Raw genomic sequence first — 72,089 nt, forward strand, 5'->3', positions numbered from 1 at the left:
AAATAGGCATAATTAGGAGATAAAAGCATGGATAAATGTAAAGGTGGGTCCCCCGATCCAGAAAAAAAAGTAAGGTGGGTCCCATTATGCCACATCATCAAAATAATCAATTTCGAGAATCAGGTGGTCATCACGTGGGTCGTGGCCACACTCATGGTCTGGATTCGTCCGCGTGGGATAGATTTGGAGAACCGCCACTTCATTCCAATCTTCAATCCTCTAGTTTTTAAAAATATATTTCATCGACCAAAGTCTTCCACGTGGCACCCAATCAACTTCTACCCAGCTCGGTCTCCTCCTCTGTACACATCACCCCAATCTCTCAAATTCCTTATTTTTTGCATAATTTTTTTTAGGTTAAAATCTGATATAGGTATATGTATTCTTTATAAATTTAGAATTTAGTCTTTTATTTTAATTTTTAAGAATTTAACCCTTCTTTTTTATTTTAAATTTAGGTAAATTATTAACACTGTTATTTTTATTAAATTTATTAATGTGATATTTTAAAATAAAAAATATTTATTTGGCAACAATATTACTAAAATGATATTATAATAAACTTAAATTTAATAAAATAATTTTAATAATGTTAATATTTTGACTTGAATTTTAAAATCTTAAAAGTAGAAAGATTAAATTTTAAAAATACAAGTATAAAGACTAAATTTTAAATTTACAAAATGAACAAAAATTACAGACATATTTTAACTTTTTGTTTAAAACTAAAATCAAATTAAATTGAGTTGATAAATGAAAACAAACACCTCTTGAATTATGCTAATTTTCTTTAATTTGATGCATAAACTTTTTTTCTTGTTATAACAGTACCTAAATTATGGTTCGTTACATATTTTATTCCAAAAGTTAACAACCATTTAGAAAAATTCCTCCACTTGCCACGTACCTCATTTGAATTATTTCCTCAAAATATTTTTTAATTTCGAGAACTAGTTGAAAATATGTGAAGAAAATAAAAAACAATTAAATTTAATAAAATTAATAGGGTAAATTAATTTGTTTTTACTCCAAAGAAAATTACCCCATTCTTTTCAACGAAACCCGCTGAAAAATGTTCCTTCATCTAAATCATCTTATTCTCTTGAACGATTTCAGGAAACTCCCAGTTCTGAATTAGCCTTTTTTGTGAGTTCTTCTGATTTCACCAAAACCCATTGTTGATTCAAACCCTAAACCCTAAGTAATCTTATATTGGTTTCTTTATTACTGCATGCCAGACGAATATATGCAGGCCCTGCTTCATCAATACGAGTGCAGTGAACTAATGAGCCACCAACAAAATATACAGGTACAAAAATCGCAAACCCTAAACTATAAATTCTTAATCATAGGGAGACGGAAGGCTAAAACCTATATTGGCTTTTTACTTTGATGGTTATAAAACACCTTTTTTTCAATTTTACAGATACAATATTGTTATTTACTAATTTTTAAAAATATTTTACCAATCTTTTAAAATATTTTACAGAGTACGTGATAAGATATGATTGGTTGATTTTTTTATTAATGACAGTAAATATATTAAATATCAGTTATGATAAAAATAAAAGTTTTAAGTATCAACTTTAAAAATTAGTATGACTTTAATATTTAATGGTTTAAGTATTTTACAAATCCAAAATAAAAGTTGTTATCAATTTTATTTAACATAAATTTTTTATACAATACTTAAAATATTTATAATAAAAATATAAATGTGAATTGAGTTAAAAGACAATTATTAAATTACTTATTAGCATTGAAGATTAGTTTAGGTATATTGGATATTAGGTATTTAGGTTACGCCTACAAAACTGAAATTACAAAACTATCCTTTACGCGTTTTAAATAGTAAAAAAGTTAAAAGATGATTCGATGGTTTTGGATTTCGTACTTTGGTTTCAGTTTATATTAACTTTTTCAAGGAGAGGAGCTTATCTTCTAAAAGAAGAAGAAGAGAAAAAATGAAGAAATGTGAACTATGCAGAGGGATAGCTCGAATGCACTGCGAATCGGATCAGGCAAACCTATGTTGGGACTGCGACGTCAAGGTTCATGAAGCTAACTTTCTTGTAGCTAAGCACACCCGAACCCTCCTCTGCCATGTTTGTCAAAACCCAACTCCATGGCTCGCCTCTGGTCAACACCTCAGCCCTGCTGTCTCCGTTTGCGAGTCATGTGTAGCCAACAAAAATACTACTTGCCAAATGACGACGGAGCAGGAGGAGTCATCGGAGGGAGAGTATGAGGATGAAGAAGAAGATTATGACGACGATGATGATGAAGGAGAAGGAGGGGAAGAGGAAGATGATGCTGAAAATCAAGTGGTTCCATGGTCAGAGGTTTCTTCTTCTTTCACGATGTCAAAGCCGGCGGCTAGCTCAGATTCTTTAAGTAGCAGTGAAGGCGGCTCGAAGAGGATGAGAGAAAGTCCTAGTTTTTGTTCTGAGGTAAGTTTTTTCAATTATATTTTGCTTTCTTTTTTCTTACCATTTGATAATCCGAATAAAATTTTCTATCATTTGTGAAATTTAGAATCTGGGTATTTCAGTGTTTGAGTTAAAATTTAAATTTTCTTTTCTTTCTGTGATGCATTTTCTAAGAAACCAAACAAGGTCTTTTTTCCTTTTTTTGACCATAGGGAAATTGTCTTATGTAGGATGAGATTGGGTGCTCCTCATCTCATGTAGGATCATCCAATGGAGAAGCATCATCATCAATGAGCTCAACAAGATTATTCAAGCTACCAAGATTAGCTGAAGGTAATCATTCGGCTAGAAATCAAGATCATGATGACTCAGAGTCGGGATCAACGGCTATCATCAGCTCTTTAAAAAGACTGCAAAAACACATGATCACCAATGATGATGATGCATCAACTATAATCAGTGGGATCTGCAGGTTGAGCCGAGATCAGAGCCGTTAGATTTCACTTACCTCTAATTCTCTCATTATATATCCTAACTTGCACAATACAAAAAAAAATTTCCCTTTTTCTTTTGGAAAATGTTTCAATTTTATGACAGAAAATAATTTATTTTCCTTCTTTGGTTTGTGGTGCCTATTTCTTCATTGTTGAAATTTATCGAATTTTAATATAATAATTATTTTATAAACATTAGTTAATTTAATTTTTAATCAATAGTTTGTTTATCTATAAATCTATAGTTGCATGATGTTCAAATGCAAGGCACAACGTCCATTGATGTCAACAAAATACCCAACCAAAAAAAAAAAAAAAAAAAATGGGTAAAGTATATATGGATCCAAAATGGCATTTTATGACTTTTTCTTTAAAAATAAAATGGCAAAATGTCTCCCGTAGTTGCAATCTTTTTGTATTTTGAATAATTAATTACAAATTAGGGAATCATAAATTTTACATTTCAATCATAGATTTAGGGTTGGGTTTGATTTCTAATTTTATATATTTTTAAATGTATTATGTTGTAATTTCTTTTATCAAAAAGAAAAAGAAAAAGAGTAAACAATTGGTATTTTAAATTGTGTATGAATTTTTGAAATGCCAGAAACATCTAATTATATAGTATGAAATATATTTTATAATGAAAGAAAACATTTGAGTTGAAATTTTGATTGTGGAACTTGTGGCTAATTGTAACATTGAGCATGGTGGATATAATTTAAGGATTAAAAAAAAAAAAAAAAAAAGAGGTACTCAAGTTGCACAACTAGTCAATGTGGATTAACTTCAATCATTACATGTCCTTTTCTTTTATCCATTTAATGATATAGCAAAGAATCCATTTTCTTAATCGAATTAAACGGTCATTTTTATCGATAATTAAACCAGTTTTTTTCTTAATTTTTTACATAATTTATTTAATTAAACCCAACGTGAATTCACTAATAATGTTTAAAGATGAGTATATATTGACCTTTCCTTTATCTCAAAGACCACTTGAGCAAATACTTGTATTAGTTATTAAAAGCTAATCAATAGATTACTTATAATAATATAAATACTAAAATATAATAATTTATAGTTTCATATCATACCAAAAACAATTACAAAAACCCAAACCATTGAATTTAAGCGGAAGGTCATGGAATATAATTCATATTTTCTCTGCTCTATGGCACTCAAAGCAAACACATACAGCTCATAAAAACTAAAACCAAATGTTGACCGTATCTATTTATCTCATAGTATATCAAATTACAGTAAAAACACAACATCCTTAAAGAGTTGAGTCACATAAAAATGTAATCAAGAAACCTCATTAACCATACAACATCATCATCGTTAAGAGTTTATATAAAGAGCAGATGAAAGGAGGGAAAAAAAAAAAAAAAACCCTTGGTTCAATTCCAGTTTAACCATGAACTGCTAGACATTTTCACGACTTCTTTTCATTCCGGCTAGTTCCTAGCATTGCTACAATAAGTTAGAAACGATAAACGGGTAAAAGAATGACAAATATAACTTAAGCATGAAGATACAAACCTGGTACTCTGATAAGATTAAGCTGAAATTACCCTAAGCATCTGCCATGAAAGAATGCATCAAACACTAATGTCAATTTCAAAGAATTGGGGTAAGTTAATAATTCAGCAGCTCACACAAATTTCATATGTGAAGCAAAATGTCCACGAAAGAAACTCGGCAAAGCTGTGCTACTTAAACATGCTATTGGATGCTACAACAGGCAATCTCATGTTTCCACCAGGAAACCATACAGAGCGCAGAGATGTTTTTCTTTGCATGTCTTCTTATTCCATAAGTTGCAGAGTTTCACAAGCAATAGCCTAACCAAACAAATGAAGACAGAGAGAAGAAATGTGTATCGATTGATATGTATACGAATATAATAGCTAGGGATATCCTTTTAGCATCAAAAGTTTAACTTTTCCGCCATAATTTACTTCCCAAATCATATTAATCCAAACATTTCAACTACATCCCAACTGAAATAGATGTAACATCCAAAAAAATATGTTGTAAAGCAACATGTATTAAAACAAAAGTATGTTCTGGCAAACACTTAAAGTCCCTGAATATCAAGGGGGAAGCATGCTTTAACAAAAAAGTCCACATTACAAAGTACACCAACTCGATTTATCTCCCTATATTTTTCCAAATAAATATGTTTCCTAATTGCCATAAAAAAAGCTTCCTTTTAAGCTCCAATCAAATCATACAAGCCTCAAGCACTAGAAGTGCATGCATCAACTTGCTTCATCTTATGAGGGCAAACAACTGCTCAGAAATATCTTTCTAATATAATTTGACCATTTCCCATGATAAAAATGTCATTCATTCAAACCTCTAAGAGCAGGATAACTTGCCAGTTCATGTATTAATGAGGTTAAGAGATAGTAGAATATGCTCTCCACGTGTCTTGATCACATTTAGACAATGGTCTCTAGTCTACTATCAATCTAGCAGCAACCTCTATTATAGGTTCCAACATCAAGCACACAACACTACCCTGTGTTGTCCTCCTTATCAAAACATCATTTGCACTGCCTATCACCGGTCCCCATTTCAACTAGCTTCCAAAATTTAACAACATGCCATCCGGGACAGAGCTCAAAGCAAGGGAAGAGAAACTATTCCTATCAAGTGTTTACACATATTTAATTACCCTGGAACAATTGCTATCACATATCTTTACTATATATGAATTATGCCCAGCTACTCTTTATATTAACATATATTATCAGATTATTGCCACGCACACCTCGTGCCACTTGATGTTCTTATTAAATCATTAGTTCTGTTGTCCATTAACCACATCCTTATCTATGAACTCGCAATCTGAAACAATATTCGAAGGGATATAATATCCTATCCGCTCAACAATATATAAGCTACATGGACAGCTTCAAACTAATACATCTCTAACAAGCTGGATTAGCTATATGGATCGAGAAGAAAAGCTAAAATCATATGAATTAAACATCTAGACACAGCCAGGAAGCCAAATTTCAGTTATTCAAAACCAAAACGAACCAGCTATGTAGGACTGGCAGTATGGATCATTTGATGAGACTTTGCTACTATATTCTATTAATCAGTTCAGAGTATCATACTATAAAAACACATGAGCAATAGATTGTAACCCATCCAAATTAAGCATTGAAACAAGTAGAAAGATTCCAAACTTCCAACCAAAAAAGAGAAACCCAAAAAAGGATTAACCTTTGCCACCTTCCTCCTCCACCTCAGCCTCCTTAACAGTCACGACGGGATGGGCATTGCCGACATCTTTATCGTCAGGATACCTAACAACAACAACAGGACAAACACAGTGATGCACACAATAATCACTGACACTTCCCAACTTGCCATCACTCCCTCTTTTCTCAGCTCCAAATCCTCTACTCCCCATTATAACAGCACTCAACCCTAGCCTCTCCACCTCAAGACACAATCTTTCCCTCATATCATGATCTTTCACTATATGGATCTTAAAAGGAATCCCAGCTTCCTTCAAGGGTTTGGCCAAATCCGCCGCCTTAGACGCCGTGAAGGCATCGAAATCGTCTTCCAGTTTCTGCTGGGAATGTGGCGTTCCTGGGCTTTGTGGGATGTGGGGGAGAGGGCCCCAATCGGCTCCAAATAGTACGGAGGTTGGAGACACGTGGAGGAGGACGACAGCATCATCGGCTCGGATGTAGTTTTGGACGGCCCAACGGACGGCAAAAGCAGATTCATCAGAGAGATCAACGGCTACACCGATTTTACGGCGGGCACCGGCGGTGGGAGTAGCGGTGGAGGTGGGATGGTGAGGGGATGATGGGTGGTGGATCTTGATCGTTGGAAGCTGAGGGTGGTCACTGTTATCTGAGGGATTCATTTTCTTGGGGTTCCCTTGTTCTGGGTTTACCTTATAACAAAAAGGGAAATGAATTGAATGGGGTTTGAGTTGACAAGGGTTCCAGAGGTTGCTTAAGAAATGGGATTTGATGATGATGGTGATGATTTACAATGTAAAGTTTGGACTTTTACGTTTACTTCGACTTATCCCTTCAATTTCTAAACTTTTCTTCTCTCATTTTTAAATAGAATTAATTAATTGGAAATATAAATGCTTTTATAAAGCTAAATAATATTCTTTCCTACTTATGATTATGATAGTGTCACGAGTTAAGCTGTAAATTTCGTGAGTATTGCATAAAATGCGTTTCATACATATTTATTGATTAGATGGAATAATTTGATCCATAAAAGTTAGTCAGATTTGAAAAATAAGTGATGAAGTTTGTTTATTTGAAATTTTGATGGTCTAGTGAGATAATTGTGTAAAGTCAAGCAATACTTATCGCACATTGTTATTTTAATTATTTTATTTTTTTAAGTATTTTTTTGGCTTCAGTTGTTTCTACTAAATAAATTAGTGTTTTAGAGTAATTCTATGAAAATAAACATTTTGTGAGAGTTAAATTGACTTAAACATATTTAAAGCGAAGAAATCACCTAAAATCGTGCGAATTATAAGACTAAAATCTAGCCACATGACACTAAATTATATCACAAACTATGGGTCCTAAAATTTTCATAACCTTTTGAATTTATTCACCATTTAACTTTCAAATTATATTTATTTTTTACATTGCTATTTAATTTCTTTTTATCTCATATTCATATTTAAAGATTATTTTCATTATACATTTTATCTAAACTCAAATGATATTAAATAAAAGAATTGAGATCCAATAGAATTTCAACACCATACAATATCCTTCATGTCATAATAATTTGAGAGAATATAAATTTAAATATGAATTAAGTAAAAAAATACCAGCTAAATATAAATCGACCAACAAAATATAAATTAACCCATTTTATAATTTGATAATTATATTTTATTTTATTTTATTAAGAATCAAAATTTATTAATTTATTGGAAAGTGAAAAAAAAGAAAAGAAAAGTTAATGATCGAGAAGCAGGAACATTTATCACATTGAAATTTGGGATGTAGGTATTAGAATGTTGGGATTTGATTTTAGTTAAAAGTTTCAACGATTACCATGTATCATTATATATTATTTTTAATTAAATATTTCATAACATTTACTAATAATTATTCATATAATCCTTCCCGCCTTAAAATGAAAAAGTAAAAGGAAATAAATAATGTGAGTGCAACGCGAGTTGAAACCAAGATCAATGTAACGTAGTTAAGGATAAGTAAAATCTGATTTAATTTAAAAAATTCGATAAAGAATTTAAATTTTAAATTAAATGTTCGAGTTATTTCAGTTAATCAAGTTATTCGGATTAAATCGAATAAAAAATTAAATTTTTTGGTTTAACTCAAACGCGAATTACACAATTCGAGTTATCCGAAAGTTCAAATAATCAAAGGCAAAACTACGTCGTTTTGATAAATGTTTACCTTTTCTAAAGTTAAAAGTCAAAACTATTAAGTTAAAAGACAAAAATACATTGTTTTGATAAATATTTACTCATTAAGTTAAAATGTAAAATAATTATATTGTTTATGTAGTTAAATAATCTTATATATACTTCGTCTACTAGTTAAATAATCGGTCCATGTAAACGAAACATTGAGTATAAATAATATGATTCAAGTTAACTCAAAATTTTTTCACTCAATTCGATTCGATTCGAAAAAAATTCAAATTGAGTTCGGTTGCTAAAATATGATTCGTCAACTCGACTAACTCGAATTTTTTTTACTCAATTCAACTCGACTCGATCGAATACTCACCCCTAGATGCAAGTTGATTTTATTAAATTTAAAAGTAAACTATCAAAGTAGTTAATTTTGTTTTTTGTTAAGTTACATTTTAGTCACTTATGTTTGAAATGTTACGTCTTAGTCATTTATGTTAACATGTTGTAACATTTTAGTCACTGAGCCGTTAATTGCTGTTAACGATGTAACAGTAAACTGACGTAGCAGGTTAAATCATCATTTCAAACAAAAATTTTAGGTTAAATTATACAATTGGTACCCATATTTTTTCGTTTTAAGTCATTTAATTTTTTTTCTTTTATGTTCTTTTAACTTTTCTTTCTTTATTTTTCATTCTTTTTTGCTTCTTCCTCTGTTTTCCTCCATTCTCCATCTCTTTTAATATAGTTTTTCTATGTTTTCCATTTGTTAAAACTAAAGGGGAAAAAGAAAAAGAAAATAAAGAAAAAAATTAAATTGTTCAAAAAAATAAAAGTACAGAGGCTAGTTTTAGCAAATGGAAAACATAGAAAATTTACGTTAAAAGAGAAGGAAAAGGAAGGCAAACAAAGGGAGAAACATAAGATAATAGAAAAAAAAAAGAAAGTTAAAAGAATATAAAAGAAAGAAATTAAATTGCTCAAAACGAAAAAAAATATGGGTACCAATTGTATAATTTAACCTAAAGTTTTTGTTTGAAATGATGATTTAACATGCCATGTCAGCTTACTATTACACCTTAACGACAATTAACGGTTCAATGACAAATGTTACAACACGTTAACATAAATGACTAAAATGTAACATTTCAAACATAAATGACTAAAATATAATATGAGGTAAACAAAAGAGGCTATTTTGATAGTTTACCCTAAATTTACATTAATAAATAATATCTATATTTTGGGAATCAAAGAAATCTCTTAGTTATCATGTAACAACCTGATAGTCACGGGTAATCGGAAAGTGTATTTTTGGGTCACCGTTTTCGTAAAACGGATAATAAATATTTACGAAGTTAGTTGTGTGGTGAATTAGGTTTTGGCTAGGTGAATTAGCTTGAATTAAGGGTAATTAGGTGTAAGGATTAAATTGAATAAAGGATAAAATTTAATTATTGATTAAAGAAAAGTGAAGGACTAAATAAGCAATTAATCCTTATATAGCAAGTGTGTGGCAAAAATAATTCCATTTGCGTAAATAATATACATATATTTAATAATAAATTAAACTTACTTATTATTTAAGTAAATAGATTAATATTATTATGTTATATTATTATAATTAAACAAAACAAAGAAAAAGAGAATAGAAAAAGAAATAAGAAGAACGAAAAGAGAAGAAAAGGAAGAAAGAAAAATAAGGTGAAAATTAGGGTTTTAAGGTTTAAAGCTCAACCGATAAGTTAATTTAGTCAATTTTCTTGTAATTTTATGTTTTAAAATCCTAATATTAAATCTTGCTTAACTTATGTTGAAATTTTAGAAATTATTGAATTTTTAGATGTTCTTCATGTTGAATAATTTAAGTATTTGGGATTGAATTAATAGAATTTTAAGTTAGAAATGAAAAAAGGATTGAATTGTAAAATAAATTATAAGTTTTGAGTAATAGGGACTAAATTGAGAAAGTTTCAAAATTTTGGGATTTAAGTAAAATTAGAGAGTTGAATTTAGTCTAAAGTGCAAATTGAATGAAATATGGAATTAGTTTGGAAGAAATAAAGTTAGTCTCGGTTTAGGGACTAAATTGAAATTTAGGCAAAAGTTGAATACAAATTGAAATATTCAATGTGAGATTGTATTGTATTGATGAATCCCAATTGTTTCAATTCTGTAGCTAACGTTGTACTGGAAACCTCGGCTAAGAAAGGAAAAGATAAAGTCGACGAGGAGTAGCCTGAAAATTCTGGTTTGTATTTCTATAATCTGAATCTAGTAATTATTAATTATTGTATTTTGATTTAAATGTTTATGGTAAGTAAATAAGCTAAGTGTTAGCATTTTTTATATTGAATTGAATGAATGTGAAATTGTGATTTATGTGATAATTGAGTATTGGATAATTGTGGCATTTGAAAAGTGAATTGAAACCCTATTAACTGTATCAGGTTAGTCGGATATAAATGGAAGGCCATAGGATTGGAAGAGTTTAGGGATACTTCGACTTTGAGCCGATGAGACACTAGGTGTCAAATTATTACTTCAGATAAATTCGATGAGGTACTGGGTACCAATTTACTCTGATTAAGCCAATGAGACACTAGGTGTCAACTTATTACTTCGGATAAATTCGATGAGGTACTGGGTACCAATTTACTCCGGTTAAGCTAATGAGACACTAGGTGTCAACTTATTACTTCGAATTATTCGATGAGGCACTGGGTGCCAAATTAGTGTGTTTTGGTTGGATCCGTGTATTCGTCCAAGTTCGAGTCATGTTAATAGGGGTAATTAAATGAAATGATATTATGATCGGAAAATGGAAAGTATTGAATGTGAAATGCAAATAAGATATGAATTTGTGGATCGTATTATTGTAAGAGGCCTATTTTGCCCGGCCTATTAGAAACCAAAAAAAACATAACACTAAAAAAATAAAAGTCCAATATTAACAGTTCAAATATTACAACCCCAACAGCCCAAACAACAAAAAATAACCCTAACAAGCCCACAGCCCGAAATTACTACCCAAATTCTAAACCCAAAATTCCTACTGGCCCAATAGGCCCAAAACTAAACCAACTCAGAAACCCTAGGGTTTCTGAGCCTCCCTCGCTCCGCAACTACCACCCACGTGCCTCAGCGCGCACTCCACTCGAGGGTCAACTCCCTTGGCACGCTAGCACCAAAATGGCCACCTGCCTCCATTGACGTCCTCCCAAATCTGCAAACACGCAATAAAGACAACAGAGCAGAGAAGTAGGACAAAGAAATAGCAAATATATTGTAATATATTAGGCTACAAAAGCCTCGAAAAATCAGTGTATGGGGGGATTTTTGGAATATGAAAAAACCATTGTGTTAAACACGATTAAAAATAGAAATAAAAAAGAAGCGATTTTGCTAAAGGTGATTTTCATATCGTTTTTTTTCTCTTCGACTTTTCTAGGGTTTATTTTATTGATTTTTTCTTATATATACATATATATATATATATATATATATATATATATATATCAAAATATAGATTAAAAAAAAGGGAGGAAGGATATACCTTTCTCGAGTTGCCTGAAAAGAGGGATAATTTTGGGATCCACGGTGGCTGGTAACGGCGGAGCCCACAGCAGCGGCTAGCAGAACCTTGGTCGGTTCCTGAAGAGTGAGAGAGATTTGAGAGATTTTTTTTTTTTTGAAATAATGTTAAGAAATGAAAAAAATCTGCTTTTTTTAGCCTAAATAGTGGTACCAAAACGGTATTATTTTGGCCCTAAGTCCCCAGATGCAAAACGGCGTCGTTTTGGGGTGAAGCGGGCCGACCCGACCCGCCTAGCCAGGGTCCGCGTGTTTTGTAGCAGAAGGGCTAATTGCACTTTCAGCCCTTCCGCTTTTTTATCAGTTTGCAATCAAGCTTCCTTTTATTTTTAATTCGTGCCTTATATTTTATTTAAGTTTTCAATTTAATCTCGCGTAGAGTGCAGCGTTTTGGAGGGTGGAGATATTTTCCCTTTGGTCCTTCCATTTCATTCGCACATTGCAATAAAGTCTCCTATTTTATGTTATTTCAATTTTTGCCCCAAATTTTTGTTTTAAATTCAATTCAGTCCCTTGTTTAGTTATTTAGCTACTTTATTATTAAATTAGTTAATTTTATTATTTTCTTTTACTATTATTTATTATATTTTTACTATTATTGTTATTTTTATTTTTATTACTACTTTATTATTATTGTATTATTGTTATTATTTTCCTTATCATTACCATTAAAATTACATTTCCTTTTCTATACTTATTTATTTGTTATTATTATATTTTGTATTATTATCATTATTACTATTATTATATTTATTATTATTATTGTTTTTACTTCTATTATTACTATTATCTTTATTAACCCATTTTATTTTTATTATTCCTTATTATTAATATATATTATTATAATTCTTATTAATACATTATTATGTACTATTTTTGATTTATGGTATTATCATTATGTTTCTATTTTATCTACTTAAACTTTGAAATATATTTTATTATATATACTCGCATTATTAATTTACCTATATCATTTTATGATTTTGAACTTTTAATTATTTGCTATTTTATTAATGTTATCGTTGTTATTCACTTATTTACTTCTTTTATTTATTTATTTATCTTTATTTTATTATCGATCTTATTATCTAATCGATTTACGTACCATTCATTCACGTACCTATTTACCGCAATTTTAGCTTTTTTAATTTTATTTGTAATCCGTCTATTTATGCCATTTGTTCTTGTCCTTTTCGTTATCGTCATTGCATTTATATTATTTTGCACATATCAACACCGTGATTCATCTTCCATTTTACTACAAAATCGCGTTACTCTACTATTCGTATTTCAAGATTCGAAAAGCCGTACCCTAACTTAAGGGTTTTTGATTTTCTTGATAAATTCGAATAACAAACGTTTTTCTAAACATTTTATAATATTCTCGGGTATTAAGAAAAGATCGTATTCTAACTCAAGGAATATGATTTCTTCCTAAAATCGAGATAATCAAATGTCTTTCAAGAATAAATAATTTTCGGTGTTTATCCTCATTTCGGGGATTTAAGATATTGTGTCCTAACTTATGGGACATAATTCTTTTCCTTAATTAACGTGAAATACGCCATTTTCTAAAAAAAATTTAATTAAATAATATTTTAACAAAGGATCGTACTTTTAAAATCTTCAAAGTTCTCAAATTTTTGACACCAAGACATTAATTAATCAACTAGGAACCAATTTTGGGCGTATCGAGGGTGCTAACCCTTTCTCGTGCGTAACCGACTCTCGAACCCGTTTTCTGGATTTTGTTGACCAAAAACAATCATCGTTTTAATAAATTTAAATTTTTGTTAAAGCGACTGAATTACCAGGTGATCCGACCACACCTAAATAAAAAAGATTGGTGGCGACTCCTATTTTTTCGTTTTCATTTTCAAAATAAAGTCGACCTCATTTGTCAAAAAAAATAGTTTCGACAATTGTGAAAAGCTATCTATGAAAGCAAATGATAAAAAATTGAATGTGTTATAAATGCATATCTATGAATTGATTAATTGCATAAATTATGGTTATTATATGACTTAATGTGGATGTTATATTAATTTACCTTTAAGCATTTAGATTATAGAAATATCACTGAGTTCATACTCAGTGTACGGTTTGTTTTCCGTGTAGAGGTTAGGTATTTAAAAGTTGATCGTCGATTTAGCATCTGCAATGATCCCGAACTCAAAACATGATAATGTATATTTCTTTTTGTGTCGGCATGTACCTAGGATGTTTAAGTGTTTATTATTTTGTGAATGATTGTAAATGATTTTATAAGTTGATATTGGTTGAGTATGTATAAGAACATATATGTTATGATGAAGTTATGATATAATTTGTTAAGTTAGGGTATAAGTGAATATAGTATAAGCAAATTAGATATAAAATTTGGTATAATTTTGAAATGACTTGAATGGTGCCTTATTGGAATGTTTTGATAATATGAATGTAGAATCTATGAGGGAATACTGGATAAGTATCTCAGTTGATAGTGTTGACATGTTTTAGATGAATTTGATTGTGTTTGGATTGGTTGAATAAATGGTTTTTGAGTTGCTTGTTGTTCAAGTCTGTAGGGTATGATAAACTTGATGTTTGAGGTTCATTTTGAGTCCACACGGCCAGACACATGAGAGTGTGACTAGACCGTGTAAGAAACATGGCTAACACACGGGCGTGTGATTTGGCCGTGTGTCCCTTGCAACTTAAAATTTTCAAAACAGAGTGCTTAATTAGGTATTTTTACATGGGCATGTGTCTCAGTCGTGTGTGATACACAGCCTAACACACGAGCGTGTGGCTAGCTGTGTGATCCAAGTCAGAGAGTTACACGGGGTCAGACACGGCTTGAGGCACGGGTGTGTCCCATGGCCACACGGGCGTGTCCCTTGGCCACACGGGCATGTGTCCCCTGTACTTAGGAATTTTTTTTGAAATTTTATGAAAAATTCCCGGAGTATACGATTTAGTACCGATTTATTTTTAATACGTATTTTGAGTCTCGATGACTCAAAAGAGAGACAATATAATTAAATTATGATGTGTATGCTAAATGGTTACGTAATGTTTGTTATGCTAAATGTTTGCATATGATTCTGAAAAGTTCGGTAATGCTCTGTAACACTGTTTCGGCAACGAATAAGGGCTAAAGGTGTTACATATCATATGAAATATCATTCATTAAAAAAATTGGATATATCTCAAAATTAAATATGATTTTGGTTTAATATGTAATGTTATACATGAATTTTGATTTTGTATAATTTTATACAATGACATTTTTGTTTGATTCAATTTTCATAAACTACTAGCATCATCATTGATACAATATCATTTTGTGTTTACATATTACATGCTCAAATATTTATACTTATATAAAATGAAAATAAATTAATGTGCTCATTTCTATAAATGTGTACAATTGAATCAAAATCTAAGTTTTATATGTACAATTGAACCAAAATCAAAGTTTAATGTGTATAACTACACAAAATCAATGCTTGTATATCAAATTACACATTGGATCAAAGTTGATGTATAATTTTCATATTTATCCCTTAAAAAAAGTGACATTCGTTTCCTAAGGAAAACATAGGTTGAAATTTGCTTTTAGTCCTTTTATTTTGTGAAAGTTGTGGATTTAGTCCATGTACTTTAATTTGGTCATTTTTAGTCCCTATACATTTTTAATTTTAAAATTCCAATTCTCACCAATCGATAACTGTTAAATTCATTTAATTAAATTATGCTATTTTCAAAATTTGATGCGACAAAACATATCATATGTTTAAGGCCATATTAGCTTGTTATTTCGACATATAACTCACTAAAATTTTAGTTAATGGATTGACGACTATCATTTGTGTCAATATTAAAATTTCAAAATTTGAAAAGTATATGGACTTAAAATGATCTAGTCGGAGACTATAGGTTAAATCTACAAATGTATGCATGGAACATGGTTAACAATTGAATTTAATCAAACAGATTTAATTGCTACTATTTGGGTTATGATTGAAATTTTATAATTTGAAAAGTACAATGAGTAAATCTGACCAATTTGAAAAGTAGAGGACTAAAATTGATCTAATTAAAGTAAGGACTAATAGCAGAATTTAACCAAAAATATAACACTATAAAAATGATTTTAAGAGATACATTCTACTCAAAGCACATCAAACTTGTAGACGTGTTGGAGTGGTTATCGGGCATGACTAGAAATCATGTGGGTTTTGCTCGCGCAGGTTCGAATCCTGCCGTCCACTTTTTAACTTTCTTACTTTTTGGTGGCAATTTTCTTTTCCTTCAAAATTTTCCTACAAAACAAACACAAATTTTCTCAACCATAAAGAATTAATGATATTGTTGTTTTCTTAAACCAAAACAAAAGCGAAAACCCATCAAAAAGTAAGTTATTATTAGTTCCCCCAACACCAAAAAAAAAAGCTTCCAATACTCAGCTTTGCTACTATCAGAGACTACCAGTCCCACGTCCTGCATCTTCATATTAAAAAATGAAATATAATTTACCATCTTCCTTTTTTAACTTAAAAAAACATTATTTTTGTTCAAGTTCATATTGTAACTGAAAAAGTTACAGGCTTACAGCAGTAGGTAGCAGCCAGTTTCTGATGATCCTCCAGTTAATGTTTTTGCTTTAATTTTGCTGGAAACAGTGACAGTTTATATATATATATATTATACTCTTTGCTTACACCTTTTTCAAAGCAACCCCTAAAAAAGGTGTACTTAATTAGCTCACTCCCATAAACAGAAAGCTAGAGATGCCCTCCTTGTGTTTCACCACATTAAATTTTTAAAAAAATGAAGTAAAATTCTAAAAGAGAGATAGAGACAGTTGCTAGGGTTTTGAGCCAATTCTTTCCACCCTATATTTATATATCCCAGACCTTGGTGTATATATATATAATCTGAAGACAAGTAAAACTCAGTTTTTTTTTCGAAGTTAAAAGTACAATATATCTAGGATTGTGAAATGACAGCCAGGGTTAATGGTTTTTATCACTGATGAACCATATTTGGGTGCTTCCATATGCAATACACAATACCAGTCTCTACAATCTACATATCTTCTTCTATATGTATTTGGCAATGGCAATGTGAATTTAGAATAGACAGAAACTTTGAACTTGGTTAATTAAGTCACTATTTTGCTGTGATATCTGTCAAGATTGTACACCTTTTTTAATCATAAGAAATATGTGGGATATCTACAACATTTCAAATAAAAAGTGGTGACCATATAGATTTTTAATTAAGTGTGACAACAAAAGAGGAACTTTAAAAGCTGTATTTTGGAATTTGGTTTAAAAAAAAAAAAGCATTAATTACACCTCCAAAATCAATGTAACAGTAAGACCAAGATTTTCCTGTATGCTTCTAATATGAAAGCTTGAGTGACAGATCAACACAATTAGGAGCATTATTAGCATAAGAAGCTTCACCACCTACTGTAATTGCTGATGAAGAAGCTTCTTCAGGAAATTCCCATTCCTTGGAAGCTGTGTTTCTGCCATTTTTCCCTGGGAAAAATTCATACTCCATCACATAACTCCCAGTGCCAAATGAATTTCCTTTCCTGTGAATCGCCACAACATCCACTGTCTACAACAACACAAAGAACCCCATAAGAAGAACGGTATTTTATTAAAAAAAGAAAAAAACCAATTTGATTGGTCATCATCATCACCTCATTGATGTTCATTTGGCCTGCTGCTGCATATGCATAAGCACTCCTTGCAGCTCTAGCACGGAATCCCTTCATCATCTCTTCATTTGTGTTTTGATTGTTTTCCAGGTTCCATCCGTGAAAGTCAGTTCCTTTGTTTGGAAAAGTTTGTCCAAATTGGTTGAATAAACCTCCATTAAACTTCCCATTCTCCATATTGCAACGCTTCTTCTGCAAAATGTATTCAAGTGATCAATAAGATGGCAAAGAAGTCATATATAAAAGAAAGAACTTGAGACAGATACTGACTAGCTTTTGGGTTCATTTTGAGTGATTTTTAGATACAATCCCAAGAAACATAAGACTAATGATCTCCTAACTGTAGCTCTCTCTTTTTTTTCTGTGTTGCTATATTTTTCTAGCAAGCCAAACAGGAGGAATCAAGAAATCCTTTCCAACTTATAACTCCTTTTCCCCCCATTTTTTTCTCAGGAATCAAACATAACCATTTAGAAATAAATATCAGAATCAACAATATTACGACCTGTTCAACTATGTCATCTTTTTCCTTCACATTTCCTACATTTTATTAGAAACAAAAACAAAACATCACCAAAAACCAAAAGCACAATACTTCAAACAAGCAAACAAAACCCAAAGCACAAAACTTTGCAAATTAAGAAGCTTTGAAAAAAAAAAAGGGGTAAAAGCTAGACCTTAAAGCAAAGATCACAATGCTCAGGCTTGCAATGCTGGAACTTTGGCATTGAAGAGAGCTCTTTAGAAGCCTCCACAACACTAGCAGCAGCACAACTAACCTGAACATTACCAGGATTTCCAACCAAAACCTGACTATTAAACCCACCGAACCCTCCATTACCAACAACTCTTTGCATCATCAAACCATCTGTGTCAGCCCCCCAACCCCATAACCCTCCACTTCCACCATTGATCATCATGGAGGGAACACCGTAGTTTGCTACACCATGCAGCACAGGCACATTACTAGCTCCCATAGCTTCACAACCGAACTGGTTTATTGTCGTTGGGGTCCTTGTTTCACTCATTTTCCTCAAACGTTCAAGTTGGGCCACTCCCATGCCTCTTTGAGGCTGTTTCTTTTGGTATGGACCTTTCCCACTTGGTTTCCTTCCTTTGTTGCTCTTCACAAACTCCATGGCAGGTTTAGCTTCATCTTCCATGGGTTTTGTTGTTGGGTTATCAGTGTTTGGAGTCAAGAGTGTAAGTGAAGTAGCCATTAAAAAAGAAGGGCTTTGATATGTTTTTAGCTTAAATCAAAAAGAGAGAGAGAGGAGAGTTTTTTTTTTTTTTTTTTTTCTTTTCTTTCCCTGTCTTTGGCTTTTGCTGGATGATCAAAAGAACGGGGATTTTATAGACAGACGGTTCTGAAAGATTTGGATTTTCCTTAGACATCAATTTATTGTAATTAAAAATAAAGTTTTCATTACAAAAACAGATAACAAGGTACATGTTATTGTATTTTTTTTCCCCCAGATTTTTATTTTGTTTTTATCAATTCTAAAATCTTCACCACATAATATATTAAAAATAATTTAGAATATAATAAATACATAAAATTTGAAAAGAAAATCATTGATTTTTCATAAATTTCTTTGTTGATCCAATAACCTTTTTATTAAAAAAAGGACAAAAAGAATTCATCCCTGGAATCAGTAAAACCAGCCTGAGGAATAGCAAATTCCAGCCAAAGAACACCAATCCCTATGCAAAACCCAAATCCAAAAGCCAATCCATCTAAACGAGCGTGTACTACAAAAGCGTGTTCCATAATGGAATATTGCAACACGCGCAGAAGAGAGAGTGAGCATGGAGTTCAATAATATAGTACCTAGAGACACGTGTCATGCACTGAGGGCAACTGATTATACCGGGGACATGATCTGAAACACAAAGGACATTACAACTCCGTTTAAGTAGTTGGGGAGTGTCAGTTTAGACAAAAGTAGCAAACAAACATTAGGGCTTTTCATTTTCATGCAAAAAATATATTTAATTTCTTTCCCCTTTTCCCTCCAATTTTCTTCTAAATAATTTATGATTTTTTTAAATATAATATAATCTGAAATTTAAATGCTATAAAAACAAAATCATTTAAAAATTTTCTTGATCTAAAATGATATGACAATGATTTACTGGTCAGGATATTGGAAAAAAAAAGAGGAAAATTTTGAAGTGTCAAAAGCCATTAGGGTTCTCAAACAACATTGTGGGGGTACAATGGTTTTACATTACAAATTGATCTATGAATGGGCATGATATTGTGATAGCAGGGAAAGATTTGGGTAGACTCAAACAAGGATTTGTGAAATTATTTTGTATTTATATATTATTTATGTCATCATTATTTTAAAGTATTTAATATTTATTAGATTATGACATATTCATAAAAAATTATGTAAAGTTTAAATAAAATATTAGTTAAAATGGTAAATTTAAATGTTTTGCATTCAAATCTCATTATGTGTTCTAACAACATTTATTCTTTTTGACACAAAGTTTAAAATTATCCATAGTCCCCTTCTAATTCATAAATAGAAGGATAATACATTTTAACACATTCGAACCTACATCCTCTTGCATTGATAAAAATAATCATACCAATCAAGTTAAAACTCAATTGACATTTGTATATTATTTTCTTGATTCAAATACATAGAAAAGCATATGCTATTGATCAAACTTTTGTGGATACTCAAAAATAATAATTCTAAATGTCTCGAGATACAAAACAATCTCAGGAACAAATTGAATGGGATCATGTAATATTAATCAAGGATGGTAAGTAAAAGGTGTAAGGGCAATCGTAGAGTAAGATTTGGTCATGACAATGTGAATCTGCCTAGCTATGTTGTAGGGTTGCAATGATAGCCTAATTCTAATTCTATCATATTTGGAAAGTTTATTCCATGTGGTAGTTTATGGTTGCCCAATTTGTTGTTTGAACATAATAATAAAAATATTTGTACTAGGATATGCCATTAATGTTTCAATTATTTCTCTCCTTAGTTTTTATTAATTTTATTGCTCTACATCATGTATGGTTTATTAATTATTAATTGGATCCAATTTCCAAATATCTAATTAAATTGAGAATCTTTTCCTTGTTGGATACTAAAATATCTTTATATTAACCTATGATTCTTCTATGTGTTCATTTCATAGATTCAATTAAAATAAACAGTCCACCTATAATTAATTTTATTACAATTTTAGTTATCTCATCACAATAAAAAGCAACAATGTAAATATCAACAATTTGTTAGTAGGGTTTCTTATAATATTTTGATGGATTTCAATTAGATTCTCGTATTTTATGAAAATTAAAAATTGATCTAATTAGATAACATTGTTAAACCTTACTATTACATCTTTGACATGAAAATTAATAGCAAAATAAGCAATTCAACAATTTGTATGCAACTAGTTAGCAAAAACTAATAGTTCAAGTTCACATGTTCATTAATGAACTTATCAGTTTTCATAAAATAAAGGATATATTTCTCAATTAGTTTCATTCAATTCTTGGATCATAAAGAAACTAGTGAAGAATAAGATCCCATGGTTAAATACTAACTACAAATACATGATATATATATTAGACTCATAAATTCTATATTTAGTGATGAACTAAAGGATGAACCCCCTTTCTTATCCCCAGAGCAATTCCTTCTTTTTCCATGCAAAAATAACTAACTTCCACCTACCATTTCACGTATTCTCTTTGGTTTCCCATGTGTTGCATTCATCTCTTCAAAACTACTCTATCCAAAAGCTCCAACATAATCCAATCATATATATTATTCCATGTATGTGTTAGACTTTCTCTTTCACTCACACTTCAAATTGTGTCAATAAATTTATCTATTGAGTTGTTACAAACCAATAATAATCAAAACTAATGAGACATCTTCATACCATAACTAAGTTGATACTAGAATGTTTCATATTATAATTAAGTTGATACTGTAACCACCTCTAATAGTAGTAGTGATTAACCCCTTCACCATAGGTGTATCTAAAGAGGTAAGCAACTAATCATGAGATGTGATTCAATCCCATGAACAAAAATTAAATCCCTGATCACATTATTAGAAAACAAAATAAGCTGCCACCATGCGACACTTGTGGTTTATTACAGTAAAAACTCTATCTATGCATTAACCATTTTTTAAAAATTTCTTTTGATAAAATCCCTAAACCCTTTTATAATAATGTTTTTTTTCATGTGCACCAAAATATTGTGTTAGAGCTCTTAAAACGAGTGAAGAGAAGGGATAAAAAAGAATAAAGCAATCAAAACCGCGTGACTAACCAAAGATGTAATTTTCAGATATGATTCTGGTTGAAGATCTTTGATAATTATCATCCCATCCCATCCCATCCCATGCATCCCCATCCCATCCCTTTCACAAATTGCATGCAATGCAATGCGATTCAATGCAACCCAAGAAACCGCAAAAGCTGAACATTTTGTAAGGACGGTCCTCAAGGGAATTGACCAATAAGGAGCTGCCATGTAAGTAAAAATGGTCTTAATCTATATTTTCCTTTTTGTAAGCCTTGATCTAGTACTCTAGATCTTAGGCATGCATATGTATGGTGTGATGAAGTTTATATTATTTATAAATATATAGGTAAGTAAAGAAGAATCTTCTAAAAGGGCATTGGTGGGTGGTCCCATCAACGGCCACCTTGGGTGCTGGGATATAGGCGGCTACAATTGTGAGATTTGGCACGTATCAGACCTGGTGGGTTACAACTTGCATGTGTAAATTCAAACCAAGGTAATCAATTCCTCTACTGGTGCAAAATGTTTTAAAATTCGGTTAAACCCATCTGTTTTTTTTTTTTTCAAATTTTTACCGATTTCGAATAATTTTTTTGAAAGTTTAGTTAAATTAATTTATTTAAATTAACATATCAATTAATCTTTTATGCAACCAATAGTTTCGTTTCCAACAACATTGTTAGCTAATAAATTGGCTTGTTTTCTCCAATTTTGATTATATTGAATGGAACAATATTTATCAACCGGTGTATGAATAAAGTCGACAAAAATTGTAGAGTTACATAAATAGGAAAATCTTCTTGTTTAATGTATGGGATAGTTTCTTTTCCTTGTTTAGTTTGGATTTGTTGAATGATAGGTTTTTTTTTATATTTTATGAATGAATATTTTATATTTAAAATTTATTTAATTATAAATATTTTTATATGTATATATTTAATATACAATTTTAAAAATATTGATAAAAACAAAATAATAAATCAAAATAAATCGATACAAATATATACCAATTCGGATAAAAATATAGCGTTTACTGGTGTAATATTGACTGTTTTTTTTATTGTATATATATTTTAAAATTATGGATAAGTTTTGAGGTTTAGACATAGAGGAAAGGGATTGCTGGGTTTGGGCAGACATGGAAGGATTCTTGGGGTTTGGGAAGCAGATTGTGCCCTGCTTGGACTCTACATTTGGGGGATTTTAGGGATTTATATGTAAAGGTGTCCTACTAATTGGCAGCTTTACTTACAGATTTACATATACAAGGCTATGACCCTAACCATGTAACCCCCTCTTTTGCATGACTATGGGGGACCATATTCATATATACCCCCATACTTAAATTTCTACCATAAATAACAACTGAAAAAACAAAGAAAACGACATCAAACTAACTCAAATTTTTCATCAAGTAATTAGTCTTATAATAAAGTTTAGAGTAAGAGATGTTTGAAAGTTTTAACTTTAAAATAAATTACGAAGAATTAAATATAAAATTTTTATCGTTCCACCTATAATTCAATCAATAATAATATTATTCGATTTCAATACCTTATCTAAAAGCACTGATTAAAAAGGTTGGGATTGTGAAGAAGAAGGGTCAAACAAGATGTTTGAATATCACAAATATCATTTCTCATCCATTTATAATGATGGTGTTTGGTAAAAAAGTAAGAACTCATCTTTGGGTTCTTTTCTATCTTTTGCCTGCCTTAATTTCTTGGCACCTTCTTTTCAACATCACATCTACATGATCCCATTGCCAAAACACTTGGACAAAATATGATTTTGATATTTTTACCATTTAAGGGTGCATTCAAATTCTTGATCCCAGATATATAGCATTCAAAGGTTTCCATCACCAATCATGAGGTTAAATTCTCCACTCAGTCCCTCTATTCTTTACACTTTTAAAATTTAATCTTTCTATTTTTATCTCTAGAATATAGTTTTATTTACTTTAAGTTCAATTAATAGAGCCCTCAAAGAATTCCATTAAACTGAATTATTCGGTGTTTCTTTTTTAAAAAATTGGCCTAGTGATCAATATTACATTTGTAAAAGATCAAATAAACAAATAAAAATGTTAAATATAGGATTGTAAGATTTTTATTCTGAATATAGAGTTATAAAATTCTTGGACATTGTTTAAATGAAATAGAGTGAAAGTTGATATATATATATATATATTTTTGCTTACATGGTTTCCTTGTATTATTAAATTGGTCACACTAGCACATTCTTTATTTTGAAAGCGTTATGTAATCCAATTTATCGAAAGCTTTGACAATCTTATCAATTGAACTTCAATTATTAAATGAAAAGAATACATATATTAAAATCTTAGAATTAATAGTAGAGAGATTAGATTTCAACTATGCAAAGAGTATAGAGACTAAAAGTATAATTAAACCCAATTATAATCGAGTATTTTCATGCATTGTGCTAATTGATATATTGGCGATGAAGTTTTTTAGCTCTACAAACAAAGTTAAAAAATCACGATGTGTCTTTAATGGATATTAAAAAATAAATAAAAATTAAATAAACGAGATACGTGACAGATTATTAATCTCACTTGTGGAGTAAAAAAGACTAAGTAATTCCATTAATGGAATTAAAATATAGTATATATTTTTAATTAAAAGATAACACTATTAATATAACTCTTAATTAATATGACGGAATGTATTTACTTATGAAAGAGTTGGGGGAAGCATTTGGTTTCAACCCCCAAAGGGTTTCTTAAAGGTTGCTATAAGGAACCAAAGCTTAGAGTAAGTGTGGGTTGTAGCTTTATGCAACTTGTGAAAGGCCCTTACTCTTTAAGGTAAAAAAAGGAACCCTTACCAAAGCTCTAAAGATCCCCTCCTCCTCACCCATTTCAATCCCCTTTCCATAAACCAAAAAATGCCTCCTACATTATTTATGGACCACAGCCATATATACATATACATATAAAAAAAACAATAATAATTACTCGGATCTCATCTATCTGAACTGAGATTTTGTTGCTCTTTGTTGTTATCTTTCTCTCTACATTACTCCTTTCCAAGTTTTTATTACCAGTTTGCCCAACATAGTTAAAGAAAAAAAACATTTTGTCTTTGGTTCTTTAAGATTTTATGGAGGGGCAGGATCTCTCAGCAGGGTTGTTTCAGATGGTTGGGTTGCTTTAATCTGAGCCATCCAAAGAGGAACCCCCCAAAAAAAAAAAAAAAAAAAAAAAAAGAGACCTTGGGGATGAAACATTTGGGTGCCTACCATTTACATACAGAGGGCATGTCTCAGCTGCTGTTGGTATTTTTATAGTGCTGCATATATGAAAAAAACAAATAAACAGGACTAAAGCACTGTAATTTATTAGATGTGTCTGTAAGATGTTTGTATCACTGAACACAGTTTTCCTTTGGGGGGTTTTTTAGCCTCTTTAACATTATATATTTACCTGAGTGAAAATAACTATAATTGCCACACGAAAGAACCAAGGCATTTATAAATACAAAACTTGATCTGAAATTCACAGTTTTACAAATTGATCTATTTATACATTTAAAGTACATTCTGCAAAGGCTACACTCTTAGGAAGGATAAATGATGCACACAACATATATTTTCCGGGTGCAACGAGGCGTACCCTACGCATATCCACATTAACTGCAACCTCTTGCAGGGCAATTCGTATCCGCTGCATTAGTAAGGAACATGAAGATCAAAATGAAATGTAACAGAATAAAATGGCAACTGAACTAGTAGCGGCTAAATGGAGAAATATTATACGATTTTGACACTAGACCTCATCAAAGTCAAACTCGGGATCTCGAGCTTTAGAAAATCCATAAACATGAATCATTGGGAAGTTGAATTCTTTATCTCTAGGTTGATTTCTGTATACTCCCCTGAATGCATCTGTTCGTAAAGGCCAAAACAAATAGAAAGCGATTAAATTTTTGCATGATTGTGAAACCAATAGCCACCATGAACACTCTTATCTAATACCATTCTAGACTTGGCTTCTAGTTAAGTCCGTGATATTTCTGAAGTATATGGTAATTTCTATGACATAACGGATGCGATCTTATCTGTAATTCCTTGAACAACAACGATCATCAACTAGTTGATCTTTAACATGCAACCCAAAGAATGTTAACAACAGCTTATGGCAAACAATGAGAAATAACTAAATATTGTAAGCAGTTCAAAGACTATGAAGCACGCTAAAGACAGTCTAAACACTCAAGAAAGTAGATACAAGTGAAAGAAAACTTCCAGCCATTGGAAGGTGATAACTTACCTAGAAATTCTGCTGCATCATTTGGCAAATTCATAACTACATGTGTGATGGAATGAGCTTTCTCGCTAGAAAACATAGCATTGATGAACCTTCTTCCATCCATGTTAAAGACCTAGAGAGCAACATAAAATATCCTTAGTGTGAGGAATATAATTCCATTAAATCGCAAAATGGTATGTATATTACCAAGATCAAGGCTGCAACAAAGCAAAGTTTAAAGAATTGCATGCAGGGCATTGATATTCCTTCAGTTGACTAAATCAACTAGCGTAATGTTACCTTAATTTTCTTTTCAAGTTTGTTGAGGACACTGTTCCTTTCAAGATATTCAACCGCAAAAGGGTTCAAATCATTAGCATAAACACGTTTTACTATCTTAGCAGCAGATACAGCAATCGGACCAACCCCAGAGAATACATCACCTGTAAATTATAATAAGAGTTCAGACTTGTAAGCATCTTGATATGAATATTTATAAAATTATTTGTAAATACATAATCCCAAACAGTGTGAAGATGGAAACGTACAGATGACATCATTGCGATTGAAGCCACATAGAAGCCTCAGTCTCTCAGTTGCAAGCCTTGAATTCCAATACCTGCGTAGAAGAGGAAAAGAGGAACATGAATACCCTTTTCATTTAAGTGTGCTCTGCAATATGGCTCCTACATCTTTCATATGATTTGATATTACTCCTCGTTTGGAGAACAAACATTAAAAAGTTCAAGTTAAATAAATTATTGCTTGAATGAAAGCAGCGGCACATACACTTTTGCTAAATCAACACGAAATCGCAGTCCATTCTCAACTACTGTAGTCACCAAGGAGTGATTCCCAGCTAAAACCTCAAGTTGCATTGTTCGATAGTCATTTTGAATGACGTCAATCTTATTCACAACTGTTTGTATTTTTGGCTTGTTTTTGTCCAGAACCACCTGATAAAGTGGAAAATAACCTTATCCTGTCAGAAGAAAAATAAAGAGTTCACTTTCGAAGTTGTAGATTTGTATCTTCAATATGTCAAATATACTAATTTTTCTATAATAAGCACCTTTGCTATAACATTCTTGTATGTTAGATGTTCATCTTTCAGGTTTAAGTGTGCAATGTGGCCAACTGTCTCAAAGGCTGAAGGGATAATCATGCCCTCTGGGAGCATGGTCTCCAAGATCTGCAATCAATGCATAAGATTTAGAGTCCCCATTGATGTTGCAGACATTTATATCTTACTTGGATTAGTTGTTATAATTAGAGGCAGGATCAAAAGAACAGGCCGCAACTTAGTCTCCATGTTCCCCAACTTAGTCTCCATGTTCCCCTAAATTCTCTGTCCTCTAGCCAGTTTGTTCTCATTGGCAAGTGAAGGAAGCTACACTTTTGAGGCCCTAGTTTAATAGAATACTATATACGGAATTTTCATGTCACAATTTCTAACTGAGTATAAACATATCGCATTCGTGATTGATTCCAAAATCTTGTTTTTTCCATTCATTTGCCAATTAAAAGTTCTTCCATATCATTGCCTATTGTGCTGCCAACCCCAGCTTCTAACTTTTTCTAGACAATGACATTAGACGCTAAGTGAACAGGATTCCTATAAATTTGTGTTGACCAGTCTGCCAGAGAGGTTAGTCGAAAACTATGTCTCTCATAAGTTCAAATATGTGGAGATACAACCGAAAAAATATCAGAGGATGGAGTGAAGAAAAATGGAACATGTTTTCCATGCAAGACAGCCTAACTTCAAGAATCACTAAAAAGGAATCTTAGACGCCTAGGACATCTCTATTAAAGAAATAATAGAAGCTTGAAAGGCATCTTTGTTGTCATAAACAATACTATTAAGTATAGAATCAACAATTATAATGATTTTGTGTAATATACCTCATTCATCTGCCAATAATCATAGAACAAAGTCAGCTTACATCTCACAAGCTCTATAGTCGACGATCTATTCTCTATGGTTTCTTCAACAAACACAGCCTGAAAAAGAGATGGCATTTTAGATGTGCACAAACAGGAACATCTGTCATAAATTCATAATAGAAATCCTACCATAGATACAGTATCAAAATTTCAAAATTATATACATTAGGAAAGAGGGAAACAACTAGAGCACCAAGCCACTAACTCTATCAACAAAACTTAAGGGGGAAAAAGTGTATTGACCATCCACATACACATCAATGAATTCAAAATTATCCAATTTAAATCACTAGAGCATCAAAGCATTTTAGAACTAATGCTGAAACTAAAACAAAATCTTTCTAATCTTTTAGAACACATGAAAAAAACACTAGTTTATGCAAATCATCATAACAAAAAAAGAGAAGAAAACAAAAATGAAAATCCAAAGTACTACCTTAATTGCTTGAGGCAACTCTTCAAATCGTTTATCCCCATACCTTTCATCCAAAAGCAACAATCTTGTAGAACCCTTCCATTTCCTCCCTCCTTTAAACTCCTCTCCTAACAACCCTTTCATTTCATCCTCTTCTTCCTCCTCCAAAACTTCCACAAGAAAACACTCTTTCCTCTCATTTCCTTTCATTTCTCCATCTCCTTTCTTTTCCTTCTTTTTCCTCTTCCCAGGCCTCGAAATCTTAGCCAAATTCTTAAACTTTACAAACCCCCTATAATTGAACTCCTTCGCCAATTTCTCCCTATATAAAACCAGTGACTCAAACTCCTCATTCTCCTCTTCATTGTTCTCTTCACCATCTTTCCTTTTATCAAAAAGGGTCATCATTTCTTCTTCGATTTCATCCCCGGGAACTCTGGAAATGTTCTTAACCCTCGGCCAATTCAAGAGGTGACCCCTGAGACGGTTCTCAAGGGCAAAACAATCATTTGCAGGGACACGGAGAGCAGCAAGATGAAAAACTCTAGTGAATTTCTGTTCATCGAAGAGGGAATTATTATCTTCGCCTACTTCTGGTTGATGGGTTATCGGATTTTGGGTTTGAAAAGGGGTTTCGGGTGCTATTTTGCCTTTGTGAAGTGAAGGGCCATAAGAGAAAGTTTGGGTGTTGGTTTGGGTTTGGGTGGAACAGAAGAGAGAAAGAATAGAGGGTTTTGGAAGAAAGGAAGAGGAGCGTTTGATAGAGAAGATAGTGAAAGGAAGAAGAGAGTTTGGTTTGAGATGGAGAAGCTTTATTGCCACCATTTTTAAGTGGAGTAAAGCTTTCCAGCTTTTGTTATTCACCAGTCACCCGATAAGAGGATTAGTATGGGTTTAAGCGTTAAGGCCCTCTAGTTTCTTTTTCCCCATTTATTTCGTCATAGATCCCACCTAAAATTAAAAATAGTCATTAATATTGAATAAAAATATATAAAATATTATTTAAGAATATATTTATACTATTTTTTTGAAAGAAAATGGCAACCATTTCATTTAACAGATAAGCCAAAGAGAGTCTCGGTAATAACATGCAAACAGCTGGACAAAACAATAGTTAGGTGATTTACCATAATTTGATATATCAAATTAGACTTTTTTAAACACTTGATGAGTTTATTTATAAGTAATTTATGAGTATTTTCAATGCTTTTTGTTGATTTTTATTTTCTAGTGTTAATGATAAATTTTCTTACATTTAATCTTTTTGGGACTCAAATTGGCAAAATTATGTCATTAGGAATCTAATGGTTTATTTCCTTTTGGGACTCAAATTGGCAAAATTATGTCATTAGGAATCTAATGGTTTATTTGAGTGTGTGTAGGGAAATGACTATGGCCAAACATTGAGGAAAACATCAATTGTTTTGGGTGTCGCGACACTGATACATGTATGTCGTGACACAGACCCTCCATCACTTTAAGAGAGTAAAACTTCAACGAAAAACCAACCTAGAGCAGTCTGCCAAGGATGTCGCGACATTAGATGTGCTGTGTTGTGACATTGAGCCCTAATGTCTTGACTACAAGCCATCGAGGTTGCGACTCCAAGCTGATGGTTGAAGTGAAAGAGCCCAAGGTCACTGTCAAGGATGTCACGACACCAGCTAGGCTATGTCGGGACATCCAGAACCCCCCAAGACAAGATTGTGCCTACTGTCGGGGATATTGTGATGCCAAAGCTTAGGTGTTGAGACACTAAAGTCTAACAGGGGCAAAAAACACTAGAAGGGCAATTTTGTGCCCAACACCAACTCAAGTCAACTCATGCACTCTAAGGGCATTTTTATCAAATGTTAGCGTTGTAATTTTGGTTTTATTAAAGGCATACTTGATGTCAAACATAAAAGAGCCTCATTTAGCACCTTTTTAATTCTCTCTTTTATTTTCCTTTCATTAGTTTTAGGTTTTTCGTTTTTCCTTTCTTAGCTTAGTTAATTAGTAGCTGGTAATTTCTTCATTTTTACTGTAGTTTTAACTTTCTTTCAATTAGGTACAAAACTTTCTTTTGTTATTTTGGTTTCTCTTTAAAGTATCCAATAAATTTTCTCTTTGTGAAATTTCAAAAGTGTAAAAGTCTCAACTTTGGTTGTGCTTTCATCACCATTAGTGTCGTTATCATCTTTAACAAAGATTCCCTAGAACACTCCTTTACTCGACTTGATAATCGGGTCTGAGTTACAAGGTGTCACATTCATTGTCAGAGCAACTACGATCAAACATAACGAATTCATATCGTCAAATGTTCAGTTTTCAACTCAATTAAGCATACAATACAATACACGACAACTTTCAAGTCTTATACAAGCTTACGGAAGCTTTAAAGTTAACCCGAGACCGAAAAGGATCAATTTGTAACAATTTCAAAACATCGAGCTAGCGTCGTGACATTAGAGGATTCCTCGTCGTGGCACAACATACTGTCTAGCCTTATCGCAACGACCAAATTTTGGTGTCACACTATGCCATGGTATTCAGATCTCTTCGCAACGACGTTCGGACGACATTGCAATGTCACATACTACTTCTAATAGTTTTAATACACATCAACTTACAATATTCTTCCAATCAGTCTCTAAACACAATGAATTCATATTTATCTAACATATGTAACCCTCTAGCTTGAACTCATGTACTTTAATGCCTTACTTAACAAAATGCAAATGTTATACCACCTATAAGCTTAATACCTATTGAAATACATTCAATTTATATACATTCATTCCCATTTCACCAAGGCCATTAATATTTCATCATATCATACCATTTCAAACTAAACTTAAATCTTTTTACAAGCCATAATCAACTAACCAAATTCATACATAAACTTTTTGAACCAAAGTGCACGTAACATAGTTATACCAAAAATGACTCAACCTAGATACATGCCAAACTTAGAACAAAATAGAATTTGTATGAACTTTGTTGAGTCAAGGATCGATTGTTGGATGCTGGATCAACTGCTCAAACTATTGAAATCTACTTTACTTGCGCATGGAGAAAAATAAATAGTATGCTGAGTAAGCCCAGTGGTAAATCTATGATTCAAGACAATATAATAAATGTAAACCCCCCAAACCCGGCCTAGACATTAGGCCCAAATTCAAGAGATTACATCGGCCACCAAAATGGCCTAGTAGCTATCGAGATTTATAAAATAGTCAATTTAAAACATTTGATTATCCTAGGAGAAAACTTAGTTAATTTCCTTTTGTTTGTTATTCAAAAGTTTTTTTATAATCTACAACAGAAAAGTGATATTTATTTAGTTTTGATAAAATCTATATCTCATGAATAATTAATTAAAGTTTGTATTTCAACATTTTAAAATTGGATTTAAAATAAGCAACCTAAATGTCATGCATTCTATGTCATGTATGCTACATAAAACTGAAACCTAAAGTCCCTTGCCACAGTTTAAAAATAAAACCATATAGTCTCTGAATAATAAATTATCAAATAATAAATCTAAAATGATTTTATAAAAAAAAACCGATTCGAGCCGAGCCCTTCGTATGCCAAGTCCGCATCCTAACCTGGTAGGTTTTTGTAAAGTTGAAAATAAAAAGGGAAGTGAGCTTATGAAGCTCAATGTGAGTTCAATCACAAAAAAATCAATGCAACCAGTAGACAAATCATACATAATATCAACTCTTAAAATAAATCACAATTGAATAGTAATATTAAATATCAGTAAATCAGATCAATTCATCAACATAATATCTCAATGTTCATAACCATGTTAAAGCTTATGAATGCAATGCTATTTCAATTTATTAGCAAATGTCCTATCCCATTACTACACATCGTTGTGGGAGTTCCCCAAAACTCCTCTACCTTTACACCGTGTTATGGATGATCCACTGATCATTGCAGATGAACTGCTAATGATAAAATATATTAGTGGATGAATCATCCGTCTGTACAGATAAAAGCTGCCAATACATTATGGATGAACCAATGGTTGAGCATATGAACTGCCGACAAAAATATTGGTGGACGAACCATCGATTTGTGCAGATAAAAGCTACTAATACGTTGTGGATGAACCACTAGTCGAGCAGATGACTGCTGGCTAAAATATGTTGTGGATAAACCACTGATTGAGCAGATGACTACTGACTGAAATATGTTGTGGATAAACCACTGGTCGAGCAGATAAACTGCAGACTACTTCCTCCATTCAAGTCGTCCCACCCCATGTAATGCATCATGACATGCTTATAATAGATTAATATGGTAGCAATAACATACTTATAACTAGTCGAAACAGTAGCAATTATCATGCTTAATAGATCATTACAGTAGGAATAAACTTTGCTTAAGACGTGTTCGATTTAACAATAATAGTGGCATATATCTTATGCAATTAGCATTATCGTGGCTTGATTAACAATATTAGTTCATCAAAAATATAGTGACGGTAAACATGTAACAATTACATATCATGCATATACAATAACAATTCAGTTAATCATATCATGGATTCCAAAATTATTCATACTACTAGGGACTTAATTGAATGAAATAAGTCACTAAAAACAATTCTGGGACTAAATTGAACAATTCACAAAATTTTGGGCAGAACTATAAAATTTGTAAAGAAGGGGACACACAGTTGTGTGAAAGGGTTACATGGTCGTGTAACAGACTGTGGTCATGTGGAAATTGTAAAATTAAACTATAGGGCAGACACGACCGTATGGTAGGCCGCGTGGAAGGATCTAGGCCATGTGGTTCATGAACTACACTAAGATTTCCAGGGCACATGGCCTTGTGTAGACCGTGTGGCTATAACACCCCTCACCCGTATTCAATGTCGAAATAGGGTTACAGAGTATTACCGGACTTACAACATAAACAACCATCCAATTTGAATAAAAAATCATCAATCAAATGTAATTCCAATCAAATACAATCACGTTGTCCCTATTACGAGCCTACGAGGCCTTAAACATACTTTGGGAGTGGTTCAGGACTAAATCAATAACTTAAGAATTTTTTTTACAAAACTTAGAAAATTTTCTTGAAAACAAAGGACACACGCCCGTGTGGCCCAGTCGTGTGTCTTATAAGGCCAAAGACAGGTCTGTGCAATAAGCCGCGTGGACATTCGAAATGGGATCACATGGTCGTGTCCTAGTCCTTGTTCGACCCCGTGTAACTCTTTGATTTGGGTCATACAGCCAACACACACGCCCGTGTGGCTAGGCCGTGTGCATTAAAAATGGTAATACACGCCCGTGTGTCAGGCCGTGTGTTAGGTTGTGCCAAACTTGTAGGGTATACTGACTTATGCCAGACGGTCATGTCACACGCTCGTGTGTGAGGTCGTGTGGAGTATATTGGCTTGATTTTTAATTCAACACCAAGGGCACACAGCCGTGTAACCTGACCGTGTATTGCACACGACTAAGACACAAGCCCGTGTTTCTGCCCCTTTTGGACAAAAATAGCTATTTACCAAGCCAATTTTCCACCCAAATTTGCATGTACCTACACAACCCAAATGGTACAAATTCATAGCATAAATAAACATCTAACTTAACCACAATCAAGGCTAAATCATATCATTTTCAATACTAGCAACCAACATGCTTATAAACTCATGTTTTACTCATTCAAAACATACCAAATACACATATACGAATCAATTAACTAAACCTTTCCCAAACATACATCATTTTGCACCAATTCACAAGTACAATTCATATCTAATATCAACCATTTAACAACCATATTACCTATCACAAGCAATTATGAACTCATCAATACAGAGCATTAACATATATATATATATACATCACCATCTTAGACAAAATAAGCCAACACAAATGGCCAAAATACATATACCAAAAAGACCAAATCCCTATACATGCCATATACTTAAAATACCAAAGTTCGTAGGTACCAAGTGATAGGTGGATAGTGTGAAGCGATCTCTGACGATCCCCGAATTCGAGCTAGCTTGATAACACTATAAAATACGAATAAATAAACAAAGTAAGCTATAAAGCTTAGTAAGTTCGTATAAAATAAACTCAATTCAATCTCAAGATTATAATTCAACAATTTGAATATATCAACATTTAGCATATATTAGTTAACAAACTTTTCATATACACAATTATGATATTTATCACATTCTTCACAAGTTTCTTTGAACCAAAACGTATACGTGTCACGTACATACTTGTACCATCTCATATCATTCTCATACTCAATCACATCTTTTGTTTACCGGTTGAACCATTCAGAATAGAAATTGAATACTCAAGAGTCTCGCACACTAAGTACTTATACCATGGCTCGAAGCCAAATCAAGGTAGCTTATGTTCAAAATACTGATATCATGGCTCGAAGCCAAATCAGCCGATATTCATGGCTCGAAGCCAAATCAGTATAACTAGCACCCAAAGTGCTAATATCATGAACCGAAGCCAACTCAATGTATCCCTTAATGACATGTCACTAGTATCCTAAACTATTCCTAAGGTTCAATATTGATCATATCCATAGTCTCGTATTCATAATTTATGCAATATCAAAGCATATGAAATACATTTGTATTAAAACTTATAATATATGAACTTACCTCAGATGTAAAAACGATGACACAATTCAATTAGTCGATAACTTTGTTTTTCCCCCGATCTAACTCCGATTTTCGCTTTTCTTGATCTATATAATATCAAATTTAGCTTATTTAATAATCTCTCTATTCAATTTAGTCCAAAACACACTTTAAAGAACTTTTACACATTTTTCCCTATTATTTCACCACTTTTACAATTTACTCCTTATTTCATAAAAACACAAATAATGCAATTTAGAACTAACCCATGCTAGCCAAATTACTATTATACCCTAGCAGCCCATATTTTTTTATTTATTTTAATTTTAACCACAAATTTTCCACATTTCACAATTTAATCCCCAATTTGCATTTTCACTAAAAATTATTTTATAAAACTTGTATAATTCACAAAAAACATTCAAAATCTTTAACAATTTTTCAAAATAGTCCCTGGGCTAGCTAGACTTAGTTGCAACGATCTCAAAAACATAGAAATCATTAAAAACCGGGTAAAAATCACTCACCAATTTAAGCTTGAAGTTGCCCAACCCTAATGGCTTCCATAAACATTTTCTTTTCCCAAATTTTAGTTGAAAGAACAATAAAAGATGATCACTTTTGTCGAAATCATTTTTTGAAAAACGGGAATCGACTTTATTTGAAAGTGAAAAATAGAACGGGAGTCGCCACCGATCTTTATTAGGTGTGATCGGATCACCCTTATTTTAATAAAACGTTTTAGTTCATTAAAATGATATTTTTTTTTGGTCTACGAAACTTGAGAGAATGGGTTCGGGAGTCGGTTACGTGTGAGGAAGGATTAGTACCCTCGACACGCCCAAAAACTGGTACCAAATTGATTAGTTAGTGTCTTAATGTCAAAAGTTGAAAATCAGGAATGGATTTAAAATACGATCCCTCTTTACTAACATCGATTTAAAAAAAACACTTGAATTAGCTCAAAATGATTTAAAGGTTTCCTTATCTCAAGATATTGGAGTATCACATCCCGTAAGTTAGGATACAATACCATGAATCCCCGAGCGCAAGGTTGTCTTTAACTTTAATTGGAATCCTGTGTATTTTAAAATTCAAGAGGATATTTAGCTATTTAGAATCAATCGAGAGAACCAAAAACCCGTAAGTTAGGGCACAATTCTTCGATGTTCCAAAACACGAAACATTACCTTATTTTGAAATATTATTTTTTTTTGAATAATAATAAGTATAGCATTTGATTATGCGCGTTCATTTTGTTTTGAATAAAACACATAGGTCTATATTGTACAAATACATTGGATTTTGGTACACAACATGATTCGGGCTAAGGAAAACCAAAAGTGCAAAATGGAGCATGGAATAATGAAACATGAACTGGATACAATATTAATGAACGTTGTAATATGGAGATGTTAATGAATAATTTCTAGTACGTAATGGCAATACTCACAATGTATATTACTTTTTAACACCAATTGATAATCAAAGACAAACAACATAAAATAACATGCGAAAAACGATTCAAAGTAAATAGGGTAAGAGTTTAAAATTGATAACAAATGAAATAATTAAGATTTAAAATCATAATACTAAAGAATGATTCAAAATAAACGAGGTATGAAAAAGATCTAACATGAATAAAATGTAAAACAATTTGAAATGAAATAATATATAAAACAAATTTCAAATATACAATATGCTAAACAAATCACGATGAATAATACACAAAATAAAAGGACCTTTTAAAATAACTTATAAAAGAGTATTTTAATATGTAAAAGAGAAATTTAAAATAAATATTGTACAAGAATAATTTAAATAAAATATATGTATAAAAATCCAAAATAATATATATAAAAGCTTGAAATAGGTAACATATAAAGTTTTAAAATTAATAATAATAAAAGGTTCACGACAAATAATAAAAAGAATTTAAAATAGTTTTCATATAAAATAGTATAATTGAATAACATATAAAAATAGATAATATATAAGATGGTTTAACTCAAATGACGATAAAATATTTAGAATGAATAATGTGAAAAGAGAAATTTGAGGTAAGATAATGCATAGAAAAATATTTAAAATAAATAAATATATATATATATGCGTATACATGTAATAATCTAAAAATACGAAGATACATATAAAAATCTCAAAATAAAGATGATTTAAAAAAATGATATATATAGAAAATATTTAAAATTGGTAATAATATAAAGTACGTGATATGTTCAAAAATACATACAATAATAATAGTAATAATAATGCAAATGAATATAATATATATATATATATATATATATATAATATGATGAAATCAATATAAACTAATTAAATAATATGATAATACTATTAGCAATAATATAATAATAGTAATAAAGCGAAAAGATAATAATGATGGTGATAATAATATGGACTTTGAAACATGCGGGATATATGTATATAAAATAAATAAACAAGCACTATATACATAAAGTAATTTAAGGTAAATAGCATGAACAATTTTATGTAGTAAGACAGTTTGCAATAAATTATATAAACATAACTTAAAACACATGAAATAAATTAAAATGAATAGGCACTTTATAAATGAACAATATACAAAAGATGAAACTAAAAGATTAAGGATAGAAATGCAAATCGGAATAGAATTTGGGTATGGATTGAAAGGGAAAAACTAACAAAACATCAATCTAGGTTTAAATGAACACGTGAAAAAATAATGGGGACTGATTCGGAAATTAACCCTTAAATTCTTGGCGCACTGTTTCACGCAGGACTAAAATGAATCAGACACAAAACCTTGGGGCAAAATCTAAAAAAAAAAATCAAAAGGAAGAAAAGGATTAGGTCGACAATCTCATAGAAACGGAAGGATCAAAGTGGCAAATAGCCCAATGATCTGAAACACCGTTTTTTACTTCATCATTTAAACCAGTTTTAAGTTTTTTTTCAATTATTCTTCTTCCTTTTCTAAAAAAAAAAGTCAGAAACACTCCCTCTTTTCCCCATTTGTGCGAGCCCTAAGTAGACCAAACCCTAGCCGCCATGTAGCCACCGCAAACGGTGGTCGACGGAGGGTGGTTTTCTCGTTCTTTAACCCCATTTAGATCCATATTCAAGGATCTGACACTTCCCATCATGAAGAATCAAAAAGAAAGTTCCCACCTTTGTTGGATTCGGTTTTAACGGAGAAGAACTCCGACGATACACCAACGATTCAAGGCTCGGGTAAGTATTTTCTTTCATCATTTCTCCCTTATTTGTTTTAAAACTGATTTAAATAATAAAAAAAATCAAAGATATAAAGAAACAGAAATGAGAGAATGGAGTTCAACCTTTTTCCCCTTTTTTGATTGCTTCGCTTTTTTGATTGTTTAATATTCTCTGTTTTCTCTTTTTTCTCTTCTACAATCTGCTTTTGGTTTTTTTTTTATTAATCCCCCTCCCTCTTACATCCGTTTGAAAATGGCTTCTTATAGCTAAGAATGTTACAAAATCACCATCTATTTTGCTAGTCCTTTTGCTTTTCGTGTTCCTACCTTCTGTCTTGGTTTCTTTTTTTTGCTTTCGTTTTGCAGGTGTGGTAGAGGAGTTGGCGAGCCTTGAGCGGTGTGCACACTGGAGCTGGAGTACGGCGCACATGGAGGAGCGGCGCACATGGAGGAGCGGCTCATAAGGACCTAGGGTTTTCTAGTTTACTGAAAACTTAGTTTAGGTTTTAGGCCAACGGGCCTATTTTGTATTTGGGTTAGGGTTTATTGATAAATTTGGTAATTTGGGTTTTGTTTATTTTGGTTTATTAACATATTTACCTAATTAACCTTAGTATAAAACTATTAATATTATCTATTTAATGTCCAAAATTGTCCACTAAGTAAGTTAATGGATTATTCATCACATAAGGACCTTTACTTTATAATCCATAGCTAATAGATACCTTTAACTATTAGAACAACACTTTTGCACTTTACGCGATTTAGTCCTTTTTATCGAATTGAGCATTCAAACAATAAAATTTCTAAACGAAACTTTCATACAATCATATATTCATGCTGTAGACCTTAAAATAATAATAAAATAAATATTTTAACCTCAGATTTGTGGTCCCGTAACTACTGTTCCAATTTGACTAAAAACGGGCTGTTATAGTGGCCGTAATCCTAGGCACAGTTTGCCCCGATTCACTTGAAAAAGAATACATACCTTTTGTTGAGGGTTCAATCGATGTTCCTCATGCTTGGTTCCGGTCCGATTCACCTAAGTTAAGTCCTTTAAATGACATATACACAAGAATTAATGGTTGATTTCAAGATTCGACAAGATTAACAAGAGGTTTGACAAGAATCGTAAAAGATTGTTTTATCGAACTAAAGATTTTTGTGGAATTAAAATATTATGGAAATACATGATCTAATCGAGGGAAACGAAATGTACATACCGTTTCTTTGCAAAGCTAGGGGTATTATTGATGTTAATGATAAGCCGAAAGAAAAAGGTTAAAACGTTAATTCACTTAATCATAAATTCATTTCATAATTCCATGAACAATATGATTTATAAACAAAACTGATACTCATTCGAGCTTACAAAGTCTCTTAAGTTAACTTGAGCATGAAAAAGGACCATATTAAAAACTTTCCAAAAATTTGACAATATGTATCAATACCCACCTTAGGTATCGATACCATTTTCAGCTTCGATATTTCAAAAATCAGAGTGAAATTCACAAGTATTGATTCTTGGAATAAAATATCGATACCCCTATTAAAAAGTATCGATACCAAATTTAGTATCAACACCTTTTTGGCATTCTGCCATTTTTTAAAATTTGAATACGAGTCAATTTGTATCGATACCTTTAGAAAGTATTGATCCTTGAGGATAAGTTGCGATACTTGATAATGGTATCAATACCAAATTGGCATTTTGTTGTTTTTAAATCATAATAATTTGGTAAAGTACCGGTACTTTTTCATAAGGTATCAATACTTTTTGCTAGAAGGTAAAAACTGTCACATTTTTTGCACCTTTTCATGCTTAAATCAAAGGCATCTCAATTAGAGCCTTAGGTGCACATCCCACCTACATATTTTCAACTTAAAACATATCAAAATACCTCAACTAAATCATATTCAAACAACTATATTAACATGCCTCAAATAGCACTCAAACGTACAATTCTCATCTATACAATTCATACCAATTAAATTATACATCATTTGAATTCATACTCATTCATCTATCAACCAATCTTGCATCTAACCACTATGTACCTTACCTAGCCATGTCATCCTATGCAACTTCAATTACTCATACATCAACATTAACTTTTACATTCAAGTGCTTCATCTATAACCTAACACATTACAAACATTTACATTTAAGTACATAACATTTACCATTCAAAATACAAGCCACATTCAAGATCCAAAATACCAACGTTCAAGGTACACACATATACATAACATTACCTATATGCATGACACATAACCAAATTTAGAACGTTTTGGAGTCTATCGAGTCAGAAGCTGGAGTGTGAACTTCGAGTTAATCCGATTGATGCGTTCCACAAAATGACCACTACAGAAACGGAAAATAAACAGAGTAAGCATTTCAAATGCTTAGTAAGTTCATAAATACAAAAAATTAACTTACCTCATATTACACTTATATACAACAATTTAATCAACTTGACAATTAGACCTAATCATAGCAATACAATTTCACAAGGTGAGTTCTCATTTAGCATACCATATGATAAGTTCACTTATAACATATATATATCCATCATTATACAACATTTGAACATCATTCACTTAGTCAATCCAAAACTTAACCATATACTTATCAAGCTTATACCATGTCAATATCACTACTCCATTTGTTTAACCATTTAGCCTGATGAACCTTAGTAAAGAAATTTAGATACACAGGTACTGCACCGCACCAGAAAGCACCATAGTGTTGTACAGAGACATCAAAGTGCAAACCCATAAAAGCGCTCAACTAACCCTACTGGCATGCCAACTATATCATATTCTTTACTATGTGCTCAACTAACCCTACTGGCATGCCAACTGTATCATATTCTTTACTATGTTCACATGGGCATTACTTTAAGCATTACTTTAAGCAGATATCAACATATCTTTTTAGTTCAGTCCAAATCTCACATTTTGTACCGTTTTGTAAACAATTCAAAATATATTAATCATACACCTATTCACATTACAAGTATGTAACAATTAAATATACACATATATCATATGAACTTACCAAAAAAAATCAACAATTAACAAGATGTCAAGGACTAATCTACTAATTTGCCTTTTCCGTGATTATTTACTATTTGGTCCAAATCTCGATCTATACAATTATTTAGTTCAATTCAATTTATTAATTCCAATAATCTTATAACAGTTTATTGACTGCATGTAACAGATCAAATTCAATTTTCAAATGCTCCCTAAATTTTTACATTTTATTTAATTTAATCCCTAAAAATTGCTATAACTTTAAAATTTGAGCTTAGATTTTGAAATCGATCTCAATTCCATTATTCTATAGCCTTATCTTAACAATAATTACATCACTTTCATATTAATTTAGAAATATTCACATTTTAGTCCTTCTGTTCAAAACTAACAAATTTCATTTTACAAATTAGTCAATTTTCATATCTAAGCTTAAAATCTAACAATTAGTATTAAAAGCTTCAAGATTCAACAATGAAAACTTTTGAAAACATTAACAGTTTCACAAATTAATCCCTAGGCTAGCTAAATTAAGCTCTGGAGATCTAAAAAAAAATTACAAGAAATAGGCTTGAAATCACTTACCAATTGAGGGACTAAAGCTTGAAAATCCCTAAACCCTATTTTTCTCTTGTAAAAACGATGGAGGAAGACAAGAAAGGAAAAATGGCAAAATTTTTTCTTTATTTTATCTTTTATACTACGATTAAATTAATAAATCTTAATTAGTTTAGCTTAAACCTTAATTAACTTAACTTAATTATCATTAAGCAAAAATAAGTGGAAGATGGCATCATCATCCACTATTCAATAATAAAAATGGGCCCAATGTCTCCATTTGTCCCTAAATTGAATAAAAATTCACAGTGATTAAAATTTTACCACTTTTACGATTTAATCCTCATACTTTAATTAACTATTGATTCAATAGAATTATTAGGCCGAAATTCAATATAACACAAACATACACTAATAAATATTAGTTTATAATATTTATAGACTCAATTATTGAAAAACGAGATTCTGAAACCATCGTTTTTAATACCACTGAAAACTAGTTATTACACTAACATTATGAGATGCCAACTATATCCGACTCAGCCCGAATAGCTAATAGGGTAACCAAATTACCGATTCATTATATAAAGTTAAAATAATATCCAAATAAATCATGAATTCATTAAATCATCATATAAACAACATATTTCAACTCAATTTCATACAAATTATCGCATATTAATCAATTCATATAACTTTCTATTCTATTCAATTTAGTTCCTTTCTCGATATTCAATCTAAATCATAGCAATTAAATTCAATAATCTAATAAAAACTCATCTCAACACCATATAATGTAAAATGACATGCACATGCAAAAAATAAGTGGTTTCTGAATCATAGGAATATAAATCGAATTTTCTAAACTATTCGTTGTCGACTTTTGATTTTCATTCCCCTCTCGACGGTTTTCTGTCAATGTTAGCCAAATAAAAACATAAAAAATTTAGTATTATCGAATTCCATTCAAATTAGAACCAATCACAATTACAAGCATATTTTACAATTTATTTAATTTAGTCCCTAAATTCGGGACAAACATAACTTTCGATTTAGGCCTTAAGATTAAAATTTGATTTCACATATATTCATTAGGGACATTCTACATTCTATTCATACCGAAATTTCATAATATTTTTTAATTTTATTCAGTTTGGTCATTAATGTACAAAACTTGCAATTAAGCTTTACAATTTAGTCTTTTTCTAAAACTAAGCTTAATTTCTATCAATTTAACACCTAAATCATTCAATTCTCAACAATGCAATCTCATCAAAACTTCACCAATTGAGCAAAATGATCCTTGGGTTAGCTTAATCAAGTTTCCAAGATAAAAAAATCTATAAATATTAATGAAAATGGCTAGGGACTTACTTGAATTAAGGACCTAAAGTTTTAAAACCCTAACAATGGCTTTAAGTAGTTCTTCTTTTCTTATAATCGATTGGAAAATATGAGTTTATCTCTCCTTCCACCGAAATTCCACTTATATATTAATATTAATTTGCTAATTAACTTAATTAATCGTATTTTAATTAAACAAACCTTAATTTTCTTAAATTTATGGCTATATAATCATACCGTCCACTAACACTAACTTTAACATGGTCTAATTGTTGTTTTGAACCTTTGGTTAATTGCAATTTAAGTCTCCAAACTATTTCCTAATTAAAAATCTACAATAATTAGACTTTACAGTTTAGTCTGTATGCCCTAATTAATCACAATTTCTACTAAATTGACTATCCAAGTTTTAATTCATCTATATAATAATTTTATAAATATCTTTATTTAATATTTATGGACTTGAGTTACGGAAAAAAGGTCTTAAAACTGTAATTTCTGATACCACTAGAAACCAGATTGTTACAAAATAGGACATTGATGTAACACAACACAAGATTAGATCAATCCAATGTGAATTCAAACCAAACCTCCTAATCATGTCATCAAGAAAATGCCACTCAACCCTTTCATAAGCCTTGCTCATATCCAAATTTAGAGTAAATAATCAATTATTATTTGTATTACGTCTTTTAAAATTGTGCAGGACCTTATATGCGACAAGAATGTTATTTGAAATAAGTCAACCTGACACAAAAGCACTCTGGACTTCATCGATAAAAATGTCTAACACTAACCAAAAGCAATTAACAATAACTTTGGAAAAAATGTTATATAGATGGATAGGTCAAAAGTCAATCCTACTGGTAAGATCACATTTTTTGGGAATAAGCACAATATTTATTTTATTTATATCATCCAAAACTATATCTCCATTCAAAGAGGCCAAACAGTAGTTACCAACATTCGTACCATTAATGTGGAAAAATTCTAATAAAATATAGTAGGAAAATCATCATTACTTGAAGCTTTGGTGGGGCTTATACTTTTATCAGTGGCAAGAATCTTTTTTTTTTTTTGTAAAAAGTGCATAAAGCAATTAATTCATCTCATTAGTAATCAAATGTCGTACTCCTAATAATAAATGAGTTGGGTCTTGTCGACTTTGGCTAGTGAATAAATCCAGGAAATAATTCTTTGCAATACATAGCATAATATCACCATTCTCTTGATGAGCACTAAATTTATATTCTAGCCTACGAATTTGATTGATGCGCTTATTTTGGGACGCAAAATTATGAAAAAATATTGTGTTCCTATCGCCTTTAGTCAATAAATTTATCTGCACCCTTTGTTCCCAATAACTTTCCTCTTTCAATTTCTAAACTCATGGCAATCCTTAAGTCAGTGAGTTCATTCAAGACATCAATATTCGGATCCATATCATTCAAATTTAAAAGTCGTTACTACATATGTGTCAAATGACGCTATCTACTTCCCACCATATTTCTACTCCATCTATTTAGTTTTGCTTCTAAAATTGAAAGTTTGATCGACACATCCCCTTTATTGTTGTCCTACACACGTCTAATCTCTTCCTCTATAAATGCTTCCAAAGTCCAAATCGCCTCAAATCTAAACCTGTCTTGCACCAACTTTGAGCCTCTTTTCCCAGAGTTAAAACCAATATCAATTAATAGCTAGTAATGCTATGAGAAAGAGTGACATAAGTGCCGAACACAAGTGTCTAGGGAAATATCTCTCCAATTAAGGGTAATCACACATCGATCTAAGCATTCTCTAATATTCGAATTCGGTATTCGGCCCATTTCCTAAGTAAACCACTGTCCCATAAAACCAATATTAGACAACCCAAAATCTTTCAATGCATTCCTGAACACCTCCATTTGCTTTTCTTCACATGGTCGTCCCCCTTTCTTTTCAAAAAAAAGAAAAAACAATTTTATTAAAAATCAAATGCATAAAAAATACTTATATATTTATATTAAATAATAATACATTATTAATATTATGTTTTCTTAAATTTATAGTATTGTTTAAAGTATAGTTGTTTACTTTCGTTAACTTATATTAATTATATAACTATAATAAATATGATTTTGTTAATTTATCTTATCAAAAAATTATATATGCATTTTAAGATTTTGAATTATTAAATAATTTTTATTGAAATAAAGTAATAGAAAAAAACAAATTTTAGTGCTACAAGAAATATAAATAATTTTGTCGACAATATTTCCTTTCAAAAATAAAAATGATAAAGAAAAATGAAAGTGCATTGTAGGAAAAGAAAGGCTAGTGAAAAAAATAAAGGGACTAAATGACCAGAAAAAGCCCATTTGGAAAAAAAAATTACGAAAATGGGTTGTTTTGTTAAAATATTACTGGAAAGGCTCGATTTCCCTAAAATGCACTGAGCTGGCGTCATTTTTAGGGGAAACGCAGAAAAATGCATCCAACTCAATGTTTTTTTCCTTGATGACCAATAAAACGCACCCACGCCTGCGCTCTTTAGTAAAACGCTTCCAAGTAGACACATTTTTGCCCGTGTTTTCCCAATGCCAATTAGGGTTTTTTAATTTTTAAGTGTTTAGTTTAGGGTTAGGGTTTATGGATTATAAAACTAAGGTTAGGGTTTAAATTTTTAAAAAAAATTTAAGTGTTTAGATTTAGGGTTTTATTTAGTTTTTAGGGTTTAGGCATTTAAAAAAAAATAATTTATATGAGATGGGTTCTAAAAAAATAATTTTTGGGGGATGCGTTTTGAAGAAATAATTTTGACGAGATGGGTTGAGTTTTGTAGAGAAAAAGGCTCAAGTAGGATGCACAGTTAGCAAAAGTTTTGAAAACATTTCCACTTGGACGCCCTTTTCAGTATTGCTTCTGATAGTGTGTTCTACTTGGAGCATTTTTCTCTACAAATTTCAACCCCCACTATCTGGGGCATTTACAGAAAGGAGTGAGATGCTATTCCTTAGGCTATAAATGACCCATGTTTTAGCCTCTGATGGCTTAAGTTGGAGCAATAGAAATTAAAGAAGTTCAGAAGAATAGAAGTTGGGGTTGAAGGTATAAGTTGATTTTTCATGTTAATATTTATATGAAACATTATATTTATTGCATAATGTTTTCATTTTTCATGTTAATTTTTTCGTGTTTCGAATTTCTCTCAGTAGATAAATTGCTTGAAAATGAGTGGATGAATTAGAGCTATTATTTATTATGATAGTGAGGTTCGTGACACCGAAAACGACATGATTTTTTATCAGAGAACACAACGCGACTAGCTTTTAACCAGAATATAGAGTTGATAGAACTTAGTAAAACAATTAGGCAAAAAATCTTCGAATCTATGGCAATAAAAGTTTCGTCTATTAAGTATCAATTTTGTGTTTCGGTCGATCCCATGAGATATGACTCATTTGACATCAAAGGTGCTTAAGACTTGGAGGCGATGGTGTAGACGCACCTTGAAAATGGATCACCGTTTCTTGAGTTATATGTGGAATTTTCAAGACCAGATAAAGGACTTGCGACTTCAACATCTCTTCAACTTACGACTTCAACATCTCTTCCTATTCTAAAGGAGAGAACAGTAAAAAATGTCGATAGTACAACCACTTTATTAGAAAATTTCTATTATAATATCCCAGAATCATCAATGGGAAGACACTCATCCATCTCAGCCTTAGATTTCAATGTCGAAGGCAGAATACATAACCATCAGGTTTTGGTGGTAGAATGGAATACACGAATTCTATATGACACTCAATTAGTGGATGAGACATGCATATCGGTGGGTTGATGTTCAACGCTGGAAATATTCACTAGGAATGGCTTTATCTTCCAATGGTTGTCAACTAACATGTGATTTAACGTTCCAAAACGTACACGGGAAGGGATGATGTACTCCTTAAGATGTCCACTGGTGAGGGGACCTCCAACAAGGCAGATGATGGTGGGTTAGAAAACAAAGATGGCAATGAATTTGATGTAGATCCACCCTGGGAGCCTGGTGTCGATAGTTAAAAAGTTATATTATTTTCTGAACCGAAGTCTATTCAAACTAAACCTGAAGATGGTGAAGGGTGAAAATGAAGAAGAAGAAGAAGATCCATGATTCACGGTATACTCACCGCCAGCCCACATGCATAATGTCGATCTTTCGATAGAGGATGCGTTGGAGTTTGCAGAACTACCATACATGAGGCCTGACCATGGAAGTGTATTGTTGGATTAGGGTGATTTGGAAGTGGCTAGGGAGTTTTTCAGTAAAGATAATTTCCTTGCAGCGATACAACATCAAGAACGGGGTTAACTTCCACGTGGTTAAATCCAAATCTAAGAAGTTAGAGGAGAAGTGTGCAATGTGAGACAATAGCTGCTTCTGGAAAATCATGAATTCTGTTAAGAAGATGGGGTTATAGACATTAAAAAAGTTCACTGATCCATATACATATGTTGTTTCTGGTACAATATCATTGGGTTATTAGGGTTTTATTTACGTTTAGGGTTATTTCTAATTAATTTAACGTACTCGTGGGTTTACAGGTGTTTCACGAGATCATCCGAAGCTGGATTCAAATATGATGGCGGGATTAATACTATCAATGTGAAAGTGGATCTGAAGACTGTTGTGCTGATTTTAATTGTCAATATTCGTAGCTAATTGAACTGCACACCTTCGTACTGCAAGGCGTGAATAGCTAAGCAAAAGGCTTTAGAGAAGATGCACAGTGGGTGGGACGCATCATACAACAAGGTATGGCAGTGGTGTCAGGTGCTGGAGAGGTATGTACCAAGTTAAGTAATAGATCTTGAAACGGGTCTCACGTACTACAATGATCACTTGCTTCGTGGGTGCCGAGTGTTCAAGCTTCTGTTTTGGACCTTAAAGCAATGCTAAGATGTATTCCAGTATTGCAAGCCATTGGTACAAATAGATGACACTTTCATGTATGGTGATATATCCATTGGCTATTGTTGGCTGTGGCATAGGATGGTAATTGGAGGATCCTTCCAATTGCATTTGCAATAACAACGAGGGAGAAAGCAGACGACTAAAATTTCTTTCTGTCTCGGTTGAGATGGATGACCAACAGTCCAACCTGACAAAATATTAGGAGCAAAAAATATGGTGCAACACTTTGTGCTTGTGTGAAAATAAAAGGGTTAGGATACGGACCATAATAAGACGGTACATACTGAATGGGGTATGGTGAGGACGACGGTGCTGAGGCCGTTGAGGCTGATTCTTGCATGGGTGCTGATGAAGGGCCCACCTTACCACCCCTTAGATTTAGAGGGGCCCATTGTGGCCTAATCATTTAGGGACGTTGATACCTTGCCTCTTCCCTTAACAAATATGGCTTGCCATGGATCCTAAACCATGGCATGTAATCCAAATCACATGCTAACTCCGGAATGAGAATTGCGTTGCGAGTAGGTAAAAAATCATACCAATTATTTCACATGTTGATGTATTGCGAGTGAAATACTAACCAATTCGTATCCAGTTTCCATAAGTCGATACGATGTAGACCATCAAACTCATGAGATGCCACGAGAATCGATTTCTAGAATCTGAACTACTGCAACACTCTATCTGCCTAGTGCATCTTGACAGTAGCGTATACTACCAATGAGAACTTAACGTGCCAGGCGTTGTTATTTACAAAGAATTCATCAGGAATTACTGCCTGGTCCTCGTAGGGTGTCCATTACAACTATATGAATGTGATCAAAACATTAATTATATATATACTACTGAATAGTAAATACAAAATCGACTATGTTATTTGTATATAGTTCAACATTAAATAAATACATGCATCCGTTTTTTATCGTTGGTTTAATAGAAGCTGTAAATCTTCAAGCTCGGTAGGTAATCCCACGTGACTTGAGGCACGGTTCTACCTATTTAAATAACTTATTAGCATAATAATTTTATTTTAAATCAATTTAATAATGGTAATATCTACTGAATTTTACCTTGTTACAATTGGTAATGTATATGGGTAGTCCACTCGAGGACATAATAATAGAAAACAATATTGAGCTCATGATTGTAATAGTAAAAGGAAACCACAAATTTTGATTTTTTCTGGTTTTGTCACTAGACACATCTACCGGTACAATGTCGCCAACACGACGGACCCCCAATTGAGTTCATCAACTCCTCTAAAATCGATGAGTTTTAGCAGCCACCTTAGATGTACAAGGTTTTGTAACTTATCCGGTATTAGAATACACCCGATAATCTGAAGGATGTACGCCTGAGCGTATCGTTCTCTTCTCTCTTCAGTAGAATCCTCTGCTAGCTCTGCGAAATTATTTCGTAACTAGGCCATTTCAATCCGACCTCCGTAAATCGTATTTGAAACCACACTAAAAAAATCGTAACATACGGCTCCCCAATCAGCAGATTGAACAGACTGGTTACTACCGACCCGTCCATGGATAACCCTAACTATAATTGCACGTCCTCTAGGGTGATAGTACACTCATCGCATGGAAGATGGAATGTGTGCGTCTCAAGTCTTCACCTCTCCACTAATGTGCTTATGAGTTTCAGGTTCAACTTACACCCCTGGCCTACAAAAGCTACGTGTAAAAAATCAGCTTCCCTCAAGTATGTTTCAATCAACGTTCATGGAGGACCGGGTAGATTACGAATATGACATTGCAAAATTTGATCTTTCGCTTATTTACATAAAAGTTATAAAAAAATATTAAGTTTAATTATAACGATGAAATAAAAAAAATTATTACAATTTATTCTTACCATTTGCAATTGGTTGACGGAGATGTGCTTGTTATCTATACTGATTAGAGACCAAGCCATTGCTAAATATATAATTGAACATGAACAAATATTTAATAAAAATATTATTTCTTGAAATTAATAATAAAAAATAATAAAAAGAATAATTTAGATAAAAATAGAATTTAGGAAAATAATTTAAGAGATTATTTGAGAGATTTGGAAGAGAATTGTGAGAAATGTGTAGGGGGTTATACTTTTTTTTTTTACCATTGGGGTCTAACGGCTAGCTCAAATAGCCGCTAGAGTTGACCGTTGAAGCACGGGCAAAAGCGTGCCTACGTGGAAGCACTTTACTAAAGCACACTGATGTGGGCGTATTTTACTGGTCATTAGGGAAAAAAGCGCTGAGCTAGATGCGCTTTTCTGCGTTTCCCTTGAAATGACGTCAGCTCAGCACATTTTAGTAAAATCAATCCTTTCCAATCATTTTTGAATAAAATGGCTCATTTCCGTAAATTTTTTTTAAGAAATGGATATTTTCTTATCATTTAGTCAAATAAAGTAGCAAGTAATAACTAAACTAATAAACAACTTTCTTTTTTTAATTTAGAAATGTATTAGGCATTGACTTTTTTCCAAGTTTTTAACTCAAATTTTTGTACTTGTATTTATTAAAAAGTATTAAATATAAATACTTCATAAAAATAATTTAAATAATGGATATAGCAATTAAGATTAATAGGGCAAATTACATTAGTAATTTAATTTTGATAATTTTCTTATTTGGTCATTTTATTATGAAAATTATAAAATGGTCACTTAACTATTTGATTTTGTCTTTTTGTTTACCCTATTAAATGGCTAATGGAAAATGAATCGGTAGCTTTTAAAGTTGGCATAATAGCAACTTTAACTCTTAATATTTATACATTATGTCAATTTAATCTTAATTCTAAAAAAAAAATTAACCCTCAACATTTTTTTTTTGAAAAAAATTAACCCTCAACATTTAAATTGTGTAATTAGGTCTTTTTTACACTTTTACTTTTTTTTTGGTGACATTTTCACCAAAAAGTTAAAAAAAAATTATTAACTAAATTTTGATTGAAAATATACTAAAAACTAAAACACCTAAAATCCAATATAATAATTAAAGGGCAATTATTATACCACCCTTAACATATCTTCTCCTTGTCGAACCACTTGATGCCTACGCCTGAAGGTGTAACTCGACGAAGCTCAACCTCATAGCCTCGTTGAAAGATATCTAGGAAAGATCTCCTATCAATACCCATCAATTCGTCACCTCCTTAATGGTATTGATGTTTTGACTAGTCACGTATTGACTTCAACAATGTTCCTAGCAAACAACCCGCCACTCCATCACCTACACTTATAAAGTAAAGCACTCTCTTCTGAGATCAAAGGGGTACACAAGATCTATGATATCACCTTCACTCTGCTCAAATATCACCCCTATACCTCCATCCCTAATGGCTTTCCACATCAATTACGGATTATTTATTTCAAACACGTTGCATAAGTTAATTGTTATAACAAATTATATAAAATTTCAAACACCGATATATTTCATAGAATGTCCATATTCTTTAGCATTTTGTTGCTTACTTTTTAGTGTCAGCATCTACTCTTATTAATCCCAAATCCCAATTCCTGTCAAGTAAAATAAACAAACCAAGACAAAATTGCATGCCAGAATTTGGTAGTTAAATAATGCATGCTATCAATTACGTATCAAGCTGTTCCCATTTTATAGCACTATGCACATATTTGTACAATTGGCATTTCCTATGAGACTCTAAAACCTGATATTACAAATTGAAATAACATGGACAAAATTGCAAAAGTAAATACATATCAATATAAATTTCGAATATGGTTCCTTTCTAGCAACCCTTCCATGATAATCTTCTTCTTGTACTGTTCCGAACCAATCTCGGGTATACGATGATCAACCGCAATGTTATCCGATGGACCTTGTTTAATAGAAGTGACCAACCGGTTCGCAAAGACGAGCACGGCGGAGGTGCAGAAAATGGCACAAACTTTACCCCATATGACCAAAACCAATAGGCTAACGAGAAGCAAACAACATACACCAACATTGAAACCATGGCGCCCCTTTCCATTGCCCTTTCCAAGCTTTCCTTCCACACCATTGTTTCCCACAGTTTTGGACATCAATGGCTTCGAATCATAGGGCAGTGATGCTGAAGATAAACGGCCTGACGATGTCCTTAATGATGATGATGATGAAGATGATGATAATGTTGTTGATGATGAATTGGTACTCAAACTTGATTTTGATAAACAAGATGAAAACTTGGAAGACATGCTTCTTGTCGAGTGATCAACGTCCTCAATTGTCACATTATTGTTGTGCATTGAATTCAACCATTCAGATTTGAATTTGGATTTAAATTTGTATTTTTTACTCCGCATTTTCTTCATCTATATGTAAATTCCCAAAATTAAAACTCCATTCAAACATTCAACAAGTCTAAAATTTAAAGTATACAATTTTTTTCAATTTATAATTTCAAGTTTATATATATATATATATATATATATATATATATATATATAAACAAAATCAACCAATATTGACTTACAAATAAGTCAAAAAAAAAAAGGTAAAAACTTGACTGTAATTTTGAATCAGTGAAGCACATGCAGGTTGAATTTTCAAGGAGTGGAAGTTTCCTTATCAAGAGCACACAATTGAATTATTTTTTTCAAATTATTATTAAAAACGGAAACAAAATAATTAACAAATTAAATAACTACACTTTATTAAAAAGTAAAACTTTTTTCTCAAAAATATAAATTTATAAATTTAGACGTAATCCTTCTAAACAAAGTAATTGCTGGATTAAGTTTAAATTATTAAAATAAATTTAAATGGCATGGTCTTGACTTAAGTAAGTTTCTATTTTTAGTTTCAATTATCAAAAAGAACTAGAAGAGACAAAATCTATGTACTAAAATTAAACAACAATGACATGAAATGATGCAAAAGGCAAAACAGAACTGACCAGGGAAGTTCCAAAGAAGACGGCTTTGACATAACGAGATAGACTCTGACGACCGGATTTATTTTTCCGACCAAAAGAACCCACACCATCTTTGTCTTTTTCGCCGGAATCCACCACGTTCGCCGCCGGAAAATGAAGCGTTTTAACTTCTGACAACGAAAACGATGATGACTTCTTCGATCCTTTACCAATCATCAAACCGTTATCCGAAACAACTGGAACGAAACACATGCAAAAACTACTAGCCGTTTTTTTCATTTTATTTTTACATAATAAAGTAGTTTAAGTTCATGCGATGCGATTTAAAAAACAAAAAAAAAAAAAAGGGAGGGGGATTTGTTTATAAAGGAGAAAAGGTGTCAAAATTGATGGGTTTGAGAATATAGCGAAGATATACGGCAGAAAGTGCTCGTTTGGAGAGAGAAAGTCTCGCAAAACCGGAGAAAACGAAGGAAAAAAGTTAGTTTTTTTTTTTTTTCTTTTCTTCTTTATAATGGAAGGAGTGGCGATTTTGCTTCTTTATAGGCTCCGTTATGAAGGGGGAAGTAGGAAACACTAGTCATTGTTAATTAATGTGCTATTCATACACTTAAATGAAAAGCATTTTTAATGTGTAATAAATACTAATTAATAATATAAAGGCTAAATTCTACTATTAGTTATTATACTTCTATAAAATTTGAAAATTAGTTTCTTATACTTATAAAATTTAAAAATTCTACTCCAATTATTATCGTTATCGATAGTTTTTATAAAATTTGCTAACTTAACATGCTTATTTTTCGTCAAGCATATAACATATCATATGAAGACAAATTAATCAACATGTCAAATTGACAAATTTTGATAGAAAATACTTATAATTTTAATGATTGGATTGTAATTTTAAATCTAAATAATTGAAATACTTAAATTTTAACTTTTCCAGTATAATGGTTGAATATTAATTTTATCGGAATATAAGGACTGAGAGAATATTTTAACCTAATATAAAACCTTTTCGTTTTGTATTATACTAGAATTTCCAATTTCCACCCACATGTGACGTTAGTGAATATATATTTCTCAAAACGGAAAATAATTAAACTTTTGAGTATTCGGTAAATTAATAATATATATTTTATTGCATAAATAATTTTAAAAATTGAGATTGTGATTTTTTTAAATATCTCATTTTAATATTTTATTATATTGTTATAAGATATTTGTCAACATCTAATTTTATTTGTGTATCGAATATTTTTCATATTTAAAAATATTAAACTTAAATTAAAGGTGTAATTTATTTAGTGATAGGTTTTTTAGTATATTTCAAATTTTTTTATGTAAATCTAATTTTTATAAAAATACATAATTATCTTTTTTTTTATAGTTTTGTTTTTTTTTGTTGTATTTTGGTTATTTAATTTAATATCGATATCAAATTAAATCAATGATTTTAATAATAGTGTAGAAATAATCATTAAATTGAGCTGAAACTTATAATTTATTAATTATATTTATGATTTCTCTATATGTAAGAATGTCTTTATTTTTAGGAGAAATTATTTTTATTTATAAAAATTGAACCTTCCTCTATAAACAGGAGTCATGCACTAATCACGCTCGAATGCAATTTTATATTTTTTATCATAATTTTATCACATGCATTATGGAAAATTTACTCTCTAATCCTAATTTCTTATCATTTCTACTTTTAATTTTTAAAATTTAATAAATCACTTTTTATATGAAAAGTTAGTTGAATTATTTAAAATTGATAGTGTTGATATGATCACTCATGTGACAATTTATAGTTAGAAAAGTTTTAAAAATAATAAAATTATTTAAAAATTCAGAAAAGACCAATGTGTTAGGAATAAAAAGCACATGGACTACAACGAGGGTTACTACGCTAATACTATTAAAATTTAATCAGTTTAAGTCAATTTTTCAGTTGAAAAGAAAATAATTTAATTAAAATTTAAAAGTTGAGGACTAAAGTGATAAAAAAATTTAAAATTAAAATGAGAAAATAGGTGAACGTTCAAGATTAAATTTGTGTTTATGCCAATCAGTTATTATATTAAGAAAAGTTCAAATGTCAGAAAGCGTTGATCCTACTGTAGACGCGTTATTCCTTATTATCCATCCAATGAGGGAACAAGAAAATTGTTTTAAAATAAATAGTAGTCATAAGAAAGCAGATGTTCCCAACCCATTTATTATATTTATTTGACTTAATTGACTGACTTTGACTTGAACAAGCTAGTAATATTGACCCAAAAAGGAATTTGATTTGTATTTTTTTTTTTCGCATTCTCTACGCCCATTAAAAAAAAAGAAAAGAAAAAAAACTCCCAAGGAAGCGAAACGTTGGATTTGGTGGACAAAAATTAACAAGCACAAGAATATTAAAATAAGCTTCGGCTTTGGCCTTGGCCTTGGCCTTGGCATCTATGACTATGACTCCAAATGTGAAGATTTTTCCACTTCTCTCAAAACAGAATTTGAAGACAAGGAAAGTGAATATTTAGCATCCTATTTTGGTTTTAAGGGTCAATCAACTGCGCATAATAAACATTGATGTGGAAATGGTCTGAGTATAAGACTTGGTCTAAGTTGCACACATTTTTATTGGGAAAATAGAATCATTTAAAAGTGGCCAATTAAAAATTTTAACATATCTTTTAACACTTTATTCATAGTTCGATTAATATGTTTAAAATTTTTGGGTATAGAGTAACTTACATCTCCATCATACACCCCAAAGAGAGTAACACTCAAGGTAGCCTTAGTTATGATGAATATCTAAAGATAAATGTCACAAATGAATAAATTTATAAACAAACATATGATTCAACTTGGATTTTGCCAGATGTATTGTTACTCCGTACAAGCTATTTCCTCAATTGGATTTATATGTGACATGATGGTCCTAACATAAGTAATTTGCTCAATCTAATTCTATGGACTATGAACAATTTAGATTGACTAGTAATATAAGTTATCTTCTTGCATCACAATTCGATAATATAATACAACTTAATATTAATTAAATTTTAGATAATCAGTGAACTAATATATACTTATTCATCTTGCTTTGCTTGCAAGAAACTATTGAGAACAAACATATAAATAATTACATGATATTATTTATTTATTTAACCAATTCAAAAAATATCAAATAAACTATGACGAAATCATTGCACTAAGTGCACAATTCTTTACATCAACCAATATCTAGCTTGGGAAATTTAATAAGTAGAACTAAGTTTTTTTTTCCTATTTTTGCAATGTTTTAAAGAGATATTAATTAGTTCACGAAATATATATAAGATTACTTCTAGTAATAAGATTATCGAATTTAAGATTATTTAAGACATTGTTGAATGTAATATTTTTTGTTTGGTTTACATAGTGTAAGATTACCTAAAAAATATTTTATTAAATTATCTTTGTTACAAATTTGTTATCTTTTAACTTGTATAAATAAAGAAGTTGAAACAATTTTAAATATTACTAGTACAAATTATTATTATTAATGAAAATTTTAAAATTTACAATAAATTAGCAAACTAGCATATTTCTCATAATAAATTTAAAAATATACTTAAAAAAATTAATTGTACTTATGAAATTAAAATAAGTATATATAAGGTTAAATCAAATGTCAAACTAGAACTACTAAAAGGTGAAGCCTTGGATTGTGTAATTGAAGTCCAGGGAAAGGATTGTATGAAACAGTGACGCCACGTCATCTGTATCCCTTTCCAATAGTTTTATGCCACATCAATATTCTTATCCTGAATTTCAGGATTTTATCCGAAAAAAATAAAATCCAAATTAAAATACTGAAATTCAAGATAAAATCCTGAAATTCAGGATAAGAATACTGATGTGGCATAAAACTATTAGAAAATGATACAGATGACATGGCGTCACTGTTTCATACAATCCTTTCTCTTGAAGTCCATCAAATCTAAATATATAAATATTACTTTTTTTTTTTCAATTTAATTAAGCAAACTCCTTAATTTCATTTAGTTTATGCATGGTTTAATTGTCACATGATAGAAAAGAAAGCAGAAAAAAAGCTAGAGAATGACTTGCAATGGACCAAAATTATAAAACAAAAGGGTAAAATTGTAATAAAATCAACATTACCTTGGAATCTTACATTACTTGAGGAGATGGTAATGAAATTAAACTTCATATTACCAAAACTTAGCACTATTCGAAATGTAAGGTAATTTATATAATTTCACAATCTTACATTTCCACCAAGATTATAATATTTTGTGAACAAAATTCCCCTTAATAGTTAACAACAAACAACTCATTACCTAGCTAGTTTAGCATTGATAAGGTGCACGAACAATTAATTTCTTTTTAAAAAAGTAGAATTATTCTTTCTTTAAGAAAAAAAAGAGAGTATAAAATAGGGTATGTGATCGCTCCTCAGTGTGTACATCGAGGCAGATAAACTTTACTAATAAATATGGAATTGTGGTATGTTACAAGTATACAGGTCAAACTGTAATATAATTTTTATTACAACTAAATACGAAAGTATTCTGAGCATAGTACCCAAAAGCGTATGAACTGAAATTGAATTAAATAGAAGGGAAAACATCCAATATGAAGTCTAACCAGCTACTTTCCTTTTAACTATAGTACGTCAGATCATAAATAAAATTTGAATATCAACTAAGTAAAAAGGATCTAATTGTAATAAAATCAAAAGTTGCAAACGAATCAAATAAGACAAACAAGTGGGAATTGATTAATCTTGATAGTCAGAATTAGAGCTGATCATCAGCTACGCCAATGCAAAATCTTAGGCTTGAGCTCGACTTGGCCCGCCCATATTAAATTTTTTAATAATATTTTTATATAAAAATAAATTTTTAAAAAATATAATACATCAAATACACTAAAACATTAAATAAATGTTTCCCAACAAATTAAAAATACATTAAAAAATCTTTATACTTAAATTTCACTAAGATAGTTGCAACATAACAAAGAAATACATCTAAAATAGTAGCAAAATTAATAATAACACAAGAGTTATACAATAACAACCAAATAGTAGCAATATAGTAGCAGAATGAAAGCAAAACATCAGCAAAATGGCAACAAAACAACACCAAACAGTAGCAAAAAAAAAATTAGCCAAATTTGAGCCGAGTCCGGGTCCAAAAATCTTACCTGAGGCTCAACTCATTTAGAAAACGAGTCTTATTTTTTGTCTAAATCCATTTTCCAAGCTTATATTTTTGCCCAAATCCTCTTACTTTTGAGGTGAACCTTCGAGCTTGGGTGGGTGGCCCTACTCATGATCAGGCCTAGTCACAATTAATCTTAACTCAAGGAATTTAAAAGACAATCTATTAATTAGACTAATTAATACCTTTCAGCTTCTAGTTTTTCCAATTGACAATTTAGTCCAATTTATCTTTCAATTTAATTGAAACTAAACGGGACGACTGAAATTTATTCTAATAAGGTCTTCTCTTGGTCTCTTTTATCTAATTTTTTACTAAAATTGGTCAATTCTAGGTTTTTTGTTTTTATTCAATTTAGTCCTATTATTCAACGTAAACCCTAAACCTAGATTAATTGCTTCCATGTCAATTAACAAATTTCTCAATGGATTTAGTTATAACCTATCACAATTCTACGATACCCACTCAATTCATAAGTTATTCAAATAATTTAACAACCAAAACTATAAGGACCACCCGCTGGCCACCAAAATGGCGCTATCGCCGTCGTCTTCATCGATACCATCATGTCTGGTGGTGTCATCACAGGTGGGACACCCTCACGGCACCCCAAGCTGGTTCGACTATTTTTGATTCGATCCAGGCCAGTGAAGGCCTGACCGGTCCGGTCCTGCCACTATTGGACCTTGGACCCGATTTTACATACCAGGCCCATTTTGACTAGTTTTTGGGTTTCAATCTTGATTTTGGGTTCTCAGGCCCAATTTTCAATCTTATGTCCAATTTTCAACTTTAATTACCCATTAAGTCAATTGTCTAACTTGAAAATTAATTTCCAAAAATATCATATTAATTTAAATTAATTTGATTGATTTAATTTAACTTGATCAAAATTAATTTTTCCAAACATCACTTAGATTTTCTAAATTAATTTTTCAGGAAAATTATTTGATCAAATTCTCTAGTTGAACAATTCTCATGGCCGCTTAATTTAATTCCACATCGAATAAATCGACTCAATTAAATAATTTCCAAACTCGTAAATTTTTTTTCTAATTCAAATGCAATCCGATCGAGCTTTTCTTGAGCTAGCGGAGGGACCAATCAGACATATATGATTAGGCTCAAGTAATTGCAATTACGTACAGAAGTATTGTTAATTAGATTGAACTTGATCTACTTGAATTGTTTGGTTTTTATGTCAAATTGTGGATTGTTGGAATGAATGTTTAGATTTGGATAAATGGCATGTATTCGGCATGTGATTGAACATAATTTTATGCAGGCTAAATGTGCACAAATGCACAAATTGTATGAAATGATTTGATTGATTGAAATAGGTATTAAAAGGCTTGGTTTGTGCCAAAAACAAAGTCCACATCGTGACGAGACCTGGATTTTAGGCCACAGCATAACAAGGAACCCCGTCATCACAATGAGGCAAAACAGACAGTCACATCGCGATGAGAAACTCCTCACGTCATGATAACATTTTGAAATTTTAAAAATGTTACAATTTTATCCTTGTTCAATTTCGGGTTAATTTAGAGCATACGTAAGCTCATATAAGACTCGAGAAAAAGTCATGTAAAGTGAATATGAATTGAATTTGTTATGTTCGTGTGATTTAAGTTTTAATTGAATGTTATTCATCCTTTGATGCTCTAGCACGCCTGTAGCATTTTGTTGCTTGAAATCGACGATCAGGTTGGACAAGGGGTGTTATAAAGTTCATATCCTATAATTTCATTTTAACTGTTTCACTCGATGAATCTTAGTAAACAGATTTGGATACACAGGTGTCTTCGCTACACTAGTTGCTCGTCCAAGCTAAGTATATTCATGTTAGATTACCAATCTAGGCTAAAAGTTTATACGACACATCCGATTGCTTTTCCAAGCTGAATATATACATGTCAAGTTACTCGTATGGGCTAAACCTTTAAAACGACATTAGGTTACCAGTCTAGGCTAAACCTGTGTCACATGTATCTTCGAGTCCGCAACAAATGCTAAATATTAGTAACATCCGTAACCAATCCTGTACCAGCATGCACATAACCCTATTGACTTGTCAATCGTTTCTTAACCTTTACTAAGTTCAAATGGGCATCTATTACACATATAATTATCACTTTCCAATTTAGTCCATTTCTCACATTTTGTACCAATTTACAATCAAATATACGCACATATATGATTCAAATGCATACAATATAAGTTATAAATACCATATGAACTTGCCTGACGAAAACAACAAACAAGTTGAACCTTTAGGAACTTATCGACAATTTTTGCTTTTCCTTGATTATCTTCTATTTGATTCAATTCTTGGTCTAAACAATTATTTTACACAATTCATCAATACCAAACATTTTAATATCATTCCATGATATGCATGAACCTATTTAATTCCATTTTTCAAATTCCCCTCAAGTTTTTCATTTTATTCAATTTAGTCTCTGAAGCCAAAATAATAACATCTTTCAATTTTGAGTTTCAGTTTCAAAACCAGTCTCAATAACATACCTTAGGGACCATCTAATATCTATTATTACAAAAAATTCACATAAATTTTGTATTTTATACACTTTAATCCTTATGAACAAAACTAACAATTAAACTTTACAATCTAGTTCTTTTCATATCTAAGCTCAAAACCTATCAATTTAACACCAATTTATTTAATTAATCAACAATAAAAATTTAAAAAGCTTTAACATTTTTATAAATTGGTATGTGGGCTAGATAAATCAAGCTCTAATGACATTAAAAACATAAAAATTATAAGAAAAATGACTAAGTTTTACCTTGGAAATTAAAGTCAAATGTCTTAGAATCTTTCTTAGGTTTTTCTTCACTTGGATGGTGAAAGAACAAGATTGAAGATGATGATTATAATTTTTTTCTCATTAACTTAACTTATATAGGTAGATTTGGATTTAATTAACTTAAATATTACTTAATTAACTTAATCTACCATTAAGAAAATTAGTGGATCTTCCATCACAATCCACTAAGTCATAATATAAAATGGTTTATTTATCATTTTAGACCTTTGACTAATTGCAATTTAAGCCCTTAAGTTTTTGGTAAATTAAAAACTTATAACGATCAAACTTTTACAATTTAGTCAATGTAACTTAATTAAATAATTAATATAAAAAATTAAAGGATTAAACTTTAATAAAATTTTATACCAACCTCGTAAACATTCATATTTAATATTTACGGGATCGATTTACGGAAATGGGGTTTTGAAACCATTTTTTTCAACACCACTAAAAATTGAATTGTTACACTAGGCGAATATTCTACATAGCTCAACAAAACTGCCATATTCTCCATGTATAGCTACATTAGAAGAAAAGATGTTTGATAAACCATAATATATACATATTTTTACTGTTTGATAAACCATAATATATACATATTTTTATCCCATGCTTGGCATTTTTTGGAAGAATTATCATTAGATTCAATGAATTTAATGCTCCTAATCCTTTAATTTCATGTTTTATACTCAGGAGAGCTTAGGATAGCAAAAAGAGCAAGAAACGGGCCAAAAATGGACAAATTGTGCCTAATTCAGTGTTTCACACGACCTAGGCACTTTCACACGGGTAATCTACACGCCTGTGTATGACACACGGGTAGGCCACATACCAGTGTGTCATGGCCGTGTCGATATTAAACCAAGTCAGAATTGCACACGGCCTGAGGACCTTCACACGGGCGTGGCACACGGCTGTGTCCTTGTCGATCCCAAGTTTAATTCTACTCGGAAAAGGCTAATTTTAAGGGTTTTGAAGCATTCCAATATCTATATAAACACCTTAGAAGAAGATCAAAGGGGGACGCGCAGAGTAGAAGGCAGAAAATACTCGAGGATAGCCATCAGAATCAGCTCGGAAGTAGGATCTACTTCAAGACTGAAGATCTCCATTCAATTTCCTTAGAAGTTCTTTGGGTTCTTTATGTTTTGTTGTTTTCCCAATCTTGAGATGTTTTCCATTATTATGAACTAAACTCCCTAAATACCTAAGGGAGATGAAACCTAAGACGGATCTTATTACTATTTGAATTATATGATAAATACTTGTTCTTATTCTTAATTGTGAGTTTTAATTCTTGCTTTAATATTCCAGAATATTAATTTAGGTTTTGATGTGCTTATTAAGTGGAGCAAAAGTCCCTATTTAAGAGTAGATCGTCCATAATTAAGCGGAGTTGCATGCAATCCTAGAGATAGGATGACATAAATCTGTCGGATTAGAGTCAAATTTAATAAGGGAATCTATAGATTGAGTTAATGTGACAATATGGGTTTTAATTAGAAAGAGATTTCAATTAATCAACCTAGAGTCAGTTGTTTTTAGTCTCGAGAGAGATATTAACATAAATTAGAGATTTCTACGGATTAAGTCAAGTGAATAAATCGTTTAATTCAGAAGTGATAAGTGAAGTCTAGGTGGATTCTTCCTTGGGTATTGTCTTCTCTATCAGTTTTCCAAAAGTATTTTCCAACTTTATTCTCTGTCGCATTCTTAGTCAATTAGATAGTTAATTTTATTTTAAAAATATCTCTTAAATTTTTAGGCTAGATAATAAAAAAGATAGTAATTAATAGTACTTTTAGTCCTTGTGGATATGATATTTTCGGTCTCACCATAACTATACTACTGTTCGATAGGTGCACTTGCCTTAGTCGAATTTTTAGTTAGTTTAGCGACCATCAAGTTTTTGGCATCGTTGTCAGGGACTAAGATATTAGGAACGCTTAATTTTTTATTACTTTAGCCATTTTTATTTTTATTGCAATTCAATTTTGTTTTGTTTTTATTTTAATTACTAATTTTTCTTTTACCTTCTCTTGGCAGGTTTTTGACAGTTTATGACTAGAAGAAACCCTTTAGGACCTTTACTTTTTGACAGTAAAATAGAGAGCACAGCTCGGAGAAACAGAAGAGAAATAAGGTGAAGCCTACAATATATAGAGAAAGAGCACGAGGATGATACCAATAACAACGAGGAGATGGCTGAAAATCAAAATAACCCACTGCCTCTTGTGGTTGCCGCAAATCCAGTGAATCAGAATCTTACTCCACGTACTATGTACGACTATGCTAACCTAATTTAACAGGAACTGAATCGAGTATAATTAGACCTGTTGTTGCTGTAAATAATTTTGAACTGAAACCTAACACAATTCAAGTGATACAACAGTTTGTTCAGTTTGATGGTTTGCAGAATGAGGATCCAAACACTCATTTAGCAAATTTTCTGGAATTCTGTGACACCTTTAAGATTTATGGCGTTTCTGACGATGCCATTCGCCTTCGGTTGTTTCCCTTTTCATTAAGGAATAAGGCTAAACAGTGGTTGAACTCGTTACCACGAGGGTCAATCACTACTTGAAAACAAATGACCGAAAAATTTTTACTCAAATATTTATCGCCGGCTAAAACAACTAAATTAAGGAATGATATCTCTTATTCTATGCAGATGGATTTAGAAACATTATATGATGTATGGGAGAGATACAAGGATTTATTGAGAAGGTGCCCTCACCATGGATTACCTTTATGGCTACAGGTTCAAACTTTCCACAATGGTTTGAACCCATCAACGAGACAGATGGTCGATGCAGCGGCTGGTGGAACCTTAAATAATAAAACACCTGAGGAGGTTTATGAGTTCATTGAAGAATGTCACTGAATAATTATCAGTGGCAAGTCATGAGGATAAAGCCTAATAAAGCAGTCAGTGTTTTCAACCTCGACGTGGTCACCATGTTATCAAACCAGGTAGAGCTTTTTAAATAAAAAGATTGATGGCTTATGTGTCTCTACACAGGTGCATTCGGTGATGCAGTATGATACAAATAGAGGAGGGAGTAATAATCCAGAATGCCTAGCGTACAACCATAGTACTACGAACGAACAAGTCAACTATATGAGTAACAATCCTCGACCTTAAAATAATCCTTATAGTAACACTTATAATGCAGGTTGAAAGAACCACCCAAATTTCTCATGGGGAGGCCAAGGGAATCAAAGACCACCACCCCCTCTAGGCTTCCAACAACAACCTCACCAGCAAGAGAAAAGGCCGAACCTTGAGGAAATGATGACAAAGTTTATTTCAATCGCGGAAACCCATTTTCAGAACACTAAAACTGAACTTAAAAATCAGCAAGCATCAATTCAAGGACTCGAAAATCAAATAGGACAGCTGGCTAAGTTGATCTCTAAAAGACCACAAGACAACTTGCCCAGTAACACAGAAGCTAACCAAGGGAGTAACTTCATGCCATTATTGTGCGCGACGAAGAAGGGTTAGTTGAATCTAAATCTGAAACAAGGCATGAAGCTGTAGTAACTAATGGTAAGGATGAGAAGAATCATGGTACACAGAAGCCGGTAAGCAAAGAGTATAAACCTTGTGTACCATATCCCAATGCAAAAAGGAAAGACCACACCGACGATCAATTCGGTAAATTTCTTAAACTACTTAAAAAGTTACATATTAACTTACCGTTTATTGAAGCTCTTTCGCAGATGCCCAACTCGGTTAAATTTTTAAAGGAACTTTTATTAAACAAACAGAAGTTAGATAATTCATCGTATGTGGAATTAAATGCAGTCTACTCAGCAATTCTACAAAATATACTACTCAACAAGTTGAAGGATCCAGGGAGTTTTACTATTCCTTGTTTAATCGGTAGTTTAAATGTTAATAATGCTTTAGCTAATTTAGGGGCAAGTATAAATGTTATGCCTTATAAAATGTTTAAACAATTAGGTATTGGGAAACATAAACAAACTAGGATGAGTATACAACTGGCAGATAAAACTATTAGATTTCTTAGGGGTATTGTTGAGGACGTACTCGTTAAGATTGATAAATTCATTTTCCCAGTAGACTTTATTTTTTTAGACATGAAAGAGGACGATGACGTTCCTTTAATTCTAGGTAGACCATTTCTAGCAACTGCTAGAACTATTATTGATGTTGGTACAGGAGAACTAACGCTTCGTGTAGGCGATGACACGATTAAACTTCAAGCTCATGATTCCGTCAGATTATCTAATGATCGAGATGATATTACGAATTTTTTCATAAGAATAATATCTTGGCTCAAATTTCTGTGCAGGAAATCCCTAGGGATAAAGTGATGAAGCCACGAACAGCTTTTGAGGAATGAAGATTACAAATCGAGAAACTAGATGAATGGCGAACAAAAGTTAAGAAGAAACTGAGAATACACGATAAACCAAAGTAGTGTCATGATAAACATAAAGGTGAATCGAATCAACTGAAGGCCGGAGACAAAGTACTGTTAGATGAAGCAGACCCTCGTGTTGGCACTTTTGAACCTAATGGAGCAATCCCTTTTGCGAGACTCAACGTTTTCCCATATGGTACAGTCGAGGTAACTCATTCCAAATTTGGCACTTTTAAGGTAAATAGTAGTCGTCTAAAATCTTATTTTTGATTAGATTGATAGCAAGAATGAGGAGTTGCAACTCATCAAACCACCATGACCGTACAAATATGATGTGAGTAGAGCTTAGACTATAAATAAGCGCTTCTCGGGAGGCAACCCGAGCACTAACATCACTAACCTGTCTATTTTTATGTATTTTTCGTGTTTTTTATGCAGGTACATTGACCCACACAGCCTGGACACACTGGCGTGTCTTTGGCCGTGTGGAAACAGGGTTAAAAGTTCTCAAGTATTGACATACACACGGCCATAAACTCGAGCCACACGGCACAACATTTCATATAGTTGTGCGATACGGCCGTGTGGTATGGCCTGGACACATGGTCGTGTCCTAGGCCGTGTGATGAATAGTCAATAAATTTTCACGACACGCACGGGCAATACTCGAGCACACGGGCCTCACACGACCGTGTCCCATTTAACCCCCCCAAAACCCTAAAATTTTATTTCTTGTCTTCTTCTCCAAATTCCCCCAACAAGCCACTGCCGCAGCCCTTATTCTGGCCACCTTTCCCTCATCGTTCCACCGACCCCCCACTCCTCCTCTCTTCTTCTTTCTTTTCTTTTGTTTCCACCCCTTTTTTTCCCTCTTCTTCCCTTTATTCTAAAGAAAATTGAAGCCATACTTCAGTGGAAAGTTCTTAAAAATGTGTCAGAAGTATGTAGTCTCCTTGGTTTGGCAGGATATTATCGAAGGTTTGTGAATGAATTTTCAAAGATAGCTTTACCGATGACAAAAGTACTGTAAAAGAATGTTTCATTTGTTTGGAGTGAGTAGTGTCAGAAAAGTTTTGAAATGTTGAAGCAAATATTGATAGAGGCACCAGTATTGACTTTGCCAGAGTCAGGAAAAGATTTCGTTGTATACAGTGATGCTTCTTTAAATGGTCTCGAGTGTGTATTGATGCAAAACGAAAAGGTAATTGCTTATGCTTCACGACAATTGAAACTGCATGAACGCAATTATTCGGCACATGATCTAGAATTAGCAGCAGTGATATTTGCCTTGAAGATTTGGAGACATTACCTATACGGCGAAAAGTGTTATATCTACACTGACCATAAAAGTCTCAAGTATCTTCTATCACAGAAAGAGTTGAATTTGAGACAGCGTCGGTAGATAGAAATTTTAAAAGATTATGATTGTGTTATTGACTATCATCCGGGTAAAGCTAATATGGTAGCTGACGTATTGAGTAGAAAAGCTGCAACTGAATTGAGAGTAATGTTTGCACGACTTAGCATTATTGATGATGGAAGTCTTTTAGTTGAATTAAGAGTAAAAACGGTAATGTTTGATCAAATCAGAATAGCATAGTTAGAAGATGACAAATTAATAAAGAAAAGAGAGACGATACAAAACGGTATAGCAGGGAAGTTAAGTATTGACGAAAATGATTGTTTAAGATTTCAGAATCGACTCTGTATTCCAACTACTTTAGAGTTGAAAGAGTTAATACTTCGAGAAGCACATGACAATTCTTTTGCATTACATCCCGGAGGAATGAAGATGTACCATGATTTACGAGAACTGTATTGGTGGCCAGGTATGAAAAGAGATATAGTGGAATATGTAACATCCTGATTTTTCGGACTTATTCGTGGTTTTCAATATTTTATAAAGACTTTAAATTATTGTATTTGGATGTGAAATTAATATTTTGAGTAAGTAAATGGGCTTATGGAAGGCCCATGAGTTGGCCAAAACCCAGTTGAATTTTTGGAATTTTAGACTTAGGAGTTAGGGGTTCTGGCTAAGTGGCCCTTAAGTAGAGTTGTGGGTAAATTGCATCACAAAAAGAGCCTTGGTAAAGTAGCAAGGGTGACGCCACTAGGCTCCTAAGAAAGTGGCGTGTGGAGCTTTAGGGAAGGCAAGGGATCGATTCCCTGTGTTGGCAAACGGATGCATTTATTTTTTTAGTGCAGGAGGGGTAAGTGTTGGAGTTCAGGTGGATTCTGCTAGAGGAGAGTTAGATCAGTTTAAATGCTTGGATTAAGGAGGGATAAGGGGAGAGATTTAAGGGATTTGGATGTGGCTAGGAGTTGGCCAAATCATGGGAATTGAAGAGGGAAAAATCGGCAGGGGGATTATGAGGTTAGTATTTCGGCACTTAGGGTATTGATGGTGCCGTTTTCTTTTGCTTTTACACCTTAGGATTGTTCTTTTCTCTCTTCTTCCTCTCTAGCCGAAACTACCACCTCCCCTATTCTTCTTTTTCTATTTTTCTTCTTCACAACCATTCATCATACCTGCTATTCATCAATCATGCTTGAATCCATAAAAGCCGAAATCTTGTGATCACTGCTTGTGCCGATTTCTTCAAAGCCAGGTTTTTTTTTCTATGTTCTTTGTTTTTATTAATCTACGATTATCTTTTCTTAATCCTAAATACCTGACGGTAATTTTACTTTGAGGTTATAGCCCCACATTATCATCTCCTTCACCACCCAAAAGCCGAAAGTACCATTGGTTTAGGGGCTTATTGCCGAAACTTCTTCAAACCCTTGGATTCGGGTTTGACCATTGTTCTAAGGTTAGATCTGCACCGGATTGCAAGGAAATCAAATAGGAGTAAGGGGTAAGTACTTATCATCTCAGATCTGTTCTTATTTTGCAAAGTTAAGAAAAGCCGAAATCCCTAAAATATAGGGAGGTCATCGATTTGAGCATAAGGCTTTAAGGGTTTGTAATCGATGTTTTCTTTCGGTGATTAGTGCCTTCTTAAGTATTGGATTGAAAGCGTGAATCATTGGAGCAATCGGATTCGGAGCTAGCTATCGATTTTGGCAAAAGGTAAGATTTCAAAGGCTTGTAGGGACATGGTTCGATCATGGGTGAGTAAGTTTGAGTTTAGTGATTATGGTTTGTAAATAAGCACCGTGCTAATCAATTGTAGGATATCGGAAGAGATCTCGATGAGCGATCGTCAAAATCGGTGTGTCAGAACACCCTTCCTTAGTTTAATTCAAGAAAAGTCAAATGCCAAATTCGGCATTTCATAGGCTTGTGAGTATGCGAATGATTTCAAGACATAGAGTGATTGTTAGATCTAGCACCGCAAAGTGGTAAGGAGGTTCGTGTGACATTTTAGCGTATTTCGGAAAAAGGGGCCTCGATGGGCCAAAACTGGGCCCAATGGGCTTACTGGACCAATATGGGTAAGAGATGGGCAAAGTAGCTTTGTCGGTTAAAGGGTAGAATCAAATTGCATAAAATTGTTAAGAATTATGGAATATCTTATATAGTTACGTAAGTTACTGAAATTACCCTAAAGAGCATAATTATCGAAATACCCCTAGGGTTTAAAATGGGTGAAATGCATGAATAATTGATCTTGTATTTTGCATATTATGCTTTTATTGATATCTGCTTGCATGGGATTGGGGTATTGATGGAGGAAGCATCTGAAAGTGGTTCATCCACGTCTTGGAGGCTTTGCCTCAACTTATCGATATTTGAGCAACATTGCTTGCCACTGTGGAGTGTAAATTTGGGTGGGTTAAGATATTCCCCACATGGAGTGTAGGGCTGGTACGGGGACTGTGTAGCGGTTGGTGGGTTGAGTAGTCTCCCCAGATGGGTTTGCATGCATTATTACTACTGTTACTTATGTTGCTGAACTGGGCCTATGGGCCATACTGTTATGTTAAAAAGGGCTAAGGCCTTGCTACTATATTCTGAAAAGGGCTTCATCCCATTGTGTCTTTATTATCTGAATAGGGCTTAGGCCCATGGGCTCGAGCTGATTTGGGCTTTGGATGGGCTTACAGATACATGAGTTTTCCCAAACTCACCCTTCCTCTTCCATCCTTGCGGGTGAGCCCTAGTTGGTGGACTTGGAGTCAAGGGATTCAGAGTGGCCACGAAGATTGATTGCCGATTTTAAATAAGTTTAGCATTTAATTTGGATTATTTTATTGTGCTCAAAGTTATAATAAGGCCGCTCTTTTAAGTAATTTTATTTTGGGAATTATTAAACTGGTTAGCACTAGGGTTCGTTTTATAAAACTACTTGTTTTAAAAGATCACGATGACGCAAAAGTTTCCATAAAGTAAATGTTTTTCCAAGAAAATAAATGTTTTCAGCAAACGTTTTTCAACCTTAATCATTTTCTTAAAATGAGACATAACCAAAAGGTTTTCTCCATATCATACGAGATGTTAGAGGTGGCAATGGCGGCGTGCATGTCTAGGATTGGATCCGAAGGGAGCTTGGTACTTAAGTAGTCCGACGGACTCACCTCCTCTCCTTCCTGGTTTCCTACCTGGTGCACGGCTTCCGTTCACTTTAACCTACTTTTAAAAGTGTCTTTTACAATCACCAACTAGGATTTTCCAACTAAGTAATACGGAATGTTTTGAACGCTTCGATGTGGCGCACCAGATCCGGTCATAAAGTCTAGGCCGAGTTTGGGGCGTTACAGAATATGTGGCTAAATGTTTAACATGTCAGCGAGTTAAAGCTGAACACCAGGTTCCGACTGGATTACTTTAGCTTATTAATATTCCTAAATGGAAATGGGACTGCATCACAAAGGACTTTGTAACCGGGTTACCACTGTCAGCAAGTAAGAAAAATGTTATTTGGGTGATTGTTGATCGACTCACAAAGTCAGCTCATTTTATAGCAGTTAGAACGGATTGGTCACTTCAAAAGTTGGTAGAAATTTACATTCGGGAAATAGTGAGACTACATGGTATCCTGTATCAATAATTTCTGACCGGGATCCACGGTTTACATCAAGGTTCTAGAACCAGTTGCATGAGTCTCTCGGTACTTGACTTCATTTTGGTACAGCTTTTCATCCATAGACTCATGGACAGTCCGAATAAGTTATTCAGATTTTTGAAGACATGCTCTGAGTTATTATCATTGATTTTGAATCAGGTTGGGAACGTTATTTACCGTTAGCTGAGTTTGTATATAACAATAGTTTCCAATCAAGTATTCAAATGGCACCGTATGAAGCTTTGTATGGTCGAAGATGTCGATCACCAGTGTGTTAGACGGAACTGAATGAAAGAAAAGTGGTTAGTCCAGAGTTAATTCAAGAAATGAAAAACACCGTTAGAAAGATTCGAGAACGATTAAAAACAGCTTTTGATAGGCAGAAATCGTATGCAGATCTGAAACGACGGAACATTGAGTACTCAGTTGGAGACAAAGTATTTCTTAAAGTTTCTCCTTGGAAGAAAATTTTAAGATTCAGTCAGAAGGGTAAATTGAGTCCACGATACATTGGACCGTATGAGATTATAGAAAGAATTGGACTAGTGGCATATCATTTAGCTCTGCCTCCTGAATTACAGAAGATTCATGATGTTTTCCATGTTTCTATGTTAAAAAGATACCAATCAGATCCATCTCATGTGATTTCAACTAAAGATATAGAGATTCGACCTGATTTATCATATGAAGAAGAACCGATTAAGATACTGACTCGTGAGGTAAAGGAATTACGCAATAAACAAGTTCTCTTGGTAAAAATGTTATAGAAAAGTCATAATATTGAAGAAGCAACATGGGAATCGGAAGATACAATGAGATCATAGTACCCTCATCTCTTTTCAGGTAAATTTCAAGGACGAAATTTATTAAATGGGAAGAAATGTAGCGACCCAAATTTTAAGGTCATCGAAAAATAAAAGTTTCGGGTTATAATTTTCGCAAAATGAATTCGTAAATATTTATTAGAAATATTTACGAAACTAGTAGTGTAGTTAATTAGACTTTGGTTAAGTGAATTAGCTTGAATTAAGGCTAATTTAGTGAAAGGACTAAATTGAATAAAGTGTAAAGGTTTAATTAAAAACTATAGAAAATTTAAGGGATTAAATTAGCAAATAAGCCTTATATGACAAGTGTGTGGTAAGTATAAATACATGTGTAGTATTTTAATTAGTACAAATGTATGAATATATATGTATTTACTTAATATTTAAAAATAATAATTATAATTTAAAATATAATAATAATAATAATAATAATAATAATAATAATAATAATAATAATAATAATAATAATAATAATAATAATAATAATAGTGATATAATATAATAGTTATAATGAATAAAAGATATAAAAACATAAAAAGAAAAAGAAAGAAAGAAGGCACGATTAGCAGGGAAAGAAAGAAGGAAAAAGGGAAAGAAAAAG

General features: G+C 32.1%; 5 protein-coding genes, 1 long non-coding RNA gene and 1 other non-coding gene across 8 annotated transcripts; 2 read left to right on the forward strand and 5 right to left on the reverse strand.

Moving 5' to 3' along the window:
- Positions 1–1,845: 1,845 nt before the first annotated feature.
- Positions 1,846–3,116, forward strand: LOC108480901 (zinc finger protein CONSTANS-LIKE 4). Its single transcript, XM_017784031.2, has 2 exons — positions 1,846–2,450; positions 2,660–3,116. The coding sequence occupies exons 1-2, from the start codon at positions 1,965–1,967 to the stop codon at positions 2,924–2,926; spliced, it is 753 nt and encodes a 250-aa protein (XP_017639520.1). The 5' UTR covers positions 1,846–1,964; the 3' UTR covers positions 2,927–3,116.
- A 1,018-nt stretch (positions 3,117–4,134) lies between these two features.
- LOC108483599 (universal stress protein PHOS32) lies at positions 4,135–7,041 on the reverse strand. 2 transcript variants are annotated; one of them, XM_017787083.2, is made up of 3 exons: positions 6,167–7,041; positions 4,469–4,509; positions 4,135–4,399 (listed from the first exon to the last, which is right to left on the reverse strand). In XM_017787083.2, exons 1-2 carry the CDS (start codon positions 6,822–6,824, stop codon positions 4,502–4,504), a joined length of 666 nt encoding a protein of 221 aa, XP_017642572.1. In that variant the 5' UTR covers positions 6,825–7,041; the 3' UTR covers positions 4,135–4,399; positions 4,469–4,501. The 2 variants fall into 2 exon arrangements, with proteins under 2 accessions (XP_017642572.1, XP_017642571.1); XM_017787082.2 differs by having other exon boundaries at positions 4,135–4,390; positions 6,167–7,039.
- Positions 7,042–17,251: 10,210 nt separating this feature from the next.
- Positions 17,252–18,863, reverse strand: LOC128280762 (uncharacterized). The gene is made up of 3 exons (XM_053019126.1): positions 18,321–18,863; positions 17,626–17,835; positions 17,252–17,540 (listed from the first exon to the last, which is right to left on the reverse strand). Exons 1-3 carry the CDS (start codon positions 18,861–18,863, stop codon positions 17,316–17,318), a joined length of 978 nt encoding a protein of 325 aa, XP_052875086.1. The 3' UTR covers positions 17,252–17,315.
- Positions 18,864–25,405: 6,542 nt separating this feature from the next.
- On the reverse strand, positions 25,406–29,510 carry LOC108480326 (tRNA (guanine(37)-N1)-methyltransferase 1). Its single transcript, XM_017783275.2, has 9 exons — positions 28,594–29,510; positions 28,116–28,214; positions 27,283–27,402; positions 27,000–27,166; positions 26,759–26,829; positions 26,511–26,653; positions 26,232–26,343; positions 25,734–25,846; positions 25,406–25,625 (listed from the first exon to the last, which is right to left on the reverse strand). The coding sequence occupies exons 1-9, from the start codon at positions 29,395–29,397 to the stop codon at positions 25,482–25,484; spliced, it is 1,773 nt and encodes a 590-aa protein (XP_017638764.1). The 5' UTR covers positions 29,398–29,510; the 3' UTR covers positions 25,406–25,481.
- An 8,690-nt stretch (positions 29,511–38,200) lies between these two features.
- Positions 38,201–39,045, forward strand: LOC128286745 (uncharacterized). Its single transcript, XR_008277434.1, has 2 exons — positions 38,201–38,440; positions 38,791–39,045. It is a non-coding gene; the product is annotated as an uncharacterized LOC128286745 (long non-coding RNA).
- A 12,835-nt stretch (positions 39,046–51,880) lies between these two features.
- On the reverse strand, positions 51,881–53,615 carry LOC108482725 (uncharacterized). Its single transcript, XM_017785843.2, has 2 exons — positions 53,212–53,615; positions 51,881–52,627 (listed from the first exon to the last, which is right to left on the reverse strand). The coding sequence occupies exons 1-2, from the start codon at positions 53,467–53,469 to the stop codon at positions 52,034–52,036; spliced, it is 852 nt and encodes a 283-aa protein (XP_017641332.1). The 5' UTR covers positions 53,470–53,615; the 3' UTR covers positions 51,881–52,033.
- A 10,278-nt stretch (positions 53,616–63,893) lies between these two features.
- Positions 63,894–64,000, reverse strand: LOC128281667 (small nucleolar RNA R71). Its single transcript, XR_008271922.1, has one exon. It is a non-coding gene; the product is annotated as a small nucleolar RNA R71 (small nucleolar RNA).
- Positions 64,001–72,089: the final 8,089 nt, after the last annotated feature.

Source organism: Gossypium arboreum, chromosome 1 (genome assembly GCF_025698485.1).
Source record: "Gossypium arboreum isolate Shixiya-1 chromosome 1, ASM2569848v2, whole genome shotgun sequence".
NCBI classification, from domain to species: domain Eukaryota; kingdom Viridiplantae; phylum Streptophyta; class Magnoliopsida; order Malvales; family Malvaceae; genus Gossypium; species Gossypium arboreum.

Coding starts and splice junctions, on each gene's coding strand:
- LOC108480901 (XM_017784031.2), top strand. CDS start 1,965: ATGAAGAAATGTGAACTATGCAGAGGGATAGCTCGAATGCACTGCGAA. Junction 2,451..2,659: donor GTCCTAGTTTTTGTTCTGAG/GTAAGTTTTTTC, acceptor TGTCTTATGTAG/GATGAGATTGGGTGCTCCTC.
- LOC108483599 (XM_017787083.2), bottom strand. CDS start 6,824: ATGAATCCCTCAGATAACAGTGACCACCCTCAGCTTCCAACGATCAAG.
- LOC128280762 (XM_053019126.1), bottom strand. CDS start 18,863: ATGGCTACTTCACTTACACTCTTGACTCCAAACACTGATAACCCAACA. Junction 17,836..18,320: donor ATTGTGATCTTTGCTTTAAG/GTCTAGCTTTTA, acceptor TACATTTTGCAG/AAGAAGCGTTGCAATATGGA. Junction 17,541..17,625: donor GCCAAATGAACATCAATGAG/GTGATGATGATG, acceptor GTGTTGTTGTAG/ACAGTGGATGTTGTGGCGAT.
- LOC108480326 (XM_017783275.2), bottom strand. CDS start 29,397: ATGGTGGCAATAAAGCTTCTCCATCTCAAACCAAACTCTCTTCTTCCT. Junction 27,167..27,282: donor ACAAGAATGTTATAGCAAAG/GTGCTTATTATA, acceptor CCACTTTATCAG/GTGGTTCTGGACAAAAACAA. Junction 25,847..26,231: donor TGATGCAGCAGAATTTCTAG/GTAAGTTATCAC, acceptor CTTTACGAACAG/ATGCATTCAGGGGAGTATAC.
- LOC108482725 (XM_017785843.2), bottom strand. CDS start 53,469: ATGAAAAAAACGGCTAGTAGTTTTTGCATGTGTTTCGTTCCAGTTGTT. Junction 52,628..53,211: donor TCTTCTTTGGAACTTCCCTG/GTCAGTTCTGTT, acceptor ATTTACATATAG/ATGAAGAAAATGCGGAGTAA.